This window comes from Megascapheus bottae, chromosome 15, assembly GCF_031878675.1.
Source record: "Megascapheus bottae isolate mThoBot1 chromosome 15, mThoBot2.hap1, whole genome shotgun sequence".
In the NCBI taxonomy this organism is placed as follows: Eukaryota; Metazoa; Chordata; class Mammalia; order Rodentia; family Geomyidae; genus Megascapheus; species Megascapheus bottae.
This window is the reverse complement of record NC_143523.1, coordinates 57,577,877-57,636,278: the sequence shown is the minus strand read 5'-3', so window position 1 is coordinate 57,636,278 and position 58,402 is coordinate 57,577,877. Positions and strand designations below refer to the sequence as shown.

The 58,402-nt window shown below is 52.5% G+C and overlaps 1 protein-coding gene across 1 annotated transcript; it reads left to right on the top strand.

Moving 5' to 3' along the window:
- Positions 1-8,455: 8,455 nt before the first annotated feature.
- Positions 8,456-53,217, top strand: Rasgef1a (RasGEF domain family member 1A). Its single transcript, XM_090346778.1, has 13 exons — positions 8,456-8,549; positions 41,701-41,901; positions 44,813-44,935; positions 46,773-46,910; positions 47,765-47,986; positions 48,338-48,412; positions 49,013-49,105; positions 49,878-49,980; positions 50,056-50,135; positions 51,196-51,387; positions 52,233-52,356; positions 52,904-52,976; positions 53,092-53,217. The coding sequence occupies exons 2-13, from the start codon at positions 41,707-41,709 to the stop codon at positions 53,114-53,116; spliced, it is 1,443 nt and encodes a 480-aa protein (XP_090202904.1). The 5' UTR covers positions 8,456-8,549; positions 41,701-41,706; the 3' UTR covers positions 53,117-53,217.
- Positions 53,218-58,402: the final 5,185 nt, after the last annotated feature.

The following is a 58,402-nucleotide window of genomic DNA, read 5'->3' as shown; positions in this document are numbered from 1 at the left end:
GCCCCGCTCGCTCCGGCCCGGCCCTGCTTCTGGCCCCCGCTCGCTCCGGCCCTGGCTTGCTCTGGCCCCGCTCGCTCCGGCCCCTTCTCGCTCCGGCCCGGCTCACTCCCGCACGCTCCGGTCCTGCTCGCTCCGGCCCCGCTCGCTCCGGCCACCACTCGGTTGGGCTCTGTTCACTTCAGCTCAGCTCGCTTCTTTCGCTCTCTGTCGCAGTCGCAGTCTCGTCTCTGCCACTTTTCCGGTTTGGTTGTGTCTCGTCTCTGCCACTTCCGGCTTGGTTGTGTATGTGGGATACCGAGGAATCGAACCCGGGTCTTTGTGCATGCTAGGCAAGCACTTTAACCGCTAGGCCAAACTCCCGGGCCCCTTTTGCTTTTTTGTTTCTCATATTAGGTCTGGAGCTCTTGCCCTGAGATTGTGTGTGTGTGTGTGTGTGTGTGTGTGTAATCCCAGCTATCTGGGATTACAAGAATGTATCACCACATTTGGCATCTCCCCCTCTTCTTTTTGGCCAGTTCTGGGGTTTGAACTCGGAACCTGGGCACTGTCCTTAAGTTTCTCTGTGTACAAGCCAGAGCTCTAGCACTTGAGCCACAGCGTCACTTCAGCTTTTTCTGTGTGGGTGGTGCTGAGGAATGGAACCCAGGGTTTTGTGTATGCTACGCAAGCACTCTACCACCTGGCCACATTTCTCCCTTTCTTGTCTCCTAATCTAAGTTTTTTAACCCCCAATCCAGCCTTTCCTAGATACTGTGGCTTTGGTCCCTAGTTTTATGTTACATCTGAACCAGACCTACAGAGAGGGCCCTAGGGGTCAGGAGTGTGGCCTAGCGGTAGAGTGTTTGCCTAGTATGCACTAAGCTCTGGGTTCGATTCCTTGCTTACCACATACACAGAAAAAGCCCTCCCCCAAAAAGAGGGGCCTAAAGCCAGGTGCTGGTGGCTCAGACCTGTAATCCTAATGACTCAGGAGAATTGTGGTTCAAAGTCAGCCTGGGGAAGGAAAGTCTGTGAGACTCTTATCTCCAATGAACCACCAGAAGACTGAATGACAACAGAAAGCACATCTGCTCTGGACATGGCCTCAGGGAGGGGTGACCAGAGACAGACCTGGAAAGGCCAGATTCCAACTGAAGTGATTGTTGGAGCCCTCCTCTTCTCCCCGCCCCCTTATACTAAGAATCCAACCCAGAATCTTGCACCTCCTAGCTTTTTTTTTTGGTGGGGGGCGGGGATACGTGGGGGAGGGGAAGGGCTGGGGGAGGCAGGTGTTGGTGGTGGGGCTTAAACTCTGAGCCTGGGCACTGTCCCTGAGCAATTCAGCTCTACTACTTGAGCCACAGCACCACTTCCAGTTTTCTGGTGGTTAATTGGAGATAAGAATCTCAGAGAGGGCCGGGAGTTTGGCCTAGTAGACTGCTTGCCTCTCATGCACGGAGATCTGGGTTCGATTCTTCGGCACCACATATGTAGAAAAAAGCTGGAAGTGGTGCTGAGGCTCAAGAGGTAGAGCTCTAGCCTTGAGAAAGTCCAAGGACAGTGCTCAGGCCCTGAGCTCAAGCCCAGGACTGGCACAAAGAAAAATCTTAATGGGAGATCTGAAACTTTGAACGGTCTTCAGGACAGATCTTAGCATGGGCAGTAACTTCCTCAGTGGAATTCCAATAATCCAGAAAGCAAAGACAAAGGTTCTTAAGCAGGTTGCATCAATCTAAGAAGTTCTGGCACAGCAAGGGGAGTGGTATGAAAAAAGCCCATAGCATGTGCAATCCTTGCTAGCAGAAAACTCTTGAGGATAATAATAATATTCCTCCTCTTCCTTTTCCTCCTCCTGCTCTTCCTCCTCCTCCTCCTTTTCTCCTCTTTCTTCTTGCCAATGTGGAGCTTGAATCCTAGGCTGCTCATTCTCTGTTGGTTTTTTTGCTCAAGGCAGGTGTTCTACTACTTGAAACACAACTCTGCTTTCAACCCCCCCGAAGAATCAATAAGTCCATCAATAAAGAAGCAAAGTTGTTAAACAGACTCTTCTCAAAAAAGGAAATACAAATGGCTAAGAAAAGCAGGAAGAGATAAGCTACATCTCTGGTCAACAGGAAATGAAAATTCCAATAGCACTAAGAGAGGTGTCTGGTTCTCACCGAGAGGCTCAGGAGGCTGAGATAGGAAGATCATGGTTTGAAGTCAATTCAGTTGAAAACTCTACGAGCCCTTTATCTCTAATCAACCAGCAAAATGACAGACTGGAGGCATGGTTCAAGTGGCAGAGTGCCATCTGTGAGCAAGAAAGCTCAACTTGAGTGCTAGGTTCTCGAGTTCAAACCTTGATGACTGCAAATAACAAAATGACCCCATAAACCAACATTGGGATTCCATCTTATTCCAGTCAGAATGACTTTTCAGCAAGGACAGAGTAACAGATTCTGTCACAGGTATGGAGGTGAAAGCAATACTAACACATTGCTAGGGGGCTAGATTGTGCAGCCACTATGAAAATCTGATTGGAGTTTCCTCAGAAAAGTTAATATAAAACTACACTTTTGGGGTCAGGACTTTGGCCCATTAATGGGCCAAACTTGCCTAGCATGCATGAAGACCTGGGTTCGATTCTTCAATATCACATATAGAAAAGCCAGAAGTAGGGCCAGGAGTTTGGCCTAATGGTAAAGTGCTTTCCTAGCATGCACAAAGACCCAGGTTCGATTCCTTGTTACCACATGCATAGAAAAAGCTGGAAGTGGAGTTACAGCTCAAGTGGTAGAACTACTAGCCTTAAGAAAGGCCAAGGACAGTGCTTAGGCCCTGAGTTCAAGCCCCAGGGCTAGCAAAAAATACAAAAAAAAAAACTATACTGGGGATATTTATCCAATGTAGCCAATGGAATATAAATCACAGTGCTATTCACAATGGAAATGGCGCAGATGCCCTACAACTGATAAATGGATCAAGAAAACATGGAATATATGCATATGAAATATATATATGAAAACTTTGGGGTATGTGCAGGGAGAGTGCTATCCTTGCAAGCACTCTACCATTTGAGCCACGGTTCTACTTCTAGCGTTTCGGTGGTTAATTGGAGATAAGAGTTGCACAGAGTTTCCTGGGCTGGGTTTGAATGGCAAACTTCAGATCTCAGCTTCCTGAGTAGCTGGGATTACAAGCATGAGCCATCAGGGCCCAAGTATATATGGAATATAATATAAAATTATATGTGGAATATTAGTTAGCCATAAAGAAGAATGAAATATCAATTTCAGGGAAATGGATGGGCCTGGGGCATGTCCATATTAAGTGAGATAAACAAGACTTAGAGGGACAGAGGTCTCAGGTTCTCTCATATGTGCATGTGAGATCTACAATACCAACTTATATGGAACTACATGCAAAATCATACACATATTTCATACGTCTATGCATGAAATACATATTCATGCATACATATGTATATTCATTTTTAAGCTTGATTATCCAAAGATGTGAGGCACTATGATGAAATTGATTTGAACAACTAACAGTCAATGTAGCAGGAGGAACAAGAAATAGGAACATGTCTGGGTAGTACAGGGAGAAGCAGGTGAATGGAGAAAGAGAAGGAAAGCAAATATAAGAAATCCAGCTGGGCATGGTGGCTCAGGCCTGTAATCCTAACTACTCAGGATGCTGAGATCTGAGAATCGCAGTACAAAGCCAGCCCCAGCTCAAAAGGACCCAAGACTCTATCTCCAATTTATCACTAGAAAATGGAAAGTGGGGCTATGGCTCCAGGGGTAGGGTGGTAGCCCTGAGCGGAAGAGCTCAGGGATAGCGCCCAAGCCCAGAGTTCAAGTCCCATGAACCACTTCCCCCTGCCCCCCCCAAAAAAAAATCTAGACTGGGCCCTGGTGGCTCACACCTGTAATCCTAGCTACTCATGAGGCTGAGCTCTGAGGATTGTCTGTGAAAATCTTTTTTTTATTTTTGGTCAGTTGTGGGGTTTGAGCTCTGGGCTTGGGCACTGTCCCTGAGCGGTTCAGCTCAAGGCTAGTGCCCTTACCACTTGAGCCACAGCGCTACTTTCTGTTTTCTTGTGGGTAATTGGAGATAAGAGTCTCAGGTCCTTTTGTGCCTGGGCTGGCTTTGAAGCTGATCCTCAGATATCCGCCTCCTGAGTAGCTAGGATTACAGGCATGAGCCACCAGTGCCCAGCATGTAACAATTTTTTTGTGTGTGTGGGTCATGGGGCTTGAACTTGGCCTGGGCACTGTCCTTGAGCTCTTCAGCTCAAGGCTACCACACTACCCTCGTGCTAAGCCCCACTTCCCATTTTCTAGAGGTTAATTGGAGATAAGAGTCTCAGGTCCTTTTGTGCCTGGGCTGGCTTTGAACCTTGATCCTCAGATCTCAGCCTCCTGAGTAGCTAGGATTATAGGCATAAGCCACCTTGCCTGGCAACAATTTAACCTCCAATTAACACCCAGAAAACAGAAAGTGATGCTGTTGCTCCAGGAGGTAGAGCGCTGGCCTTGTTTTAAGCTCAGGGGCAGTGCCCATAGTTGAAAAAAGGGGAAAAAAAAGAAAAGAAAAAAAGATATTTCTGAGCTGCTGGAGAATGTGTACAAGGTCTAGACAAGCACTCTAGCAGTAGGCCAAACTCCCAGTCCTTGAATGTGTACAAGGTCTCTGCAGATATGATGCTATTTCCTATATGACTAGAGTGTGGGCAAAGTCTGCTTATCAGGAGAGTCTTGGCATCCATCATCCCAGATAGTGAGGAATGTCTATATATGGGTTTATCTTGTTTCTGACACAGAGTTCCTATTTGTTCTCTTTCCTTTTCAGATCTGGGGCTTAAACTCAGGCTCTGGGTTCTGTCCCTGAGTTTTTGTACTCAAGGCTAATGCTCTGCCACTTGAGCTCCACTTTCAACTTTTTGTGTTAATTGAAAATAAGAGTCTCATGGATTTTCCTGCCTGGGCTGGTTTTAAACTGCAATCCTCAGTGCTCAGCTTTCTGAGAAGCTAGGATTACAGGTGTGAGCCATTGGCACCTGGCAATTTGTGTGTGTGGTATGTGCTAGTCCTGGGGCTCGAACTAGGGACTATCCTTCAAGGTTAGTGCTCTACCACTTAACCCATAGCTCCATTTCCAGCTTTTCTAGTGCTTAATTGGAGATTACAGAGCTGTTTTTTTGTTTGTTTGTTTTTGTTTTTTGCCATTCCTGGGCTTAAGCCCAGGGCCTGAGCACTGTCCTTGGATTTTTCTCAAGGCTAGAGCTCTACCATTTGAGCCTTAGCACCACTTCGGGCTTTTTCTAAGTATGTGGTACCAAGGAATCGAACCCGGGTCTTCAAGCATGCTAGGCAAGCACTCTACCACTAGGCCAAACTCCCGGCCCGACAGAGCTGGTTTTGAGTGGTGATTTTCAGATCTAAACCAGCTTGGATTACAGGTATGAGCCGCCAGTGCCTGTCAGGACAAGACTTTTGACCACTGCTGTTTCCTAATGTGTAGCATATCGTAGGTTCTTAAGAAATATGTATTCAGTACATTTTTTAGTCAGTCTTGGGCTAGAACACTTGGCCTGGGCACTGTCCCTGAGGACAAGTACTGTTGTCCTCAGGCTTAAGGCTACTGCTCTACCACTTGAGCCACACTGCCACTTCTAGTTTTCTGGTGGTTAATTGGAGATACGAGTCTCATGGACTTTAATGTTGGGGCTGGCTTTGAACCATGATCTTTAGATCTCAGCCTCTTGAGTAGCTAGGATTACAGGCATAAGCCACTGGTACCCAGCTTGAAGGCATTATTCATAACAGCAATAATGTGTCATCTCCTCAGGTATCTATTAGTAGTGAATTGGATAATACATTGCAGTATATCCTTTTATGTTTTGTGTTTTTTTTTTTGGTGCCAGTCCTGGCTTGAACTCAGGGACCGAGTGGACTGAGCACTGTCCTTGGGCTTTCTCAAGGGTAGAACTCTATCACTTGAGCCATAGCACCATTTCTGGCTTTTTCTATGTATGTGGTACCAAGAAATCGAACCTGGGTCTTCATGCATGCTAGGCAAGCTCTCTACCACTAAGCCAAACTACCGGCCCCTCTTCTTTTGCCTTTTGCCTTTAGATTTTTTTCTTTCTGATATGGAAAATGAACGTGTGGGCAGGGATGGAAGGGGAAAGCTGGGGGGAAAGCCAAGGAAGAGGTGACATTGCTAGAACAAAAATGTACCCCATTATCTGACTTATGAAATGGTGACCCCTTTGTACAACACCCTAATAACAATAAAATCATATTAAAAACAAAACTAGGGCTGAGAATGTGGCTCAGTAGTAGAAGGCTTGCCATGAAGCTCTGGGTTTGATTCCTCAGTATCCCAGAAACAGAAAGGGTCAGAAGTGGCACTGTGGCTTAAGTGGTAGAGTGCTAGCCTTGAACAAAAGAAGCTAAGGCATTGGTTGAGAAGTAATGTACCTACCACCTGACGAATGTAACTGTAACCCCTCTATACATTACCACAACAATAAGATGCAATTTAAAAAAAAAGAAGCTGGGCCGGGAGTTTGGCCTAGTGGTTAAAGTCCCGGGTTCGATTCCTCGGTACCACATACATAGAAAAAAGCCGGAAGTGGTGCTGAGGCTCAAGTGGTAGCGCTGTAGCCTTGAGAAAGTCCAAGGACAGTGCTCAGGCCCTGAGCTCAAGCCCAGGACTGGCAAAAAAAAAGCTAAGGGACAGTGCCCAGGCCCTAAGTTAAAGCCCCAGGACTGGCAAAAAATAAAATAAAAATTACTTTTTTAAACTGATAAAAAAAATATACGGGGTGAAACATATGGTTTTGGAGTATGTATACAAGTTGGAATGGTTAAATCGAGCTAATTAGCTATCATCACACCTGACTCACGTAACATACTGTTTGTGTGGTGACATTATAGTATGTTTACATAACAGGACACCAAACAACAGCCAGCTTAAATAAACTGAAACATCACAAACACAGCACTGATGATATTGATTATCTCTTACCTGAGATGCCTAGGATTTGGGATGCTTGGGGATTTTATAAGATTTGAATTCACATAATGAACTCTCTAGGGGAAAAGATCCAGGTCCAGACACAAAACTCAGTCTAATGTATACTTTTTACCCATTGCCTAAATTTGATTTGATTAAGCTTGGTGCTGGTACTGGGGCTTGAACTTAGATCCTCATACTCTAGCTTGGCTTTGTCACTCAAGACTGACACTCTGCCACTTGAGCCACAACTCTGCTATGGACTTTTTAGTGGTTAATTGGAGCCAAGAAGCTCATGGATGTTTCTGTCTAGGTTGGCTTTGAACCTTGATCCTCAGATCTCAGCCTCCTGTGTGGCTAGGATTAAAGGTGTGAGCCATTGGCACTGGCCCTTATTATTTTGGGGGACGGGTCATGGCCTGGGTGCTGTCCCTGAGCTCTACAGCTCAAGGCTACCACACTACCCTTGAGCCAAGCTTCACTTCCCATTTTCTAGAGGTTAATTGGAGAAAAGAGTTTCAGGTCCTTTTGTGCCTGGGCTGGCTTTGAACCTTGATCCTCAGATCTCAGCCTCCTGTGTAGCTAGGATTACAGGCGTGAGCCACGGCACCCGGCTGCATGAACCTATTCTTTTAATGTGTATGCACATATATTCTGGTCCTGGGGCTTGAACTCAGGGCCTGGGCACTGTCCCTGAGCTTCTTTGCTCTAGACTAACACTCTACCACTTGAACCACAGCTCCACTTTCAGCTTTTTGCTGGCTAATTGGAGATGAGTCTCATAGAGTTTACTGGGATCCATGATCCTCAGATTTCAGTCTCTTGTGTGGCTAGAATTAGAGGTGTGAGCCACAGTGGTTTTACTGTCACACAGCTCTCTGGAATCCCCAAAGGGGTTTCAGGGCTGGCCATCTCACCTCCCGGGGGGAGATGAGAAAAACAAAAGCAGGCACACAATCCTGGATGGGTGCTGGTGGCTCATACCCGCAATCCTAGCTTCTCAGAAGGCTGAGATCTGAGGGTCATGGTTCGAAGCCAGCTTGGGCTGAAAGGTCTGTGAGACTCCCCCTATCTCCAATGAACCAGCAAAATACGGAAGTGGAACGGTGGTTCACGCGGTAGAGCGCCCGCCTTGAATTAAAAAAAAGCTCAAGGACAGCTCCGAGGCCCCGAGTTCAAGTCCCAGGGCCCACGCGCGCGCACACACAGAAACCCAGCCCAAGGGGACCTGGCTCGCCCTTTCCCGGGGCTTCCCCCCCCTCCCGCTCCCGTGCTGCCGGCGCCCTGTCCGGGCACCATCGCCCCGCACCCTCCTCCGCCGCCCGCGCTCCCGCGCCGCCCCGCGCCCGCCGGGCGCCCGCCCGCCCGCTCGCGCTCCCCGGCGCCGGCTGCGGAGGGAGCTGCTCTGCCCGCAGCTGGCGCAGCGGGGGCGGCCGCGGTGGGCGGGAGCCGCGGGGCCCGGGCGCCGAGCATGAGCCGCCGGCGACACCGGGCGCGCGCTGCTCGGGGCCCGATCGCGGCGCGAGGGCGGCGCGGTAGCCACACTGGCCCGGACCGAGGTAAGCAGCGGCCGCCGACCCCCGCCCTCGGGGCGCCCCGGGGGCCCTGCGACCGCAGCCGGGGCCGGGCGGGGCGGGGCGCGGCGCGGCGCGCGCGGAGCTGAGGTCCCGGCGCGGGGCGCGCGCGGGCGGGGGTCGCCCGAGGTCCCGGGAACTCCACCCAGGGCGGGACTGCGCCGGGACCCCCTGCACCCCCTGGGTCTGCCGGGGGGCCCGGCCTGGCACGGGGGAGGGGGGGCTGGGGGATCGGAGGAGCTGGGGGCTGCGCAGTTGGAAGTTTCCATTTGTTGTTCTGCATCCTGGGCTCCGCGGGTGGCATCGTGTCACGCACTTGCTGGCTGGCGGGGAGTGGGGCGGTGAGCGCCGCATTTCGGGGTGGTGGAGGGGTGCGCCCCTGGGGGCCAGGGTCATTTGAAGGACCGTGTGTCTCGCGGGGCCTGGCCGGGAGCGGGCAGGGACAGGTGCGCGCCGCCGCGGGCTGGGTGTGCGTGGAGTGTCCGGGCGCGCGTGGGGGTGTTGGGTCTCCTCTGTGGGGAGGGTCCCGCCGGCGGCCGAGGCTGGGGCGTGTTTATAGGGAGGCTGGCACCTGCCTCTTGGGAGTAGCCGGGGTGCCCAGTCTCCTGCCATTCTCCCACTGTCAGAAACGGGGGAAGGGCCCAGATGGCCACTTGTCCCAGGAGTCCAGAACCCTCGGGGGTCCGGTGGCCCACGGGGGACCCTCTGGAGGGATTCTCCCAGCCCAGCCTGCCTGCATCTGCGTCCCTCACTGCCCACACTGGGGTCCAGCAGCCCCGGCCTAGCTTGCCAGAAAGTGGAGGAGACAATATGTCTAAACTTGTGAGCCCTGGGCAGACTGCGAGGCCCCACCAAGACTCAGTTTCCCCATCAGCAGGATGAGGGCACCCCGACCCTGTAACTGTTGTAGGCATTTGCAAGATGGCATCCATTGACACCTCTGTGTGTGTGTGTGCGTGTGTGTGTGCGTGTGTGTGTGTGTGTGTGTGTGTGTGTGTGTGTGTGTGTGTCCGTCCTGTAGTTTGAACCCAAGGCCTGGACCTGTCTCCGACTTTTCTTTTTCTTTTTTTGCTCAAGGTTAAGTGCACTAGGGCTTGAGCCACAGCACCACACCTGGCATTTTGCTGGCTGATTGGAGATAGTCTCACAACGGTCTGGGCTGGCTTCAACTGAGATGTTCAGATCTCAGCATCTGGGTTGCTAGGATGACAGACCACAGTGGATAAGGCGTTGAAACCTCTGGAAGAGGAGATCCGTGGGTTTCTCGTGGTCCGTGGGTGGAGCCTCTGCCCCTCTGCTCTTTGTGAGAGCCGTTGGTTGCAGCAGTCTTTCTGCCCATGGCCCTCAGTTTGAAGCAGGCGTGTGGCATGATCCTGAGGGAATCCAGTCTAGGATTCTGGGATGAGGCCCGGAAGCTGGGATTCTCCTGTTTTGGGGAAGCCATTTGGGGAGCTCAAGCAGGTATCCCCAGGTATGCTGCCTAAGAGCCAGCCAGTGAGTTTGTTTTTCTCACGAGGCATCTTGGAGCCAGCCGATGGCTCCCATCCACCTGGCAATTCATGGCAGTGGAACAGTTCACACAGAGCAGAGGGGTTTTGGGGTGTAACTTAGCAACTGCAGATGGAGGAGGAGGAGAGAGATGAAGAGGAAAAAGAGGGACTTGGAGGGGGAAGGAGAAAGAGAAGAGAAGGGGAGGTGGAGGGGGGAGAGAGAGAAGTGAAGGGGGGAGGAGTAAATGATGGACCCACCCCTCTGAGGAGAGCAGAGGGAGGGACCTGGCCAGGTGTACACACACCTGCCTGCCTGGTCCCCTGAGAGGTGGCTTCTGGGATACACAGCTGGGATCTGGAGCTTCCAGCCGCCCCCCACCCCGTTCCCTCCTCACCTGTAGAGGGAGACCACCAGGGCAGCAGTGGGAGCAACAGCGCCGCCACACGGCCAAGCGAGACATATACAGGTGCTCTGCCAAGGCAGGGCAAGGGGTCTTTGAGCCCACCCTCCCCTCAGGGACAGAGGGGAAGCCCACCATGGTTTGTCCCTATCCTAGAAGAGGGGCCTCTGGTGACTGGGTGTGGAGTCCCAGGGGAGTCAGGGAGGCCAGGTTAAGGCTTCCAGATCCTTCCCAGATGTGTCCAGCAGGGACTCCTTTCTTCCTTCCCTCCTCCCTCCCTATCTTTCTCCTTCTGAGACCTCTATCTTAGCCTTGATCTGCTCTGGCTATTTTTCTCTCCAAAGCTGAGCAGAATCTGCCTCTGTGACTCCCTCCCTCTCTAGATTGCCTCTCCCTCTGGCACACCTTCTTCCTGCAGAGGAGTGCTCACTGAGCAAGCTGTGCAGGGAGCAAGCTGTGCAGGGGTGAGAAGGAGCACCGCGCCATGGAGGAAGGGCTGTGGTCCCCACTGGTAGGGCCCCTGACTCGAGTGTCTAGGGAGGAGTGGTCTTCTTTTTGCCTGTCTGCTTTCCTTTATCATTGTGTGTGTGTGTGTGTGTGTGTGTTGGTTCTAGGGCTTAAACTCAGGGCCCGGCCCGGGCACTTTCCTTTAGCTTTTTCACTCAAGGCTGGTGCTCTACCACTTGAGCCAGAGTCCCACTTCTGGCTTTTTGCTGGCTAATTGGAAATAAGAATCTCAAGGATTTTTCTGACCCAGCTCGCTGTGAATCCAGGTCCTCAGCTTCCTGAGTAGCTAGGATTACAGGCGTGAGCACTGCTACTGGGCTTCTCCGTGCTCATAACGGATTTGTCTTCCTATCTCTCCCTTGTTCACTGGACCCAGAAGCTCTTCCAGGTCCCCTCTGTTGGTGTTAGGAGGTCACCTGGCTTGTGGCTACCCTCCCTACTTGGTGCCTGGTATAACTAGCAGGGCACTGGAGGTCTGTCCCTGCTTGGTGAGCTGGCTATGTGCTTCCTGTGAATTCAGGCTGGGGTGAGGTGAGGCCCCCTCCGGGCCAGAGGTGAGGGGTGATCAGGGCATGGCAAGGGGCACACTTAATGTCCTTTTATCTCTGCTCAGCTCCTGGACCGGGTAAGAGATTAACAGGTGACAGGCCTCAGAGGTGAAGGAATTTGTACAAGATCTCTCCCATCTGCTTCCTCCCTCCCTCTGTCCTTCCCTTCCTTTCCTGCTTTCTTTTCTTTTTCTACTCTTCATTGTGCCAGTCCTGGGGTCTGGACTCAGGGTCTTGTACTCTCATTTGGGTCTTTGTGCTCAAGGCTAGTTCTGCTCTGCTTTTGACATTTTTGGTGGTTAGGTGGAGTGAAGGTCTCTAGGATTTGTCTGACTGGACTGCTTTTGAAACTTGCTCCTCACTTCTTGGCCTCCTTTGTAGCTGGGATTACAGACAGGAAGCTCAGCACCTAGCTTGATTTCTCCCATCTTAAGATCACAAGTTTGCCTCCCTCGTAGGCCCCCACCCACCCTTCTCCCCTGTGCAGGCTGACTTTGAAGATGTGTTCTTTGCTTGCTCACCCAACATCCTCACCTCCCACTTGCTCCCCACCCACGCCCATCTGTACACTCCAGTCCAGGGAGACCATCTGCACAGACTGTGGACTCCCTTCCCTGCTCGCTGACACTACCTAGGCTTGGCTTTCTTACCTGGCTGCTTTTTTTCCCTGGGAACTCAGTGTCCCTGTCTCTCAGAACCCGGGCTGACACCATCCCTCCAACCATACATTCCCTTACTCCTTGCTGAGATCCTCCCAATTCTCCTGTCTTCCGGTTCAGGGCTCCTCTACATGTAAACCCTGTGAAATAGTTCTTGGGTAACTATGGATACCTTGTCCAGGGCCATTAACGCCCCCACACCCTAAATCCTGTCTGCCTCAGGATCCCCATCTACGCAGCTGGGGAGCCTTGGTCTTCCTGGCTTTTCTGTTAGGTAAGTCACCCTCCCCTCCCCCGGCTCCTTCTCCTTGCTTTTTCTTTTTCACCAGTCCTGGGGCTTAGACTCAGAGCTTGAGCACTGTCCCTGGGCTTTCTCAAGGCTAGAGCTCTACCACTTGAGCAACAGCACCATTTCTGGCTTTTTCTATGTATGTGATATCGAGGAATCAAATCCAGGTCTTCATGCATGCCAGGCAAGCACTCTACCAGTAGGCCACGTTCCTGGCCCCCTTACTTGCTTTTATACCATTATTAGGCCTTGAACCCAGAGCCTGGGTACTGACCCTTAGCTTTTTTGCTTAAGGCTGCTGCTCTTCCACTTGAGCCACAGCCTCTACTTCTGGCTTTTAAAAAACTGAACATCAGAGTCTCAAAACCTGCCCACACTGGTTTATGAACTTCATTTCTCAGATCTCAGCCTCCTGAGTAGCTGGGACGCCAGACCTTCTATCAGATCAGCTTGTGCATGAAATCTAACCTCAGTCCACCCCAGGCTCCTACTCACTGTGCTCTTGGTTCCCTGGACAGTCCCCCAACCCCGAATGCAGCCTTGGCCTCTAGTCTCCCTCTGTCCCCCCCTTCCCCCCCGCCCCAGCCTTCTTCCAGTGTCTTTCTGCACAAGTGTGATGTTCAGATGCCGCTCTGGATCCTAGTTCAGGCCCGTGGAACGCTGGCTCCCATGCTGGTGCCGTATGTGCAGAGGGCGCTGAGCTGCTGGGTAGTGGTACAGGGTGTAGATCAGTGTCTGGAAATGTGTGCAGGGGTGCCTGGCCTAGACACAGCACTGCCCATGTTCTGATAGAGGGGGCTGACTTGGTGGAGTGGGGGAGTCATGGGGGGTGGAGCTGAGAGGCCATAGCCTGATTTGTTGTCACCACCACTTCCGTTTCTCCAAGTGTCGCCCTCAGTCTCTACCTTGAAGAGAGAGTTCTCCCTGGATCCAGTTGCCATGACAACAGTGTTCACAAAAGAGTAGCTTCTGTGGAGGAGGCGAGGCTGGCTTGCCCAGAAGCTGAGGGTGCTGGGAGAGGGTGTGAAATTCTGATGGGTGTATCAGCAGAGCCTGCTTCTCTCCACTTCCAAGCTCACTCAAATCTTCTTTCCCCCCCGCCCCAGGCCTCTGGTCCCCAAACTCACCCCATGTGACATAGCCTGAATTGCATCTGGGTGTGGTCAAGACTTCCAGCCAGCCACAGCTGGACTGCCCAGGAGCTCTCCAGTGTACCCTGAGCCCTGGCCCCAGATGTTTCCCAGGGTGGATGTGCAGGCACAGGGGCCCGACTTCAACCTGAACCCTAAACCCCACTAGCTCCAGTGGGCTGTGAGCTCTGTACAAGTCCCATGGAGCTTCATTTTCTCTACTTAAATTCTTCCTAGGTCTGCACTCCGCAGCTGGTCACACGGAATTCCTGGATGGACCGAGACCTCCATCCTCAGAGCAGAGAAGGAAGGCAGGCAGGAGCTGGCCCAGCTGGGGGATGGGGTTGAACAAGATTGAGACTCGCACAGGAAGTTGTAGAGTTCTTGGGCTGGTGAGATGCTGAGTTAATTACTCAGAACAGGCAGGAGGCATCTTGAATTATTCATTTTATTGGTATTAGTGATAGTGGGTGGCCCCCAAATGGCTGGGTGAGGAGTGGAGCCCCGTGGAAAGCCAGCCTGGGGAGCATAGGAGCCATCAAGCTGTTCTAGGAAAGCCCGGGTTCTGCCCCTATGCCTCACTGCAGGCCAGGTTGTTTCCTGCAGCCCCCTCTCCCTGTGGTTAAGGGGTCCTTTGTGTTCTGTTTTTTCATACAATGGCTTGAGTGTACCTGGCAAGCCAGAATCACCCCAATTAAAGGGCAGAGCTAGAACCAGAGGTACTTGGGTTGAATCACCTGTTCTGCCCGTGGGCTGCACAGAGGTATGGCAGAGGTATGGCTAGCAGGGTGGGGACCTCATGATCAGGACCCGTCCCAGGATGTCACCCGGGCCACTCCTCTAGTGACGAGGCTTCGAAGGCCTGGCCTGCAGTGGGCACAGTGGGCAGGGGAAATTGCCTGCCAGTCAACCTATGGGCACACCTCAACAATAGCAAAGAAACAGGAACTTGCAAAGCCAGGTTCTGACTGTCACACCTGCATCCAACTACCCAGGAGGCTGGGATCTGAGGATCTAGGTTCTAAGTCAATCCAGGAGGACAAATTCCAGAGACTCAGCTCCAGTGAACTAGCAAAAACAAGCAAAACCTAAGTGGAGGTGTGGCTTCCATGGTAGAGCGCCGTCCTCAAGTGAAAAAGCCAAGAGAAAGTGCCCTGAGTTCAAGTTCTAGTACAAGCACAGACACCAATTAAGATGAAGGGTGTTTTGGGAGTGTGGCCGCGTGCCATCGCTGAACCTGTCTGAGGAGATGTGCACACTAAGGAGCCCCACCCCTCAGGCCCTGCAGTAGGGAAGACCAGGAGGCAGGCCTGGGGAAGGGGCAAGAGGCAGGTAGGCCCAGCCACATCCACAGGGGTACCTGAGAATTTGTGGCGTCCCCTGGCTTCTTAGGCCAGGACCTTGTCCATACTGAGATTATTTAGTGTTGGTACAGAGGCTTGAACTCAGGGCCTAGATGCTGTCCCTTAGCGTGCTCATTCAAGGCTTGCACTTGAGCCACAGTGCCATTGGAGATAAGAGTCTCACAGACTTTCCTGCCCAGGCTGGCTTAGAACTGAGATACACAGATCTCAGCCTCCTGAGCAGCTAGGACTAGAAGCTAGTAGCTGTCAGGGACAGCCAGCTCCTGCTGAAGGAAGTATCACTTCTCATTGCCTGGCTTACCCAGAATGCACCATACCCTGTGATGATTTTCTTTTTCCCAGGATGCAGTCTGCTCCATGCTACCTGTTGCTGGGACCTAGGACTGCAGGCCTGTAGGTGTGCTACACAGGTGAGCTCCAAGGACTTTCCCAGGGAAGGATTGATTGACAGTCTCCATTATTGGCTCTGGACTCATGGAGGTCTGGCCAGAGTGAAGAGATGTTGAGATTGTTAGTTTGTGCTGGTCCTGGATTTTGAACTCCAGGCCTAGGCAGTGTTTCTGAGGTTCCTTACTCAAAGCTAGCACTCTACCACTTGAGTCACACCTCTACTTCCAGCTGTGTGTGTGTGTGTGTGTGTGTGTGTGTGTGTGTGTGTGTGTGTGTGTGTGTGGTGGACTTTTCTGCCCTGGTTGGCTTCGAACTGTGATCCTCAGATCTCAGCCTCCTCAGTAAGCTAGGATTATAGGTGTAAGCCACTGGCACCCAGGGAGAAATGGAGATTGAATACCAGCCTCTAGCCAGTGTGGGCAGGGTGGATAAGGAGCACTGACTGGATAGTCTGGGACCTTCACTGCAGACCTGGTATCCTGTGACCACCATTAGTCCCTTGCTCAGGCATGGCCCGCCTCCAGCAGCTATGTGTCCAGGGAGTTCCTGCTGGCTTGAGTGGCATAGATTGCCCAGCATGGATGATCCAGCAAAATGAGTGCAACTGAGAGGCAGCCAGACACAGACTGTGTAGGCCTGGCCCAGGGTCTAGAGAGGAGAAACTGAGATTATGTATTCATTTAACACTGGGCCTGCCTGGGCAGTGTTCTTCAGGTTTTCTTGTTCTGTCTCTTAAGCCACAGCTCCACTTCTAGTTTTCAAGTGATTAACTCACTTGAGTCTCATAGACTTCCTGGCCTGGGCTGGCTTTGAATCGTGATCCCGAAATCTGAGCTTCCTGAGTTGTTAGGAAGACAGGCGTGAGTCACCAGCACAGGCTCACCTTAGGATTTAGACACCTTCACAGCCACCTACTCAGGAGATGTGGGCTGTTACGTGGAATTCAAGCAAACTGTCAAGCAAACTACGTCCCAGTTTCCTTATCTTGAGATGAATAAGTGATAAGCTCAGTGATAGTGGCAGATGGGCCTCTGCAAGACTTCCCTTCTGCTGCAGCTCTGAGCTTACCTGCACAGGTGTGATTTTTGCACAGGATTCTGCAGGAGACAAACGGAAACCTCCTCAGCCCAGCTGGTCCCACTGGGACAGTGCAGACCCATGATGGCATCTGTGTGATTGTCCAAAAGGGGCTGTCATTTGACATATGAGATCCCGCTCAAGGGGAAGGAGGTCTAGGCTGTAGACCATGGGCTTGTGGGTACAGGGGGTCCACGCCTCTCCTCAGGCCAGCAGGGGCCACTAGGGAAAGAAACGCTCATGGCCTGGGAGAGCTAGGGGGGAATCTCTTCCCCTAACCGCATCAAAATATGACAATGTAGCACCAGGACTGGCATTAGAAGATGAGGACACGTGTGCCCAAGGGCACACTGTATTGTCCCCTCATCCAGAGGGGGCTAAGGCCTGGACAATGGGGTGCCCCATGAATCCTGCTCTCCCAGGTGGGATCTGTGGGTCCTGGAATTGGGGACTCCCCTAGGGGAGCCTCATCTGGCATGACTCACGCAGGCCTCGGCAGGCGAGTGCAGTCAGATATTCAGTGTGCATATGTGACAACGGAAGCCGGTCTCGAGAGGGGATAGGAGGCTGGGAAAGGGAGGGGGGCAGAGATGGAAGGGGTGACATTGGTCAAGATGCATTGTGCTCATAAATGGACATGTTGAGTTGAAACCCCTCTCTATTACTACTTCAAGATAATAACTTAAAAAATGCATATGCAGGCCTAATGTCGGGCTGGAACTCATCACTGGAGTATTAGGTAAGTAAGCTCAGAGGCAGAGAACCCAACCTGAGGCAGAGAGTCAAGTCTGGGGCATGGACTCCTGCTATGTCACCATCATCCCTGGAGCCACATCGGGGTCTCGTTGTGAGAGCAAGCCATAGAAGTTTAGGAAGATGATGTGGGGAGAGACTGCTGATCAAAGCACGCTCCTACCCCGTGTGCAGGCTGTGGGCAGAGCACTGGGAGGGGGGAGAAAGGGAACACTGCGATTCCAGGAAGAAACCTATGTGCAACATTCACCTGGGGCTGTGGCCAAACACGTGCCTAGCATGTGCTAGATTCAAACCCTGGATGACCTGGATTGATCCGGTATTTATATTATTAACATAATGAGGCCAGGAGTGTGGCCTCTTTGGTAGAGTGGCCTTACTGGTAGAGTGCTTTCCTAGCATGCATGAAGCCCTGAGTTGAATTCCTCAGTACCACATACACAGAAAAAGCTGAAAGTGGCACTGTGGCTTAGTGGTAGAGCTTGAGCAAAAGAAGCTCAGGGCCTCGAGTTCAAGCCCCAGGACTGGCAAACAAAACAACTAAAAACTCCATAATGTTTCTGTGTACGTGGTACTGAGGAATCAAACCCGGGTCTTCGTGTATGCTAGGTAAGCACTCTATCACTAGGCCAAACTCCTGGCCTCTCTCCATAATGATTCTTTTTCCTTTTATCTTTTTTCTTTCTTGTCCATTGGTGTGTGTGTGTGGTGGGGTGGGGGGTGGGGGGGTGGGGACCTTGAACTCTGGGCCTTGAACTCTTTTTTTTTTTTTTTTTTGCCAGTCCTGGGCTTGAGCTCAGGATCTGAGCACTGTCCTTGGACTTTCTCAAGGCTAGAGCTCTACCACTTGAGCCTCAGCACCACTTCCAGCTTTTTTCTATATGTGGTACCGAGGAATCGAACCCTGGTCTTCGTGCATGCTAGGCCAGCAATCTACCACTAGGCCAAACTCCCGGCCCAGGGCCTTGAAGTCTTACTTGGCTTTTTCTCTCAAGGTTGGTGCTCTACCATTGGAGGCATACATTCAGTACTTTGCTGGCTTATTGCAGATAAGAGTTTCATGGAGGGGCCAGGAATTTCGTCTAGTGGTAGAGTGCTTGCCTCACATGTACGAAGACCCACATGCAATTCCTTGGTACCACATTCATAGAAAAACCAGAAAGTGGTGCTGTAGCTCAAGTAGTAGAGCTTTAGCCTTGAGAAAAGCCCAAGAACAGTGCTCAGGCTCTGAGTTCAAGCCCCACGACTGGCAAAAAAAAAAAAAAAGTTTCATGGACTTTGGTTCTCAGACCTCAGCCTCCTCAGTAGCCAGGATTACAGGTGTGAGCCACTGGTGTGCATTGCAAGCCACCTCTGTTGGCAGGGTGAGGCAACCAGATGGAGCTCAGGGCGCTTCTCCTGAGTCCCTGTGTCTGGTCAGTGATGGCGTGAGACCTACACGTGGACTTCCGGGCTCAGCCCCTCTGCTTCCTGACTTCTAGTCTGTGCACTGCCCAGGCTGGCCTCTCCTTCTTGAGGGTCAGATGATAGGACCCTGAGGGCACTGTTGGCTCATGCCTGTGATCCAGCTACTCAGGAGATTGAGATCTGAGAATCGTGGTTCCAAGCCAGCTAGAGCAGGGAAAGTCCTTAAGACTCTTACTTCCAGCTAATCTCCAAAATGTCAGAAATGGCACCGGAGCCCAAGTGGTAGAGTGCTAGCCTTGAGCACAAAAACTCAAAGGCAGCGCTCAGCCTTGGGTTCAAGTCCCAGGATTGACACACACAAAGAAACTGAGGGATAGTGCCCGGGTTCTGAGTTCAAGCTCTAGTACTGGAGTGTGTGTGTGTGTGCGTGCGTGTGCATGCGTGCACGTGCATGTGTGCACGAGGGGGCAGGGGAAGGGAGTACACATACAAAGATAAAAGAAATAAAGGAAGTGCTGTAAAGTAACTGCTGTGTGCTGTAAGGCACACATTTCAGATCAGGAGTGGGTGAGCACGGCCTGCCCGAACGAATCTAGACCAGAGTGGCACACCCAGAGGTGCCAGGCTGGTGTTGGGGGGTTCCCCTGGGGTCTCATTGTACACAGTGACTCCTGGATAGGAGCCAAGCCCCCACCTACCAGAGGAGGGAGGTGGGGGGCTGTCCTAATTCATATGCACACTGCAGCTTCCAGTGTTGCTTGGCAACCACAGGAGAAGTCAGAGAGCTGCCCAGACCACGCAGACGCCCCCAACTCTGGACCACAGTGTCTTCCCAGAGATGCTGGTGTGCCTTGGTTCCCATATGGTTCACATACCCCCACCACCTGCGCCCCAGTCTGCGGCGGGGCCTCCATGTCTTCTATACCAGGGACTCCTGGCCTTAATCTGGCCTTAGCCAGGACCCTGTACTCTTGGGTAGTCCATTTCACACTTACAGCCTCAGTCTACATTTTTTTTCTTGTGCCATCCTGGGATTTGAATTCAGTGCCTGGGAACTGTCCCTGCGCTTTGTTGCTCAAGAACAGTGCTCTACCACTTGATCCACAGCTCCACTTCTGGGTTTTTTTTGGGGGGGTTAATTGGAGATACAAATCCCATGAACTTTCCTGTCTGGGTGGATTTCAAACCTTGATCTTCAGATCTCAGCCTCCTCCTTAGTAACTACGATTGCAGGCCATGAGCCACTGGCACATTGTCAGTTTCCATATTTAAAAATGGGCCAGAGGCACTCCTTATAGGGCTTATAAGGAAACACTGACTCAATCTGCCTGCCTGCCCTCTCTCATTCCCTTTATCCCTCCCTTCCTCCCTCCTTCCTTCCTTTCTATGCCAGAACTGGGGCTCGAACTTAGGATGGTGCTCTCCCCTTGAGTTACACCTTCTGGGCTTATTATTATTGTTGCTGGTGTTGGTGAATTGCTGATAAGAATCTCTCAGATTTGTCTGCCCAGGCTGGCTTTGAACTGTGATTCTCAGCTCTCAGCTTCTTGAGTGGCTGGAGTTACAATCCTGTGTTAGCTATGAGGTTTCAGACCCGGGACAGTGGGGGTTTGGCATTGGTGGGGCTGGGTTGGTTGGTGACAGTGTGCAGGGGACTCTGTGAGTGCTGATTTAGACTCCAGGTTCAGTGGAGTGGCCATCCCCTCCCACCCTCTGTACATCTGCACACCCCAAGATGCCAGCAGGCCTGGGGTCAGCTCTCACATCTTGGCCGGCTGGATTCTGGGAGACACAGCCAGGTGGGGTCCAGGCCAGATGTTCGGGGAAGTGGGCAGGAGGGGAAGGTGTGGTGGCTGGTGGATAGGCGGAAAGGGGAGGAGGATGTTTACTCTCTGTGAGGAGCTGGGCAGGGCAAGTTCTCTCATCCTGATGCTTTCCTTTAGCCATTTCCCCTCTCAGCCATACCCTAAGCTGGCTGGGTGGAGCCAGGCATGATGATTGCCAGGCACTGGACTGGGGGCTTCCCAGAAAGGTTGGAAAACCCCCCAGTGCTGGTTCAGCGTCTTCTGGATGCCAGGAGGAAAGCCCCCAGCTCTCCAGTCCTACTGTGGGGGGAGCAGAGGAGTAGAGGGTCTCTAGCTGGTGCTGGGGTGACTCTGGGGTCCACCTTCAGGCAGGGGAGGGCTGGTAGTACTGCCAGCCACAGGGGTAGACTTGGGGTGTGCCTGTCACTTCTGTTACTGATTCTGTGTGTTGTCTCTTTTGGGGTGCCTCCCAGCCTCACTCTGCCTGCATTTGGGGTGCGGAGGGTCAGCTCTGAGCCTGCAAAGTAGCACTGAGCCTAGACTGGACGTACAGGACAGGTGGCCCTGTGGCTGGGAGTATTTGATTTTCCTCTGACTTCCTTCTAGGACAACTAGGGAGACTGGAAAACTGTCGTGGCTGTGGGGCTTGAACTCAGGGCCTGGGTGCTGTCCCTGAGCTCTTCAGCTCAAGGCTAGTACTCTACCACAACGCCACCTCTTGTGGTTCATTGGTGATAGAAGTCTCATGAACTTTTCTGCCCAGGCTGGGGTTTGAACTCAGGGTCTGGGCACTGTCCTTGGACACTTTTTGTTAAAGGCTAGACACTAGCTCTAGTGCCACTTCCGGCTTTTTCTGTGTATGTAGTTCCAGGGAATGGAACCCAGGGCTTTGTGCATGCTAGGTGAGCATGCTACCATTAGGCCATACTCCAGGACCCCCAGGATGGCTTTGAACCTCCATCCTCAGAGCTCAGCTTCCTGAGTAGCTAGGATTACAGGCATGAGCCACCAGTGCCCTGCTTACATTTTTTCTATGTTCTGAGGGCCAAGGTGTGGGCATTTTTGGAGGCCACACAGTTCTGCAAGCCACATCTCTTCCCTAGGGGTAAGCAAAGCACTCCCTTCTTCCCCCTCCCCAGTTCTACAGGACTTCAGTCTGGAAATCCAGACAGATCCATATCCATCCATCCATGGCCTGATTTACAGGCTCCAGCTCTCAGGTACAGCAGGATGAGGGGCTGACAGACCGGTGTCATGGAGATTTGATCCAAAGCCATGTGTGTGGAACTCAGATGGTGCTGAAGGAGGGAGTGTTTTGGAGGAAGGGTCTTTACCTGCAGGTTGATGCTCCTATGGGATTCAGACTTAAGGGTGGTCAGGTCAAAGCTGGCCTGTGTTGCAGTGAGTGGGGGCCCTTCTCTTCTGTGCTAGTGGCCTGAGATGGCCCCATCCCTGCATCCCGGCCTTCCTGAGGTGGCTTACGGTCTGGTCATTGAAGCCTGAAGGGAAGACTATTCCTTTCCTCTGCTCTGCTGTGCTTAGCGAGGCAAGGGAGAGCAAACCTTTGGAGAGAAAGCACTGGAGACGCCCACTCCAGATCTTTCCCTTTGCCCCAGGGGTTGGGGCTGGCAGGGCGTCACGGAAAAAGCTGAGTTTGCTAGCCAGGCAGGGCCATCATGAAGCAATTTGGGATCTGGGCCCTGCCTGGCTGTGGGTGTCAAGGCCCCTGCCTGACCTCAACTCCACCTGGAGAAACGGCCTTCCTAGCTCTGGGCCTGTGCCTCTCCCTTGTTGTCAAGGCAACCTTGTCTACAAGACGTTGCTATGGGTTGAGCCCAACCCTCTTCCCTTCCACACCAGTGTGGGCTCCACAGGTTTGGGCTTTCTGATTCCCCATGCTTGTGGATCAGCTATGCCTGCTGGCACCCTTGAGTTAGGAGGTCCCTGATGGGGGAAGGGGGTCTCGCAGGTGGGTGGCAGTGCCATGCCAAACATGGGAAGGGAACCCAGCTGCCCTCTAGACTCCTAGTTTCTACTCGTGGCCAAGTCAGTCACTTGTGTTCTCACCCAAATCTCTGGTGGTGTCCCCGTGGCCAGGGCAAGATAGAACTCATGCCCTCCTGTGTGCCCGGGGTGCCCCCACCCCCACCTGCCTACTCCCCAGACTCCAGTGGTCCCTTGTGTTGTGGGGTTCCCTGTTCACCATCTTCCTTTCCTGGCTGCTACTGGGCGGGATGGTGGCTTCTAAGTCTGTCCAGCAGCAGCCCGCCCAGGCCTTGGGGAGCACTGTAGACAGGATGCTGAGGCTTAGGGGATCCCCCTAAGCCAGAGAAAGCTGAGCTAACGACCTAGATACCTGCTGGACCGGAAGAGGTCCGGGCTGTCCAGCGGCCTCCCCGGCGTGCCTTCACAGACTGCTCAGAGTGCACGCTGGCCCCTGCTCACGAGTGGAGGTGAGCTAGCTTGGTGTGGGCCCTGGATTGATGTCTCTGTTTTTCACAGCTGCCCGAGTCTGGTCCATTACACACCAACGCCTCGTGCCCAGCTGCAAAGGAAGAACAGTGAAACAGTGTGTGGCCTTTTCTTTTTCTCTTCAGTGCGTGTGTGGGTGTGTTCTACTGTGCACACCGTCGTGGCTGCTGAGCTTTCTGGGGGAGGGGAGCCTGCTTAGTGACACCAGAGCCTCCAGATGTTGGAATGGCGGTGGGAGATGCAGGCAGCAGGCAGACCCCGCCCCACGAGAAGAGGTGGGGCTGGTACGGACCTGTGGCTCAGCCAGATAGCTGACCAATACTGTATGCTGAGGCTGAGACAGAAAGGGAAACTGAGTCACAGAGCTGAGGTGGCAGCCAAGTGCAACAAGGCCCTACCCCCACAGAGTAGTTAAGGACTGTAGCAGAGGTTCTGATTGGGCAGACAGCTGTGCAGAGACTCTTTCCTCCTCGCCCATGATTAAAACCTTTTTAAAAGTTGTTATTACAAAGCTGACGTATAGAGAAGTTAGTTACACAACCTGAGAATTTGTTGTTACTGTTGTTGTCAGTTATGGGATTTGAGCTCAGGGCCTGAGCACTATCCTCAAGGCTAGTGCTTTACTGACAACGCCACTTCCAGTTTTCTAGTGGTTAAGTGGAGATATGAGTCTCACAGACTTTCTTGCTCTGTCTGGCTTTGAACCGGTGATCCTCAGATCTCAGCCTCCTGAGTAGCTAGGATGACAGATGTTAGCTACCAGTACCTGGCTCTTGTTAGCTTTGTGAGCTAGGGTCATAAAGTGCTGGCCCCTTTCTCGCTACCCTGGTCGGGAGGGTACACCCATACAACTCATCCAGAAGGAACTAAGGTTCAAAGAGAGAAAATAGCCCTGAATCCCAAGATGGAGAGATTCAGAGGAGAAAAACCCAACAGGGAAAACCACAGTAAGTCTCTCTCTTTAACCCCAGTCCTTTGTTCTGGCCACACTTGGTGAAAAAAAATGTTCCTCAAGGCCTCTCCTCCCTCCCCCCCCCCCCCCCATGGCCCCATGCAGTGGTTCTGGCATGAAAAGGGTTGCTCCGGCTCTGCCTGGCTTGGGCTGCACACAGAGGACAGTACATCCAGGAGGTCAGGGGTGGCTGACTGCTGTGAGCCCACCAGGTGTTGCCCTGGAGCTGAGAAGGTGGATGTGGTGCCATCACTGACTGGGACATGCCATGTACCTCGTGGACAGCACTATACTCACAATTTCCTGTAGGGGGCGCTGCGTGCTCCCTGTGGTCTCAGGCAGTCCTTGGCTGTGTGTTACTTTATGGGTTTTCCTTTGACCATAGGCTTCACCAGGGCCATACATTGGTTGATTTTATTCAAAGGCATATCACCACTGGATAAAACAACACAGGGCACCACTAGTTTGGTAAATAATTACTGAATGAATAGGAAAAAAAAAACCTACAAATCAGTCAACACCGACACCCCCATAGAGGCTTGGAAACACAGGGTTTGTCAGTTCCCTGTCACTCGGCATTAGAGAAATACAAAGTCTGCAATGAGAGTCCAGTCACCAGAAGAAGCAGGCACTTTCCTAGACTGCCTCTGTCACTGGATTCTGAGAGTTCTTTAAACATATTCTAGACATTAGACCCTAATGGCATTTATTCATTTGCTCTGAATCATGGGCTTATTCATTCAAGGATAGCACTCTACCACCTGAGCCATAGCTCCACTTCTGGCATTTTGCTAGTTAAGTAGAGATAAGAGTCTCACAGACTTTCCTGCCCTGGCTGGCTTTGAACCTTCATCCTCAGCTCTTAGCCTCACGAGTAGCTAGTGTGGTCCTTGACTAGTGTGTCATTTTAAATCCTTTGCCATTTCTTTTATTATTCATGCTTATTTCCTTAGTTGTTTTTAGTTGGGTTATAATCAGCAAAGTAGAACAATGTAATTCAGATAAATACTTAGAATAGAATACAGAACAAATCACCTCTCTGGAGCTCTTCTGCGATTTATACACTGTTTGCTCACCAATACACATTTATTTGCTTACTCATTTTACCAATACACATGTATAATTCTTGTTTCATGTGGTTTTCATTTAATTCAAATAGACATATTACATTTAAGCATACAGTATTTTCTATTGTCTTGTATTTAGCTCTATGGCTTGCTTCATTTTCATGTGCATTCAAGTTGTTTTGTGACCTTTGATTTCAGCTTGAAGGACTTTCTCAAGTTGTTCTCATACAGCGAGTCTCCTAGCAACAGGTTCTGTTTTTATTTATCTGGCTAAATTAGCCTCCTCTTTCTCTTCTGTTTCTCTTTTTATTTCTTCTATTTCTTATTTTTAGAGACAATGCTGCCTACATAGTCCATGCTAGCCTTCAATTCATTTTGTAGACCTTGAGATCTTCCTCCCCGGCCTCTGTGGTGCTAGGACTACACTTCTGTGCCAACACAGCCAACTGATATTCGATTTTTTAGTACTGACATTTCTGTTCACTTCTCTTAGTGGTCATTTCATGATTGGACATTTAGAACATTTTTTTGTTGGTCATAGGGGCTTGAACTCAAGGCTTGGGCCTGTCTCTGAGCTCAAGGCTAGTGCTCTACCACTTTGAGCCACATACCACTTCTAGTTTGGGAGTGCTTAATTGAGGAGAAGAATCCCATGGATTTTTCTGCCTGGGCAGTGATCCTCAGATCTCAGCCTCCTGAGTAGTTAGGATTACAGATGTGAGCCACCAGCACCCAGCTTACTTTTTTTCCTTCTTCTTAAACATGCCTCCTGGTCTTTGGGGCTTTATGTGCTGGGTCACTCTTCAGCTTCCAGGTAGGCAATTGATAAACTCTGCCCTAGTTTTCAACCTTCTTCCTGTGCAGAGCCTCAGAGTCAGCCTGTAGGCACGTGTTACATGGGCTCCAGGCGTCCTCAGGGCTTTCCTGAGCCCTGAGCATGAATGTGACCTTCTAGAAACCCAAGGACGCACTAAAGCATTTGGAAGTCTGATGTCTCACGGTACAACTGAGTGCTTTCTGGTTAGCCCACTGCAGGCTGTAGCCGTTCTCCACTGGCTCAGCATCTATAAGGCAAGGCCCTATCATTGCTCTTTTAAAAATATTGTAGTTACACAGGTGATGAACAGAGGAGTTACAGTTACATAAGTCTGGTCATGAGTACATTTCTATTTTTTTTTTTTTTGCCAGTCTTGTGCTTCAGCTCAGGGCTTGAGCACTGTCCTTGGACTTTCTCAAGGCTAGAGCTCTACCACTTGAGCCTCAGCACCATTTCCAGCTTTTTTCTATGTATGTGGTACTGAGGAATCGAACCCAGGTCTTTGTATATGCTAGGCAAGCACTCTACCACGAGGCCAAACTCCCAGCCCATGAGTACATTTCTTTTAGGACAATGTCATCTATAAGTTATAATTCATTTTCTACATTGTGTCTAGTGGATACCACTGCTGCATTTATTCACCCTTTGTTATAATCACTTGTGTGTGTGTGCGTGTGTGTGTGTGTGTGTGTGTGTGTGTGTGTGTGTGTGTCTGTGTGTGTCTGTGTGCTGGCACTGGGGTTTGAACTTAGGTCCTGGGGATTGTTCCTTTAGCATTTTTGTTCAAGGCTGGTGCTCTACCACTTGAACCACACATATATTTCTGGCTTTGTGCTATTTAATTGAAGATGAGAGTCTCAGATTTTCCTGCTCAGGCTGGCTCTGAATTGCAATCTCAGTTTTCAGTCTCCTGAGTAGCTGGGATTACAGATATGAGCCACCACTCCCTGGCTTTATGGCTTCTATATGTCATATCCTAATTCCAGAACAGCTGTCTTGTGTTATAGGCCCATTGTGAAATAAGATAAAGATGATTTTTTTTTGCCAATCCTGGGCCTTGAATTCAGGGCCTGAGCACTCTCCTTGGGCTTTCTCAGGGCTTGAGCCACAGTACCACTTCTGGCTTTTTCTGTGTATGTGGTACTGAGGAATCAAACCCAGGACTTTGTGCATGTTAGGCAAATACTCTACCACTAGGCCCAACTCCTGGCCCTGAACGTCTTTTTTATTTAATATTTTCAGGCTAAAGTTAACTATAGCTAACTGAGCCATGGAAAGCAAAATGAGGGCCTAGAAGGAAACAGTATAGAACTGTCAAGTTATTATTACTATTATTTTTTTTTTGTAGCTAGGATTTAGGTGGGAGCTATCAGTGCCTGGCTTTAAATTTTATTTTATTTTGTCTTATTTGTTGTTAAGAGGTTTTGAACTGAAGGTCTTGTACTTGCCAGGCAAGTGCTCTACTATTTAAGCCGTGCCATCTGCCCAATGCATTGTCAAGTTAAACACTAGGAGAGACGCTTGGTCCTGGTGGCTCACACCTGAATCATAAATAGCTTCTCAGGAGGCTGAGATCTGAGGATCTCAGTTTGAAGCCAGCCTGGGCAGCACCAGCCCAGTCCACTGATGGCTCCATAGCTGCCAACCCCACCCACCTCCCTCTGATGCCCACAAAGTGTCCTCACCACTGGTCCCCCAGTGCCCAGGGAACTGCAGGGACTCACCCCATCACAGACAGTCTGTCTCTGGCTTGTAAGAGCCATTTAGCTCTATAAATTTGAGCAGGCTAGCTAGGCGCCCGTGGCTCATTCCTATAATCCTAGATACTCAGGAAGCCAAGATCTGAGGATTGCAGTTCAAAGCCAGCCCAGGCAGGAAAGTTCGTGCAACTCTTATTTGCAGAAAAAAAGCTGGAGGTGGCACTCAACTAGTAAAGCACCAACCTTGAGCAAAAGCACAGAGATAGTGCCCAGGCCCTGAGTTTAAGCCCTAGGACCAGCACCAAAAAAAAAAAAAAAAAAAAAAAGGCAGGGGGGATTATGGGAATGTTCAGAGGACTAGCAAAAAGGCCCGGTTCCTTTCCAGAACCTCAGGACCATATGGAGACACAGGAACCAAGCTATAATGTAAGTGCTGCACTCGTAGTCACACCTGGGAACCCAGCTACTCAGGCTGGAGAGACCTGAGGATCATAATTCAAAGCCAGCTCACTCAGGAAAGCCAATGAGACTTAGCATCAACATAACTAGCAAAACAGCAGATCTGGCTTAAATGGGAAAGTACCTGGTAAACAAGTAAACTGAGCAAGCTAAGGCCTTGAGTTTAAACCCTAGGACTGCCAGAACAAGACAAGGTCAAATAAAATGAAATAGAATAAGATAGATATGATAAAAATAAAATAGAATTATAGTCTTGGCTCATGCTGGATAATCATAATTCAAGACCAGCTCAGGCAGAAATGTCTATGAGACCCAGTCTCTAAAACAAAACCTAGCAAAAAGTTTGGCTGGAGGCATGGCCCAAGTGGTAGAGCACCAGCTGAGCAAGAAAGCTGAGTGGTTGCTAGGCTCTGAATTTAACCCCAGTACCCCCCAATAAAAGGGAAGAAACATAGCATTGGGGCTGAGATGCAGCTTACTGTTTAGTGTATACAAGTCCCTGAGTTCAACCACACACACACACACACACACACACACACACACACACACACGTACACAATTTCAAGCTTACAAAATTATAACCGGAGATGTTTACGAAGACACATATGTCTTGTTCCTGTTAAAACCTGCTGAGGTGGGATTTGAACCATCTGCACAGGGCCTGCTTGCCCACTCACTGCTGCTGGGTTGGTGGCTGCCCACAGGTGCTAAGGGCAAGTGTGTCTTCACCTCAGGAACTGCACGAGGGGGAGGTGTGGGTGTCAAGCGTGGGTGGTAGGCTGTGTGGAGGCCCCAGGGGAAGAGTTCTGGGGAGGAGGACCAGGCTGGCATGGCATTCTAGTGGTTAGCCAGGGGCCCAGGATGTGCAGGCAGGGATTATAGGTGGGAAACTAGGGCCTGCTGGAGAAAATGGAGACAGGGACGGGGAGGAAGGAGGAAGCAAGACCAGTGCAGCAGGGCTGGGACATTGGCCCCATCTGAAGAGAAGGGTGGCATGGAAGAGAGGCAGGAACACCCCTTCCCCCCAGGCAGAGAGCAGCTCAGGAGCCTGAGGAGGGAGGAGAAGGAGTTTGGGAGCTGTACACGGGCCAAAGGAAAGCTAAAGCCCAGAGAGACAAGGCCAGGCTGGCCCTGAGACATTTCCCCATCCAGCAACAAGGCCAGGCTGGCCCTGGGGCCCCCAACAAAGTCATACTTCCCCTGAGATGCCCCACTCCTGCAGGGTGAGGCTGGCTGTGACCTCCCCCCCACAACAGTTCAGGTATGAAGGCAGACATGGACTCCTGGGGGCAGCAGCTGGCTGGCCCTGTGACCAGAGAGGGCCTCCACACCTGCTCTCACCGTCCCGGGAAGCTTACAAGACCCTGCACTTGGCCTCACTTCTGGACAGCCAGATGAGAAGCCAGGCCAGCCTTGAGGGCGCCAAGATCCCCCTGGTTTTCTGGGCCAGGAGCAGGGAAGTGAGGGAGGTCCAGCGAGGGCGTGGACTTAGCAGCCCCAGCAGCTCCACCCCCTGCAGGACTGACCACAGGGCTCCGCCTCTGCCTGGTTATCCAGCCTCCATCTGGCCTGGTTCCCACACCAGGAAGGGAAACTAGAGAAGGCAGGGACAGTAAAGGCAGAACCTTCTCCATCCCCCCCGTAGGGCCCAGGTCGCCCTCTGTCCACCCACAGCAGACAGAACACCCAGGTCCCCCTGAATCCTGTGTGGAAGTTGTCCTTTGGGGTCAGAGGCCATGGATAGGGAGATGGGGAGGCCGGCCTTGGCCTTGACCTTGCTCAGTGTGTGTGTGTGTGGGGGGGTCCTGGGCACATCCTCCTTGCACTGGGCTATCTGGCAGAGGCTAGATGGGCACCTGGTGCCTGGCACATGTGAATTCTACTTCTGAAGGCTATGGGAGGGCAGGTGGGAGTCACCTTCTAGAAGATTCTAGACTAGAGAGGAGGTGGGAGACGATGCCATCACTGCCAGGCTCTGCCCACACTGCCTCTCCATCCCCTCAGGATTTCTCTTCATAGGATCACAAGTTGCCAGCCCAGATGGGGAAACTGAGGCTCCCGAAGGAGAAAGGATTTTTCCAGGACCCCAAAACAAGCCCTGAGCACCTTCCCAATGCAGTGCCAGCCTCTGTAGGACACATGGATTGAGGCTTTGTGCACACTGGCGGGCTTAGCTCTGCGTCCCTTGTCTTCTGTGTCAGAAGAAACTATTAAGGAATTACAGTTTCTGTTTATTCTTCTGGTAAACAAACAAAAAACTCTGTGTGTGTGTGTGTGTGTGCGTGTGTGCGTGTGTGCGTGTGTGTGCGTGTGTGTGTGTGCGCACGCTCGCATATGCTTCAGTACTGGCACTTGAATTCAAGGCTTGTCTGGACCCTGTCCCTGAGCTTTCTTGCTCAAAGCAAGTGCTCTTCCACTTGAGCCACAGCTCAAGCTTTCATTCTTTCCCCTGGATTTTTGCTGGTTACTTAGAGATAAGAGTGTCATAGATTTACCTCCCCAAACTGGATTTGAACCACGATCCTCAGATCTTAGCCTCCGGAGTAATTAGGATGACAGATGTGAGCCATCAACATCTGGCCGGCTGACTCCTGTCTCTAGGAAGCTTCTGGACCTGCACTCACCCTTTCCCTTTCTCTGCACCCCTGGCTACCTTGAGATGCCAGAAGTCCTGGCCAGGGGAGGGTTGAGGAAGCGGTTGAGAGCAAGCCTGGGACTCGGCTGCAGGGAGAGGTTCAGGGAGACACTAGTCTCCCCTTAGCTTCCGTGGGGAGAGAGGGAGGAAGAGGCAGATGGTGGGTCCACAGGAGGTCTGTGAGAAGGGAAAATTCCAGTTCAGACATCTCAGTGCCTTTCCCAAAGGAGCGCATGCGTGAGAACCGATAGAGGCTTCTATGGCTGGTGGAAGAAGTCTGTCTGCAGTGCAGGCCTCCTTCTTTAGTTTTCTGGGCAATCCTGAGCCAGAGGCTGGGAGAGGATGACATGTGGGCCAGGCCAGGGCCAGGGATCCACAGCTAAAGCTGGTATAAGCACACAGATGGCAGCATGACAGCCAACATAGGGCGCATTATAGGGACCTCCCACTGCCCCTGCAGTGGCTCCCATGCCATTGTCACCAGGCACCTTTGGGAAATACTGTGTCCAGTGATCCCTCCAGAATACCATTGCCACACACAGGTGGCATGCTACGGGGTGCATGGGCTCTGCTCAGCATGCCTCATGGGCCAGGATACAAGTGTGTGTGTGTGTGTGTGTGTGTGTGTGTGTGTGTGTGTGTGTGAGTGTGCACGCCCGCGTGCACTGATCCTGGGTTTTGAACTAAGAGCTTGGGCACTGTTCATATGCTTTTTTGGTTTTTTCTCAAGGTTAGTGCTCCATCACTTGAGCCACAGCTCTACTTCTGGCTTTGTTTTTTTGCTAGTCCTGGGGCTTGAACTCAGGGACTGAGCACTGTCCTTGGGCTTTCTCAAAGCTAGAGCTCTACCACTTGAGCCACAGCATCATTTCAGGCTTTTTCTATGTATATGGTACTGAGGAATCGAACCCGGGTCTTCGTGCATGCTAGGCAAGTACTCTACCACTAGGCCAAACTCCCGGCCCTACTTCTGGCTTTTTGGTGGTTCATTGGCAATCAGAGTCTTATGGGCTTTCCTGCTTGGGCTGGATTCAAACCAGGGTCCTCAGATCTCAGCCTCCTGAGTTAGCTAGGATGACAGGTGTGAGCCACCGGTGCCTGGCTTGGCTGTGGGCATTTCTGTTGGGCCTAGGCCCAGGAGGAGCCTCTGGTCCTGTATGTCTGGGATCCATGTAGTAAGGGGACCAGACTCCTTTGTAATTGTCCCATGGCAGTGTCTGTGTGTAGCGCCGGCGCCAGCCCTGCCACCCCAGCCTGGCCTTCCAGTGGGTATGCAGAGATCCCACCAGGATTCTAGTTCCCTTCCCGCATGACTGGAGGCCCTGGCAGAAGTGTGGGCACTCGTGTGTGTGTGTGTGTGTGTGTGTGTGTGTGCGTGTGTGTGCCACTAGCACCTCGCATCAGACACTCATAGGAATTCTGCCATCAGACATGAAAGCCAAGCAGTGAGTCTGTCACCACCTGGCACAGAGGGTGGTGGGGAGGAAGGTGAAGTGCTGGTGCAGGGTCGAGGCCCGTGCTTCCTCCTCACTTGCTCCCCTGAGTGTCGGGGCAGGTGGTGGGAGACCCACTCCCAGGGCCAGTGCTAGCTGGATGTGCAGGAGGAAGACCTGTAATGTACAGGAGGGCGCCTGTAATCCAGTCCCCGTATGCTCTTGGGGAAGCCAGCAAAAGGACCCAGCACAGCCCCCAAATTCCTTCAGGCAGAAGTAACTGTCTAGGAAGACAAACTAGGTGATTAAGACAGCAGGCAAAGTCAAACAAGGTGGCTCACGCCTGTAATCCTAGCTACTCAGGAGGCTGAGATCTGAGGATCTCAGTTCAAAGCCAGCCTAGGCACAAAAGACTATGAGACTTTTGTGTGTGTGTGGGGGCGGGTCATGGGGCTTGAACTTGGCCTGGGCACTGTCCTGGAGCTCTTCAGCTCAAGGCTACCGCCCTAGGTTGAGCCAAGCCCCACTTCCTGTTTTCTAGAGGTTAATTGAAAATAAGAGTCTAGGGTCCTTTTGTGCCCAGGCTGGCTTTGAACCTTGATCCTCAGATCTCAGCCTCCTGAGTAGCTAGGATTACAGGTGTGAACCACCATGGCTGTGACTGAGAGACTCTTATCTCCAATTAACCACCAGAAATTGGGAAGTGGAGCTGTGGCTCCAGAGGTAGGGAGAGCTGAAGAGCTCAAAGGGACAAAGCCCAGGCCCAGAGTTCAAGCCCCATGACAGACAGACAGACAGACAGACAGACACACACACACACACACACACACACACACGTGAGACTCATCTCCAATGAGCCAGCAAAAAGCTGGAAGTGGAGCTATGGCTCAAGGGGTAGAGTGCCAAGCCTTGAGGGAGCCATTGTGGGGAGGAGGGGGGGAGAGGGGAGGGCGCTGGAGGAAGAGGTGGCCGGTGCTCCAGGCTTGCGTTTGGAGGGCGGGGGTGTGTGTGTGTGTGTGTGTGTGTGGACCTGGTCAGGGCTGGCAGCCCCTCTCGGGGTGCCCCTGCAGGCTCCATCCCTCTCCAGGTCAGCTCTGACTGCCTCAGAACTTGCCAGAACGCTTAGCCCCCAGGAGGGGCGCGCTCCGCGGGGGCCGGGTCGCGGCTCCGGGATCCAGGTCCGTGTCCGGGGCGCGGAAGGCTGCAGGCCGGGCGGCGCGGCGGGAGCGTCCGGGGCGCGATCTGAGGGACCCCGTTCCGGGGGTGCGGAGAGGACAGGCCAGCGGGGCGTCAGGTGGAAGGGGACGAAGGTCCGGCCGATCGCCCCAGCCCAACCAGTGCTGTGGGATCAGCACGGCGACCCAGGACTGCGACCAGGGGGGACCCCTCGCCGCGCCCCACCCTTGGCGACCAGCCGCGCCGCATCCTCTCCCGGCCCCGCCCCATCCCTTCCATGGCCCCGCCCCGCCCCCGCCCTGGCCCCGCCCTATCCCATCCTCGGCCCCGCCGCCACTCCCGCCCCATCCACGGCCCCCGCCCCGGCTTGGCCCCCTTCCCGCCCTGGCCCCGCCCATTCCGCCCTGGCCCCGCCCCATTCCGCCCTGGCCCCGCCCCGGCTCCGCCCAGGTCTGGCCGAGGGGTGGTCACTGGGGGTCCCTCGGCCCCCTGCAGCCCGCCGGTCCCTCCAGCTCCGCCCCTGGGATTAGGGGGTGGCGACACCGGAGGGTGGCGACACGGGGGGGCGGGGAGTGACACGGGGGGGACCCCCGGTTCAGCGTCGCGTCCCGGCCGCGCCGAGCGCCGCCCGCACGTGTCCGCAGCCTCAGGTAGGGCCGAGCCCGGGCTGGCGGGGGTGGCGGGTCCGAGCGCAGGCGGCCACAGCCTGGGCTGCAGGAAGACCCAGGGCTGGGGCTGGGGGGACCGGGCGCAGGAAGGGGGTGACGGCCGGGGGCTCTGGACGGCTGCCCCTGCCCCGGGTGGGCCGCGCCCCTGCCGCCCCGCGGGAGGGGGGAGGCGGGCGCCCAGCCTGGACGCTGCCCCAGCCCCGCGCTCAGAGCACCTGTTCGCCCCAGGAAGGAGGAGGTGCTCTGAGGGGCTTGGGGGAGGTTGGCGGGCAGGGCCTGCCCCCAATTGAAGCCTGCGATGGTGGCTGGCTTCCTAGCTACTCAGCTGAGATCTGAGGATGGTGGTTCAAAGCCAGCCTGGGCAGGAAAGTCAGACGCATCTTCAGTTAAGCGTTACAATGCTGCAAGTGGAGCCATAGCTAAAGACAGAGCTGGGCAGGGAGGTGGGGGTGGTGTTGAGTTCAAGGACAGGATCAGGGCACTCACTCACACACAGCCTAGTGTGACATGCACATCCAATCACTGCTAAAGAGCAGAGGCCTTGCACAGCTCTACTGGGACTCCTGAGGCCCATCCTGACAACTCTGCCCACTGAGGCCCAGAAAGGAGAGGGCGGGGGAAGGGAGTCAGGACCAGTTGGGATGGGGAGGCAAACCATGCATGCTCAGGGCCAGGTTGGAAGCCAGGGCGTCAGGATGTGGGGTTTCTGTGGGGTGTGGGGGTTCAGAGCAGCTCTTGGCTAGTGCTGGCCGTCTGGGACAGCCACCAGCCACGGCAGTGGGCTGGAGGATGGAGAAGGGCCTCTGATGTAGCAGGTAGGTGAAGAGGAATGCATTCTGCTGGTAACAAGAAGTTTCCCTACTGGACTTTGCTCTGGGAACTGAGAAGGCAGAGCCACACCTGAAGCCTGGAATGCTGCATAAAGTCTAGCCCTGCTTCTTTTTGTTTCGTGTCAGTACTGGGAATTGAACTCATGGCCTGAGTACTGGTCCTTAGCTTTTCTGCTCACAGCTAATGCTCTAGTACTTGAGCCACACCTCCACTTCTGCCTTTTGTTGTTGTTGTTGTCATTAATTGAAGATAAGAATCTCACTGACTTTCCTTTCCAGGCTGGCTTCAAATTGTGATCCTCAGATCTCAGCCTCTAGAATAGCAAGGATTACAGGTGTGAGGCACAAGTGCCAGGCCTGCCTTCTTGTTTTATATGTTAGAGAAACTGAGGCCCAGAGAGGCTACGGCTGTATGAGGTCAGCCAGGATGTTGGGGTTCAGAGCCCCCCTTATTCCGGGTGCCTGTGCTAGTTCAGATTCTGGATTTCCTGGGTCCCTTGGGTTCAGGACCAGGGAGAGGGCCCAGGCAGACCGCAGGGGTGACTGGGATGAATGGCAGGTTGGAGGGCAGCGTGGGGTGGCACAGTATCTCTGGAGGGGAGAGGCGGCTGATCCTCTGTGCCCTCACCGAGGACCATGTGGGCTTTGTCGCTGGCATGCTCACTTGTAGCAGTGGAGGCCCCCCCCCATCCCCTCACCTGCACAGTAGCTCAGTCTTTGCTCCTCTACAGACAGGAAGAGTCAGGGTTTCTGAGCCCCCCCCACCCCCGCAGAGCAGGTCTGGCCGGGGGAGACTCAGCTGTGTATCCAGACACAGGCCAGCAGCTGGGTGACCTGCTTGGGGAATGGTGGATCCCTGCATCAAGGCTATGAGTCTAAGGAGAACACACACACACACACACACACACACACACACACACACACATTGATAGATGCAGACACAAATACATAAACACAGGGACACACACAGGCCAGAGACACATAAACATGGTCAGGCTAGAGATACACACATACACAGAGACACATGTAATGACAAATGGACACAGACGTTCACACAAATACATTCAGACACATACAGACTGATTCGTACACAGACACAGCCACAAAATACCATGCAAACACAGACCCGCAAAGAGAACACGCATGCATTCATAGGCACACACAGACGTGGAGACATACATGCACATAATTAGAGGCACATCTGGACACACACACAGTCAGATTCATGTACGCAGACATGCTTAGTCACCAGACACAGACAGACTCTGGTGGCTCACACCTGGAATCCTAGCTGGTCAGGTAGACTGCTGTTTGAAGCCAGCCTGTCAGGAAACTTTGTGAGACATTCTTTTCCCCAGAAGTGGAGCTGTGGCTTAAGTGGCAGAGCTCTAGCCAAGGGAAAAAGTTTAGGAACCCAGGCCCTGAGTTCAAGCCCCGGTACTGGCCCTCTACACACAAAAAAATACTGCCGAGTTGATTTTCCTGGCATGACTGTGTTTGTTAGATCGCTTTTCTCTGTATCCACAAGGCAGGAAAATGCATACATACTTCCTGTTTAAAGAGGCATCTGTCACATTTATAAATCAGGGTTATGTGAGCTTCATAAAATGAATTGGAAAGCTTTTCAGCATGAATTGCATAGTTGAAATAGCTTAAATATCATATAAAATTATCTTATTCTCAAAGGCCTAAAATAATTCATTTGAGAAACTATCTCTGCCAAAGCTTGTGCTTCTAGTTTCCCAGTGGCTTAGCTGGCTGTCAGCTTACTTAATTTGTGCCCTGGTTATCAGACTTTTTGGGGTTCTAAACTTGTTTAGTCTATTTTGGTTATTTATATTTTCTGGAAATATCCTGGTTCAAAGAAATTTCAAATCATGTAGACTTGCCTGATAGCAGCTATAAAGAATCTTTTAGTTCTGTATCCTTACTTAATTCCTTTTTCTTGCCCAAAGCACCTTTTGCCTTCTGTTTGTCCATCTGTCCATTGGCCCCTTCCTCCTCCTCCTCCTTCCTCCTTTCCCCTCTTCTCTCCTCCTTCTCCTTTCTTCCCCTCCCCCACACCCTGCCCACTGGGCTATATCTCCTAAGCCCCAGGAACTGATCTTTATAAGTTATAATTGCAAAGAATAAGTTCTTAAGTTTAATAAACAGTGCTTCTCTCTCTTCTTTGGTTAAATTCACTTACTACTTTTACCAATTCCTTCCTCTAATTTACTTTGCCACAGACTGTCCCCCCTTTTGTGTCCTTACTTATTTATGTGGTTATTCTGTTTATATTTTTGTGCCTGTCCTAGGGCTTGAGCTCAGTGCTTGAATTCAGGTGCTGTCCCTTTGCTTTTCTTTGGTCAAAGTTGATACTCTACCTCTTGAGTCACCTCTGTTTTGGGCTTTTTGCTGGTTAATTGAAGAGTCTCCCAGACTTTCCTGCCTAGTTTGGTTTTGAACCTTGATCCTCAGATCTCAGCCTCGTGAGTAGCTAGGGTGTCCATCTAGGAATTTTCTTTTGTTTTTGTTTGTTGTGGGGCCTGAGTGCTCTTCCTAAGAAGAGCTCAAGACTAGTGCTCTGTCACTGGGAGTCACAGCTGTACTTCTGGTTTTTGAGTGGTTACATAGGAGATAAAAGAATCTCACAGGGATTTCTTTTTGCCAGAGCTGGCTTCAAACCATGCTCTTCAGATCTCAGCCTCCTGAGTAGCTAGGATTACAGGCATGAGCCACTGGTGCCTGGCTTTTATTTGTTTTTAAACATATCCAACACTAACAGACTGGAAGGGATTACTTCATTGACCTGCCATCCTCCCACCCATCTATCTGCTCATTCATCCTCCTATCCATCCACCACCCATCCACTACCCATCCACCTCCTATCCACCTACCCATCCACTTACCCATCCATCACCCATCTACCACCCATCCACTCACCCATCCACTACCCATTCACCCACCCATCCACCACCCACGCACTCCCTCCCTCCCAGGGATTGAGACTCCCAGGGCCCCCAGCTGGTATCCAGCTTCCTGGGTCAGTTATGTGGCTGACATAGGGGTTCCTAGCTTCCACAATGGACTCTGGCCAGTAGTTTAGTGAGACCTCAGGAGGGACCCCAGATGGTCAGTTCCAGTTGGGGAGGGGTCCATACCCTGCCCTTGAGGGGATTCCTAAAAATGACAGGGTTGCCTACCAAGATCACCTTGGTTTGCTAGCTCGTGTGTGTGTGTGTGTGTGTGTGTGTGTGCGTGGGGTGGGGCACGCGCACACCAGGTCTTGAACTCAGGACCTGAGCACTATTCCTTAGTATTGTTTGTTCAAAGCTGGTGCTCTACCACTTCAGCTCAGCTTTTTTTTTTTTTTGCCAGTCCTGGGCTTGAACTCAGGGCCTGAGCACTGTCCTTGGACTTTCTCAAGGCTAGAGCTCTACCACTTGAGCCTCAGCACCATTTCTGGCTTTTTTCTATGTATGTGGTACCGAGGAATCGAACCCGGGTCTTCATGCATGCTAGGCAAGCACTTTAACCACTAGGCCAAACTCCCGGCCCAGCTTTTTTTTTTTTAATTAAAGAATTTATTAACATTAATTTTCACATCCCATTTCAAATGACATATTTAACAAATGAGTGCTCAATAAGGGAATCTCTATATACAATCACTGGCACTTAGTTTTTAGAATGTAATCAAAATTAGGCTAAGGGTTTGAATATCATAGATACATATTAGTTTATGTAATAAAACATTATGTCTGTAGAGTCATAGGTTTTCATGTCTATGTAGTTGTGTTTATATTTCCTTTTAGCTTTTTGCTAATTCATTGGAGATAAGAGTCACAGACTTTTTTGCTTAGGCTGGCTTTGAACCATGATCCTCAGATCTCAGGCTCCTGAGTAGCTAAGATTACAGGTGTGAGCCACCAGCCTGGTTTGCCACCTTTTGAAGCCTGTGCCCTGTTAGACTCCACTACAGAGAAGTCTGTAACCCCAGCGGAATCCCATGGGCGGGTCCACAGGCTGGGACGGAGGCATTTCCCCAGCCCAGGACCTCTGGCTAGGAGACGATTCCACTGGCTCCCGCCCACCTGTCTCAGCCCTGGGCCTCGACTCAATAATGGGTTGGTTCTTGGAGGACAATGCCAATCTGTCCCCTGAGGAGCTGTCAGAAGAAGCTGAGTGGACAACAAAAAGAAAAAGAGGAGGGAGTGGGGGAAAAAAGAGAAAAGTCCAACTTGGCAGAATTTCTAGTATGGAGTATGAGGAGGAGAGGCGGCAGGATTCCTTAATTCAGTTCAAATGGCATTTGTAATAGAAAGGAATTCAGGAGGAAAAGCAAAGGAGTTACGTGTCTGTGACAAAGCTTTACTTATCAGCATGGTAAGGTCAAGCCTTGGAGCGGGGGCCTAGTGGGGTGTTGGGGCTGGCACTCGGCTGCCCTTCCATTCTGCAGCCAAACCAGGCTCTTGGATCTGACATCTAGGGTCCCCTGATGTGTGTAGGGGCCCCCCCCAGAGGTCCCAATAGCCCTGCTGCTGGGCCTTGGTGAATATGATTTCTTGAAACCTCCAAACAATGTTTCAATGGGCACTGGTGGCTCATGCCTGCAATCCTAGCTGCTCAGAAGGTTGAGATCTCAAGGACAGTTCGAAGCCAGCCCAGGCATCAAAGTTTGTGAGACTTTTAATTTTCAGTGACCAAACCAACAACAACAAAAAAAAACTGGAAGTGGAGGGGTAGCGCAAGCGGAAGAGCACTGAAGTGCCATGCTGGGCAGGTTCCTTTTCATGCTTCTGAAGAAATGAACAAATAAGCAAGGGGCTTGGGCTCTGTGGAAAGCCTCATATCCCAACTCAGCTCAGGATAAATGGTTTCTGGGATCCAGTCAGCCTTAGAAAGGAAAAATTGAGGCCTATCTTTGGGGGTCCCTGGCAGAATGGGGCTCATGTATCACCAACCCAGGTCCAAGTGGTGCCAGCACAGCTCTGCCTTCCCCTGATGATCTGCTTTCTTGATTCTATGGCTGACCAGGGTGAGGGAACAGGCCCAGACTCCCAACTAACATCCCCCCTCCTTGCCTCTTCCAGACACACCCCACACCAGCTAGAGAGGGGAGACTGGCAAGATGTGGAATTTTCAGTTGCTAATTGTGATGTCCTCCAGCTTGCTGAGCTAAAAATAGTGCCTGGTTTTTGTTGAGTAGGTTAAAAAATAGAAGTTCACATACATGTTCTTCAGAAAGCCACCCTCTGCCTGGCAGTCAGGGGGCTGGCAGGTCGCTGCTTCAGGCAGGGCCCCAGGGGTGCAGGGAAGATGTACCCTGAAGGCCATTTGTGTCCCGATTTTCCAGGAAATTGCCTGCCTGCCTGCCTGCCTGCCTTCCTTCCTTCCTTCCTTCCTTCCTTCCTTCCTTCCTTCCTTCCTTCCTTCCTTCTTTCCTTTCCTCCCTCCCTCCCTCCCTTCCTCCTACCCATATGTCAGTCCTGTCCTTGAGCTTTTTTTTTTTTTCTCTTCAAGGTTAGCACTTAAGCCACAGCTCCTTCTCTGGCTTTTGGAGATAAGAGTCTCCCCGATTTTTCTGCCCAGGCTAGCTTCTAACCGCAATCCTCAGATCTCAGCTTCTTGAGTAGCTAGGGTTCCAGGCGTCAGCCACAGAGCCTAACTTTGAGGCAGTGTTTTGATATGGCCTTGGCCAGTGTGGAGGCAGCCGGGGACTGGGCCTGTTGATGAGGGTAATTCCTTTGGATCCTCACAGCCCTCGCATGGGGTTCCCCCAGAATTCCAAGGCATGTTTTTGCCGGGGAGCTTGGTCAGCTGGCTGGCGCCTTTTTCCCTGTGTGGGTATGGTCTGTGTACTTGCCAGTGACTGGAGTTGCTAGAGTCTTGCCCAGCCAGCAGAGCCTGGTCTTGCAGGTTGGCCCAGGCCCAGGGCGCCCCCTGGTGGCAGGAGCAGGAATACCCTCCGAGGCTGACAGGTCCTCAGCTGCGGGAGTTGGGGATAGTGGTGGCCAGAGGCCTTCAGACTGCCCTGCGAGGTGGTCAGTCTGCAGGACCTGGTGGGCCAGGCCGTGGTGGAGAGCACCCAGACACCCCAGGAAGCTTCGCTGACTACTCAAACGTCTCAGATTCCATGCAGCCTAGAACACGTTCCAGATCTTTCTCTACACCTTGCCATCTTGCTCTGCCTGTTGCTGAGGCCCAAAAATCCAAGACAGCCTGCCAGTGTCCTGTGTCGAACCTGGGCCTCCACCTGATATCACAAGGCTCTCCCGCAGTTATGCAAAGACAGATAGCCAGCTTCCAGACGCTTCCTTAGCAGGCAGGCTCCCTCAGTATCTCTGCATGGAGTCACGTCTCACTTAAAGCAGCAGCAATGCACACCGCTTGGCCTAGGACAGGCACTATTGACAGTTCTCTGCCCCCAGTGCCTGCTTTCTCCTTTCATACTGGCCTCAGGACCTTTGCATCTCAGCTGTTCTAGAATGTTCCTCTACTTGCTTTTTTCTCTTTCCCTTCTTTCTTCCTCTACCCCCTTTTTAGGCCTGCACCAGGGCTTGAACTCAGGCCCTTGTACCCTTGTTTAGCTTTTCTACTCAAGCTTGATGCTCTCCTACGTTAGCCACACCTCCACTGCTGGGCATTTTTGATAGTTAATTGGAAAGCTACATCTCTTGGGTTCATCTGCCCAGGCTGGCTTCAAACTGTGATCCTCAGATCTCAGCCACCTGAACAGCTAGGATTACAGGCTGAGCCACGACGCCCAGCTTCCCTCCCTACTTTCTTTCAAGTCAGTTTTGTCTTATGGAGTCAGTCTGGGAGGTGTCATATATGCAGATTGTAGAGAAGGGAGGTCACACCTGGCACAGCAAAGCTAGGATTCTCTTCCTCTCCCTTTCCCATGTCCAGTGGCACAGCCAGTGATACCCAAGCTGCCTCACCTCAGGAGGCCTGACATTCCTGGAGCATGCCGAAGGAACACTGTTCAGACACAGAACACAGCATGAGTCAGAGGGCAGCCACCCACCTGCCTGTGGTGGTTGTGGGATTTAGCGGGGCCTCTGTGGGATAAGCCATGGAATGGAGGTACGTATCGATAGCTCTCACTCTCGTTTTCCTCTCCAGGAAGCTATGCCCCAGACGTCTGTGGTCTTCTCCAGCATCCTTGGGCCCAGCTGTAGTGGACAGGCCAGCCCCAGCATGGGGGAGAGAGGAGGCGGGGCCAGCGGCCCTGGGGAACTCATCTTCCAAGATGGACGCCTCATCTCAGGCTCCCTGGAGGCCTTGATGGAGCATCTGGTCCCCACGGTGGACTACTACCCCGATGTGAGTGTCTGGGCCTGGTAAGAAGAACCAGGAAAGTGCCCTAGCTGCTTCTGGATGGGGCAGGCCTGCCTGGGGCCTGGGGAAGCTTCCCGAAGCCCAGTCCTGAGCAGAGAAGCTCGTCAGAAGGCAAAGGACACCACAGGCAACTGCCAGGGAGCAGGGTCCCTTGGCTGCCCCCTGCTGCTGCCCAGTCCTGGGGTGGAGTTGCATGGTGGCCGTGGCCTGCAACGCAGCGTGAAGGACTTGGACAAGAACCACTACTCTGGGCACCAGAGGCTCACACCTGGAGTCCTAGCTGCTCAGGAGGCTGAGATCTGAGGATGGAGGTTGAAAGCCAGCCAGGGCAGAAAGTCCTTGAAACTCTTATCTCCAGTGAACCATCAGAAAACCGGAAGTGGAGCTGTGGCTCAAGGAGTAGAGTGCTAAGCTTGAATGCTCAGGGACAGCTCCCAGCCAGGCCCAGAGTTCAAGCCTCACAACTGGAAGAAAAAAAAAAGTCAGAGCAAGCAGGAAAGTCTGAGAAACTTCTTTTAAATGTATTTATTTATTTATTTGCCAGTCTTGGGGCTTGAACTCAGGGCCTGAGCACTGTCCTTGGGTTTTCTCAAGGCTAGCACTCTACCACTTGAGCCTCAGCACCACTTCTGGCTTTTTTCTATGTATGTGGTACTGAGGAATCTATCCCGGCTCTTTGGTGCATGCTAGGCAAGCACTCTACCACTAGGCCAAACTCCCAGCACTGAGAAACTTTAATCTCTAATGAATCACCAAAAATCCAGACCTGGAGCTGTGGTTCTACGGGTGGAATGCTAGCCTCAAGTCAAAAAGCTAAGGGACAGCACCCAAGCTCAAGCCTGGGCACCGACTCTCTCTCTCTCTCTCTCTCTCTCTCTCTCTCTCTCTCTCTCTCTCTCTCTCTCTCTCTCTCTCTCTCACACACACACACACACACACACACACACACACACAGGAAGAATGAACAGTCACCCTTCAGATCATGGTTCACAGGTCTCCTAATAGCTGAGCAGGGCTCAGCTCACCTTCGCCACCTGGTGGCCACTTCCATGCTCTGCTACTTGTTATCCGCTCACCGGCCACCTTTGTCCGTCCTGTAACTCTGGCCAGAGCCCTGTCTCCCTCCTGGCCCTGGATGCACCTGTTGAGAGCCTGGAGGAGAGGCCTCAAGGCAGGACTGTGCCCTCCGCCCCTGGGCAGGCAGTGATCCTCTGCTCCAGCAAGAGAGAGACTTCCTTATTGTTTCCCTTTTCAATGTGAGGTGTTTTGTGCCAGCGCTGGGACTTGAGCTCAGGGCCAGTGTGCTTTCCTTTGGCTGTTTTGCTCGGGGCTGACGCTACCACTCGAGCCACAACTCCACTTCTGCCTATTTGCTGGTTAACTGGAGACTGTCTCACAGTCTTCTGCCCTGACTGGCTTTGAACCGGGACCCTCCGGTCTCAGCCTCCAGAGTTAGCTAGGCATGGCGGCTGGCACTTAGCTGAACCCCCTGATGACTGTCCCAGAGGAGTCTCAGCCCACTGTCACCTGCTGTCGTCCTTAGAACTGTTTCCTAGGGGGAAGGAAGTGGGCAGGCATTGAAGGCAGGGCAGGAAGCGGGCTGGGGTGAGGCCGGGTGACCCCATCTCTACTCCTCCCTGCGGGTAGGGCTGCACCACCCCGCTCCCTCCAGGGTGCCCCCATGGCGCCATGCCTGCGTGTCTGTCCTCACAGTCATCAGGGAGACCCTGGAACTCCCACCCTCCCGCTGGGATCCCCAACCCTGTCACCGAAATCTGCGGGGCAGGGAGGGGGGCCTCTGGCGGCCGGGCCTCCTCCACCCCGCCCAGGGCTGCGCCTCCCCAGCTGCAGGCCCCGACCGGCTGCCGGCCTGAACAAGGACACCCAGCCCTGGGGTCTGGTCAGCCCGGGTGGAGGGCCAGGCCTGCAGCAGCTCCGGGCGATGGGGTCAGACTGAGGGCTGAGGAAGGACCCGAGCACCTCCCGAGAGTCCCCCGCGCTCTTCCTCCGCACAGAGCCCGTCTTGGCCCCAAGCTGGGGTCTGTGAAGGTCCCCCCGGGAACCGGCCCCGTGGCAGCACCTTGGCCAGAGCTGTGTCCCCTCGGTCTTCCGGGCCACGGGGATCTCAGAGACTTGCTGGATGTGGGGTACAGGGCGCTGGGATAGGAAGTGGCGTCAGGGCCCGCAGCCAGTCAGAAATGGGCCAGGAAGGAGCCCACAACTAGTTCCTGAGAGCTGGGTCTTGGATGGAAAGGGTCTTGCTGACCAGATCCCTCCTATGCTGGCCAGGCCCCACTCCACTGGTCAGACCACGCCCATGCAGATCAGGCCCCACCCCTATTGGCCAGACCACGCCCACGCAGGCCAGGCCTCACCCACTGGCTAGACCACGCCCACACAGACCAGGCCCCACTCCATTGGTCAGACCACGCCCACTCAGGCCAGGCCCCACTCCATTGGTCAGACCACGCCCACTCAGGCCAGGCCCCACGCCTACTGGCCAGACCACGCCCATGCTGGCCAGGCCCCACCTCTATTGGCCAGGCCCTACCCCACTGGTCAGACCATGCTCATGCAGACAAGGCCCCACCCCTACTGATAGGCCACGCCCTTGCTGGCCGGGCCCTGCTCTTGATGACCAGGTCCAGCCTTTGCTGGCCAGGGGGCACCCTGGGTGAGGCAACAGACCCCTGGAGCCTCCATCATGGGTGGTCAGGGAGCGGAGGAGCTTCAGAGCAGGCTGTGGTAACTGAGGGGAAGCCCGGGGTGCAGCGGAGAGGAAACCCCGCGGTGAGGAAGGCCTGGATGCCCCTCGGGTGTTCCACAGGGATGCGGGGCAGGGTCCGGGCGAGTGCCGCCAGCCAGGCCTGACCAGGCCTTCTGCTCCTTTTTCCAGAGGACGTACATCTTCACGTTTCTGCTGAGTTCCAGGGTCTTCACGCCTCCCCGGGACCTGCTGGCCCGCGTGGGACAGATCTGCCTGGAGCAGAGGCAGCAGCTGGAGGCAGGCCCTGAGAAGGTAGGCCCCAGAGAGAGTTAAACTTACAGGTTTAGGGGGTCCAACCATTGGCCCCAAAGGTGAGAGCAGGGCAGGTGATGGAATGAGCAACCTCAGCTCATGGTGGATAGGAAGAAGAGAGAGGGAGACAGAGACAGACAGAGACAGAGACAGAGAGAGGTATTAAGGGATAAGACATTCCCAGGACCAAGTTCCTCTAGCCAGGTTCCACCAATTAAAGTTTCTAGAAACTTCCAAACTGGTAGCATCTGTTAAGGACCCTAAGCATTGAAAACACAGACCCATGGCAGGACATCTTGTATTCAGCTTTCCATGCCTAAATAGGAGGGATAGAGTTTTGTTTTGTCTTGTGCTTAAACTCAGGGCCTCAGGGTCTTGCTTAGCTTTTTTACTTGAGGCTGCCACGTTCCACGTCTGACTTTTTGGTGGTTAATTGTAAATAAGAATCTCAGCAACTTTCCTTCTGGGCTGGCTTTGAACTGGGATCCTCATGTCTCAGCCTCCTGAGGAGCTAGGATTACAGCTGTGAGCTCCTGGGCCTGGCGTGCCCTGTTTAATATTTGGGTTGCATCAGGTCAGGTCACTCTCCTGAGGCCTTGGGGCAGGTGCTCGGGGCCTGGCTCACATAAGCTCAGGGGCTGCTACAAGAAGCAGGTGGCAGGGCTGCTGGGGTCACAGCAGTGTGAGCCCCTGCTTTCTGGGCCTCCCTTCAGTGCCTCCTCAAAGTGGTTGGTGCCAGGGAGCTTGACCCAAGCACCCATCAACTACAGAGTCAGAGGGTTTGGTTTCCCAGGTGAAGCCGGCAGCTGACTCGGGCAGGGCTGTGGGGAGCTTGAGTTTGCAGGGCCTGGAGAGACTAGTATAGGAAGGAACTCACTGGGTCTTGAGGAGAGCTGTGGTGGACCTGAGGGGCTTCTGGCCTCTGGTTAGACCCGTGGATACTAAGGCTAAAGCCAGGAATCCTGTACCAGCTCTCCTTCCCTTCCTGGAGCCAAGGCCTTACAGGCAGGCATGCTGAGAGTGAGAAGCCTTGCCTCACTTGTCCCTCTGTCCTGTGCTGGAGGGCACTGTGCCCAGACAGGCTGTGTGTGCAGGTGGACCCAGGCCTCCTGGACACCGAGTGGCCTCTCCTGAGCACCACAGCCCTTCCCAGTTCTGGCCAATCTGCTTTTAACCAAGAAGGTTAAAGTCTTTCATTGAATGGAATTCTGCTTGGATTTCACTGTATGCTTTTGATGGGAAATATCTAATGATAGCAAGTGAAATTAGTTTTCTATAGAGATTTATTAGTATTCTTAATAATAATATAATAATAATTGTGATTTTATGCTGGAACTGGGACTCAGGAACTCACTCTCTTGCTTGGCTTTTTGTTGGTGGTGGTGGTAGTGGCATGGGACTTGAATTCTGGGCCTAGGCTCATTGTCCCTGAGCTCTTAGCTTAAGGCTCCCACCCTACCCATTGAGCCGCAGCACCACTTCTGGTTTTCCGGTGGTTAATTGGAGATAAGAGTCTCACAGACTTTAGTGCCTGGGCTGGCTTTGAACCATGATCCTCAGATTTCAGCCTCCTGAGTAGCTGGGATTACAGGTGTGAGCCACCACTGCCAAGCTCCATTATTATTATTGTTATTATTGAAATGAATTTAAGTGACAAAAAAGCCAATTTAAGGGAAGTAGGGAACAGTCAAGAGTCTCAAAGGTACACGGGTGTGTGTAGGGGGTGGGGGGGACAGGCCTAGCAAGGGCCTAGAGGTGGGGCCAGTTCTGAGGGAGAAGGGGCTGGAGCCCTTGGCCCTCTCTGAGCTGTGGCAGCTCACTTACTCTGTGGTTCCAGGCCAAGCTGAAGTCGTTCTCCGCCAAGATCGTACAGCTGCTGAAGGAGTGGACGGAGGCCTTCCCCTGTGACTTCCAGGACGAGAAGGCCATGGCCGAGCTGAAGGCCATCACTCACCGTGTCACCCAGTGCGATGAGGTGACTCCTCTCCCAGCCTGGGCCAGGCCCCCATGTGTGCGTGTCTGCATGTGTGCGCATGTGTGTGTGGAGGGAGGGGTGACTGCCTTCTGGAAGGTGGCCTCTACAGGGTAGCCTACAAGTGCAAGTCATTGTCATGACCCTGCCCTGGCCCCTGACACTCATATGCCTGGAGAGGGTCCCAAGAAGAGGGCATGAGGGCCTATCTACTCTTGCAGTGTGTGGGGGGAGACGGAAGGGGGTTGGTCCTGGGGTTTGAACTCGGGACCTGGGCACTCTCCCTGAGCTCAAGGCTAGGGCTCTACCACTTAAGCCACAGCTCCACTTCCAGCAGGGGGCTCGAGGTGGGGCCAGTTCTGAGGGAGAAGGGGCCTGATTGGATGGTGGTGGTGGTGAATTGGTGATAAGAATCTCCTGGACAGCCTGGTCTGGCTTTGACCTGGGATCCTCAGATCTCATGTGTGAGCCACCCGTTCCTGGCTCCTGCAGCCTCCTCCAGGCCTTCTGTGGAGACAGGAAGCTGGAGGAGCTTTGAGGCCCTTCTCCTCAGGCTGGACTGGTCAGGTCCTGTTCCTCGGGACCAGGCTCCCTCCCACCAGGGGAGAAGCCTCTGTGCATGCAGTGTCAGGGAGGCAGGGAGACGCAGCTCTGCAGGGTAGCTGGGAAGGCCAAGGCCCAGTCCTCATTCCCAGCAGCCCCCAGGAAGCCCCACCCTCCTCCAGATCCCAAGCTAGGAGGCAGGATTGGATGAGGGATGGGAGCTCAGACCAGGCCTGACCTGGCGGCCCGGCTCACCACCACGGAGCTGGTGAGCTTGCCATCTGTATCAACACCTCCATGGCCCCGCCCCACAGGAGAATGGCACAGTGAAGAAGGCCATTGCGCAGATGATTCAGAGCCTGCTGCTGTCCCTGGCTGCCCGGAACCAGTTACAGGAGCTTCTCGAGAAGCTCCGGCCCCCAACTATGGACAAAGGGCCCATCCTGAAAGCCAAGCCACCAGCTGTCCAAAAGGACATCCTGGGAGTGTGCAGTGATCCCCTGGTACTGGCCCAGCAACTGACTCACATCGAACTGGTCAGTGCTGTCCAGTGCCCTGTGCTGGGTCACGGGGGGCGGTGGCATGTCCCCTACTTCCTGGTCAGGACTGCAGGACCTGTGCCCCTGCCAGCCTACGTCGGCAGAGACCTGTCCAGCCTGTGCGATGGCTGCCACAGAGGAGCTGGCTCGCTGACAGGCCACTGTGTCTCAGGCCACAGTGGGGGGCTCTGTGCTGGGTGCTGGGTCTACGAGAACATGGCAGCCTGTGTAATGGACTGGGGCCCCACTGTCCTGCCAGAGCCCCGGGATGGGCCTGTGTCCCCAACAGGATTGCTGATGCCATGTGCCCCTGAAGTCCTGTCCCCTTTCTTGACTACCCCACCACAGGAGAGGGTCAGCAGCATCTATCCCGAAGACCTGATGCAGGTCATAAGCCACGTGGACTCCCTGGACAACCACAAGGTAAGTGATCTGAGCCCCGTGGAGGTCGGGACTGAGTGTGTCAGAGCCTGGCACTCACACTTTTTTTTTTTCTTTTTTTGTGGGTCATGGGGCTTGAACTCAGCCTGGGCACTGTCTCTGAGCTCTTCAGCTCAAGGCTACTGCCCTACCCTTGAGCCAAGCCCCACTTCCCATTTTCTAGAGGTTAATTGAAGATAAGAGTCTCAGGTCCTTTTGTGTCTGGGCTGGCTTTGAACTTTGATCCTCAGATCTCAGCCTCCTGAGTTGGTGTGAGTACAACCTCCTGAGGAGGTGTGAGTCACCACGCCCGGCCACTCACCCTTTTTGCGGGGTGGATGTGAGCCTCAGTTAGATATCCTGAGGCCTCCAGCGGGCTGGTCGTGGCTCCCGATGCATGTGCTCTGACCGTCCCGGGCTTGCTTTGAGATGTGGCTCATGCTAGGTAGAGGGTGGCCAGCGGCCTGGCTTCTCTGGGCAACCTAGGAATAAGTTGTGGTGACCCGGGCTGCAGTGGGCAGGCTCAGACACAGGGACTGACCTCCAGCCAGGGTCCCCTGTGCTCTGGGTGACCCGCTGTGTGGTCCTCACTCTCCCCTCCAGTGCCGAGGGGACATGACCAAGACCTACAGCCTGGAGGCCTATGACAACTGGTTCAACGGCCTGAGCATGCTGGTAGCCACTGAGGTGTGCCGGGTAAGCTGACGGTGGGGTGGGGGAGGGAGGTGCAGGGCGCACAGGCTGCTTTCTTCCCACCAAGCTCAGGCTCCTGCACCACCTGCCTGGAGTCACAGAGGAGGCTACAAGAAAATCCTAGTGACCCCATCCAAAATCCCAGTGCAGTGACTTTATCATCATCATCATCATCATCATCATCATCATCATCATCATCATCATCATCATTGCCAGCCTTACGGCTTGAACTCAGGGCCTGGGCACTGTCCTTGGGCTTTCTCAAGGCTAGCACTCTACCACTTGAGCCACAATGCTACTTCCAGCTTTTTTTTTCTGTGTATGTGCTACCGAGGAATTGAACCCAGGGCTTCATGCATGCTAGGCAAACACTCTTACCACTAGGCCACACTCGGGGCCCGCGGCTCTGCTTCTGTAGTGGTTCACTGGCACAGAGTCTCATGGACTTTCTCCCCCCAGACTAGCCTCATGCAGCCTCTTGAGTAGCTAAGGTAGCTAAGCCTGAGCTAGCAGCATCTGGCTAGTGATTTCCTCATGGCCACAGGAGGCTTCTCCCATGCCTGGCCTGGCCTTGCCAGCCTTCATGGATCTTGCCAGTCCCCACAAGGAGATGTCAGTAGTGGGGTGTGTGTCTGGGCCTTGCCCTGTCTCAGCTCAGCCTCAGATCTCTTAGGCCGGGGAGCAAATCCCTAAAGTCCTCCCTGCCTTGCTGTCAGTGGTCTCAGCCCCCGTGGCCCCCTTGGTGGCTCCATGATGAAAGCACTGCCCTCCCCAGGTGGTGAAGAAGAAACACCGTACCCGCATGCTGGAGTTCTTCATTGACGTGGCCCGCGAATGCTTCAACATTGGCAACTTCAACTCCACCATGGCGATTATCTGTGAGTGTGTCTGGGCACAGGTGGGCCTCCCCCACCACCTCCCTGTGCCCTGAGCCCTGCCCACTGTCCCTACAGCTGGCATGAACCTCAGTCCAGTGGCACGGCTGAAGAAAACATGGTCCAAAGTCAAGACGGCCAAGTTCGATGTCTTAGAGGTACATGGCGCCCGAGCCCCTTCCATCCTGCATGGGTGTGTGTTGGGGGGGGTGCCACAGCAATGTGGGCTTCCCTACCCAGGCAGGCTTCAAACTGGGATCCCCGATCTCAGCTCCCTGAGTAGTTGAGATTATGGACATGAGCGTCCAGTGCTTAGATTTGTTTTCTTTCGTATTCTTCCTTCCCTTTTTTTTTGGGGGGGCGGTGGGAGGTGTTTCAGTCATGGGACTTGAACTGTGGGCCTGGGCGCTTTCCCTGAGCTCTTTAGCTCAAAGCTATTGCTCTATGGCTTCAGCCACAGCACCACTTCTGGTTTTCTGGTGGTTAATTGGAGATAAGAGTCTCACAGACTTTCCTGCCTGGCTTTGAACCGTGATCCTTACATCTCAGCCTCCTGAGTAGCTAGGATTACAGGTGTGAGCCACAGCGCCTAGCTTCTCCCCCCTACTTTCTTTCAAGTCACTTTTTGTCTTGTGGAGTCAGTCTGGGAGGTGTCATATATGCAGATTTTAGAGAAGGGAGGTCACACCTGGCACAGCAAAGCTAGGATTCTCTTCCTCTCCCTTCCCCTCCCTCTCCTTTCCCCTCCCTCTCCCTTTCCCTCCCTCTTTCTCTCCTTCCCTCCCTCCCTCCTTCTCTCCTTCCCTTTTTCTTTCTTGGTGCCCATCCTAGGACTTGAACACAGGGCCTGGGTACTGTTCCTGAGCTTTTTTGACTCAAGGCTAGCACTCTACCACTTGAGCCACAGCTTCCTTCTAGCTTCCTTTGGAAGTTCAGTGGAGATTAGGGTCTCATAGACTTTCTTGCTGAGGCTGGCTTTGAACTGTGGTCTTCAGATTTTAGTTAGGATTACAGGTGTGAGTGGTTCACGGTTTTCCTGAGGCTGCAGGGCTCCTTGGGTACCTTGAGTCTTCCTCTCCTCCTTGGGGATCTCCTCTCTCCTCCAACCTGGGCCTCCCGGGAAACAGCACATTCTCCATCCTGCCTGGGTCTCTGCAGGGTGTGTGGGTGTCTTGCACAAGGCTGGGGGGGTTCACCCTGTCTTCCCCGTGTCCTTAGCACCACATGGACCCATCTAGCAATTTCTGCAATTACCGCACAGCCCTGCAGGGGGCCACGCAGCGATCCCAGACGGCTAACAGCAGCCGGGAGAAGATTGTCATTCCTGTGTTCAACCTCTTCGTCAAGGATATCTATTTTCTGCACAAAATCCACACCAACCATCTGCCCAACGGGCACATAAACTTCAAGGTGAGCGCTGCTCGGGCACCTGGCCACACAGCAATCGTATGTGCCCCACCACACAGCGCCAGGACCTATCTTCGAAAGGGCTTGCAGGTCTGGATGCATCCAGTGGGGCTGGGGGGAACGGCCAGGCGACTGGCTGTGCAGCCTTGGCCCCCTCCTTCTGGGGGGTGGGTGGATAGCCTGGTCACAAAGCTTATCCCACAATCCCAGGTCTGATCCCCACCAAAGAGACAGAGAAGGGGCCACTGGAAGGCTTTAGGCATGAGGGGACAGGGGCATAGACTAGAGAGTGGCCATCCTAAATGGAAATTAGTTTCCATTTAGAAACGAGCAAGGAGCCTGCCTGGTGGGCTATGGAGGACAAGGCTAGTAGAAGGACAGAGACAACAGGCAGTGGGTGCTGGCTCACGGAAGGGGCTGCTGGGGGTTCCTCAGGCCCAAGGAGTGAGACCAGGCTTGTTCTGTTAATATTGCTGGGTGCAGCTGAAGAGTGGCTCAGGGCACAGCGTACCCCCCCAACCCCGGCCTCTGCATAGGGGAGGCACTGGTCTGTTTCAGCCTCATGGCCCGGGGAAGGGGTAGGACAGGAGGTAGCAGTCTGGGATCATAATCTATGTCCTTTCCTGATTGTGTGTGTGTGTGTGTGTGTGTGCGTGTGTGTGTGTGTGTGTGTGTGTGTGTGTGTGTGTGTGTGTATGCCAGTCTTGGTGCTTGAACTCCAGGCCTGGGTACTGTCCTTGAGCTTTCCACTCTTACCACTTAATCCTCACAACTCCATCAATGGCTTTTTAACTGGAGATAAGAAAGTCGGAGTGACAAGTGACACCATTTTGCTGGTCCTCTTTCAGAAATTTTGGGAGATCTCCAGACAGATCCATGAGTTCATGACATGGACGCAGGTGGAGTGTCCCTTTGAGAAAGACAAGAAGATTCAGAGTTACCTGCTCACAGCACCCATCTACAGCGAGGAAGGTGAGGGTCTCACCCACTCATGCTGCTCTGGGGGGGTCATGTGATTATTAGCCCCAATTCTTCCCCCACTCAGGGGCTCCTTTGGCCCACACAACGTGCATGAGGTGGGGGTAATGGATGATGTGAAAAGACGGAAGGCAAGCCCTGCATGGTGGCTCACACCCATAATCCCAACTACTCAGGAAACTGAGATCTGAAGATCATGGTTCAAAGCCAGCCTGGGCAGGAAAGTCCATGAGACTCTTCTATCCACCAAAAAGCAGCAAGCAGAGGTGTAGCTTCAAATGACAGAGCACTAGCCTGGAGCACAGCAGCTCAGGGACAGTGCCTAAGCCCTGACTTCAAGTTCTAGGCTGCACACACACACACACACACACACACACACGCACGCACGCACACACACTCCCCTGGCTGGCAGCCTGGGGCCTTCTGTACTCCATCCCGTACGTGGAGGCTGCTGTCTGCTGGCCAGTGGCTGGCTGGCAGGCTGCGGCAGGTGCAGTCCTGTCTGCCCAGTGGTGTCCTCAGGGCCTTTTCTGCTCCTCAGCTCTCTTCGTGGCCTCCTTTGAAAGCGAAGGTCCGGAGAACCACATGGAGAAGGACAACTGGAAGGCCCTCAGGTAGGCAGCCTGGGGAGGAACTTCGGGCGGAGGGGCAGGGTGGATCTTCTGACTGGGGGTCTGAGCCTATGGGAGGTGGGGCTGACCTCAGCCCTTCCCCACCCCCACCCCCCAGGACCACTCTCCTTAACAGAGCCTGAGGAGACAGCCTGCAGATGCCCAATGAAGCAGCTGAGTTTGCATCTTTTTTTTTTTTTCCCTTTCTTTTTCTTGGTGCCAGACCTGGGGCTTGAACTCAGGGCCTGGCATGCTCCCTTAAGCTTTGTCACTCAAGGTTGGCGCGCTACCATTTGAGCCACACCTCCATGCCAGCTTTTTGCTGGTTCATTGGAGGTAAGAGTTCAGATTTGTCTGCCCAGGGCTGGCTTTGAATGGGGATCCTCAGATCTCAGCCTCCTGAGTGGCTAGGGTTACAGCCACGGCACCCGGCTGTCTGTATCTTGACTGATCTGGATGGAGATGAAGAGACCTCACCGGCTGGGGTCTATTTTGTACATAACTTTTCTGAAGAAGAAGAAGAAAACTGGTAATTATTTCATGCATCCACCTTTGGCACTTAATGAAAGCTTTTGTTGTTGTTGTTGTTTATTTATTTTCAATACCAGGGCGGGGCCCTGCTTTGGGAAGGGGCGGGGAAAGATTGTCATGGGAGATGATATCCATGATGACATCTTATTCTAATGAAATGTAGATTTTTATTTTCTACTTTTGATTATTAACATCTTCTGAAAAAATATTTAAAAAAAAATTAACCAACCAAAACCAACATGAGCCCTGCCTGCTCGGACGCCTTTCCAGCCAGTCAGTGTCTGTCATGTCGGGGTTAGTGCCTTAGAAGGTACTGGGGGGGTCCGGCCTTCCTGCTCTGCCTGGGTCCACAAGGCACCTACTGTTTACAGTCTGGGCTGCCAGGTTTCCCTGGGAAGGACTGAGCAGCCAGGGGCGCCTCGTGTGTACATTTCTGGAAGGGGACTTTTGGGTATGGGGCTTATCAAAGTTTACATTTTCATTTTCCTTTATCAGGGATTTCTGGGGTCTGGGAGGGGTGGGGGGAGGCCGGGAACATGTGTTCTGTGAGAGGGTACGGCTGGCAAATTGTACTTCAAATGAGAGACATGGTGGGTGACTCTAGGGCGGTATAGCATCTGGAGTTTTCTGAGCCCAGCTGGAGATGGAGAGGAACACTGAGCCAGGCCAGAAACCAGGGGCTCAGGACAGGGGCGGGGGAGGGGGTGAGTGTGAGGAGATCCCCTCTTCTGCCTCTATTGAGGGTCACCTCGGATTCAGCCAGGCTGGCACTGCTGGAACCCTTTTAGATGAAACTGCCCCAAACTCTATTTTCCATGCCTGCTGTGAACTCTGGGCAAGCATGGCCCTGTTTCAGAAAGCCAGTGTCCACACCGTCTCCCTTCCAGGAACTCCTCCCCGTCCCCTCCACCCCTCCAGAGGCCTGGCTTTGGGTGAGGGCCATCTGTCAGGATCCCCCTGAGCTGTGAGGCCTGGCCAGTGTCCCAATTCCCAGAATGTCCAGGGAGAGCTTGGATGGGAGGGGCCAGGCCTTAGGAGAGGGCAGAGGGCTGGGGTCACCCTCAGCCTGGGAAACTGAATAGTTAACACTGTATTGTCACAGTGGGCTGGCACTTTGCAGATACTCTAACTAGTGCGGATTGAATATTGATAGTATATATAAATATATTGCTTTGTTTATGTCTTGGAGATTAAAAAAAGGCTACAAACTTGAGAATATATATTTGGAATACAATGTGATCATTTTCTGTACGTTGTGTTAAAAAAAAAAAGAGCCTACAGTCCGTGTGTGCCTCGTGGGTCACCAGTTCTAGTACTTATGGCAGTTGTCTGTGTGTCACTTTCCTCTCCTACCTTGCTGCATCCCCAGGTTCTGTTTGGGACCTGGGCATGAGTGTAAAGCTGTGCCGTCGTGAAGGGTGTTGGTTTTGGAGTGACTGGATGTATTTGCACCAATAAAAGACCCATGTTGCTCTTCTCTGCCTGCTTGTGTGCTGGTCATCTTTTTCTTTCCTTGGGATGGGGCTGGGACTTGAGCTCAGGGCCTGGGTGTTGTCACTGAGCTATTTATTTTACTCAAGGCTCTTGTTCTATCACTTGAGCTACAGTTCCACTTCTTTTTTTTTTTTAATTGGTTAATTGAAGGTAAGTTTCATGGTCTCTTGCCTGGGGTTGGCTTTGAACCTTGATTCTCAGATCTCAACCTCCTGAGTAGCTAGCATTACAGGTGTGAGCCCCTGACGCCTGGCCCGTTCTTTTTTAATACTGGGGATTGAATCCACAGCCTCAGATGCTATGCTGCCACCTGAGCCATTCTTCTAGTTTCCCCTCCGCCCCTTCTGTTTTGGAGACAGGATATTGCTTTGTCGGGGCCTTAAACTCATGATTCTCCCGCTTCTTTCCTCCCGAGTACCTGGAATTCCAGGTGTGAGCCACATACATGGCACCTTCAGTGTATGACATTTCCACGTGACCACCCTGCCCGTCAGCTGTGACAGCACACTTGCTGTAACCACATCTGGGCACCCAGTGCTCAAATGCTGCCAGGGTGCCCAGGAAGCCCATGTCTAGCTGGGTGTGAACAGCCATAGCAGGGGACAGGGCTGGACTGTGGCTTGCCACTCTGGCTCCTCGGAAGAGTGGGGTGACTGGACTTGTAAGTGCTGAGACTGTAGAGCACACAGGGTCAACTGTGAGGAGGCCCAAGTCGAGGGTAAGTGCCTGCTTTTGTTGTTGTGTCAAGACTGAGGCTTGAACTCAGGACCTTGCTTGGGCTTTTGGCTGAAAGCTGGCACACTATCACCTAAGCTTCAGCTGTGGCCTTTTTACTGGCTAATTTGAGCCCAAGCTGGCTTTGAATCTCAACCCTCAGATCTCAGCTTCCTAAACAGCTAGGATTACGAGCATGCCACATGCTGGCATGCCAAATGCCTGGCAATTTACCTCTTCTAGGCCTTGGGTTGGAATAGGAATCACGCTCATCTGTCCCTGAGGGCGGGACCAGGTGACAACAGAGCAGCAGGGTTGCGCCTCCTGGGATGCACAATGCAAGCCGATGGCTGACATCCTTTTCACATCAACACCCCAAGTCCTGCTCTCTGCACAAAGAACCATGACCCTGTGAGTCCACAGGGACAGAAACACTTAATGAAAATGGAAGCCCTGCTAAGAAAGTGGGTGACCCCCATCCAGTGCTGAAAAGCACCATGGAAAATGATTTGAACATGCTCACAGCATCGTGACTCCTAGAGAAATTCTGGCCTGCTTCTAAGTCATGTGTAGTGACAGGCAGGCAGGGCTTCTCCCTGCAATAGCGAAAGTCAACAGTCAAACAATACAAAACCATACGCAACCCAAATGGCTACCAGTAAGAGGGTACAAAAAAAAACCCCTGGAAACAACCAATTTATCAATGACACAGAAGCAACGTCGTACATTCATGTAATGGAATGCTACTTAGTCATAACAAGGAGTCAATTTTGAGATTGACATGCAGGAAGCTCAAAGATCAGGCTCAGTGAAAGTTAGAGACTAGGTAATGAAATATATAATTTCAGAACCAGGCCAACATCAACAGTATAGTGGGTAGAGATACATGGTTAGGAAAAGCAGGTGAAAAATTCTCATGGAAATCAGATGGTGACTTGTGGAGTTGAACACAGGACCAGCAACTGAAAGGATCTTACACTAGGGGAAGGCACACTGCTATTATTTTTTAATGTGCATGATTTAAACACGGACGTGCCTGTACTGGTAATGTTTCACAATAGGAAGAAATTAATTTACATGTTCATTTCACTTTTGGTAATAAAATACTTTATTGGTACCATGTAATGTCAAAAACATTTCCATCGCTTAACTTCCACTTGCAAATCAAGAGCTAGGTAAGGAACTGGGTGCTGGTGGTGTCCACACCTGCGAGCTCTAGCTTCCCAGGAGGCTGACAGGTGGGGATCCCATTCTGGAGCCAGCCCGAGCAGGAAAATCTGTGACTCCTATCTGCAATGAACCAACATAAATCTGGAAGTAGAGCTATGGCTCAAGTGGTGAAGCATCTGCCTTGAGAAGAAAATCTAAGAGTGAGTGTGCCCAGACCCTGAGTTCAAGCCCCAGAATAAAAAGAAACAAAAAAGCTAGTAAAAAAAAAAATTAAAGCTGAGTACTGGAGGCTCACACCTGTGATCCTAGCTACTCAGGAGGCTGAGATCAGAGGATCGCCTGCCAGGGAAGGATCATGAGACTCTTACCTCCAATAAACTACCCAGAAACAGATGGAAGTGGGGCTGTGGCTCAAATGGCAGAGCCAGCCTTGAGCAAAGGAACTCGAGGACAGCAACCAGACCCAGAGTTCAAGCCCCAGGACCAGCCCCCCCCCCAAATTAAATTTAAAAAATTTGATTCTTTCAAAACACAATTAAGGTCTGTCATTTTTAAATATCAGAATTCACTTGTCTTCGAAATAAATAACTGCATACAAAAGGAGACACTATCTAAAATTATTTTTACAAACATTTTATACAGCTTTAAAAATACCCAAATACCATCTTGTAAAGATATTAGAAAACTGGATTCATGTTAGCACCTAGAATTTAGGGTTTGTGATATTTCAGTCAGTATGATTGAGGCAAAAAAAGAAAATGGTTTTATTTTTCTGTGATTGAGCAGAAAAGAATATGGTTGTCTTCTATGAGTTTGTAGGTTACACAAATAGTAGATCCCTTTAAAAATCAAAGGTTAAAAATGTATGCACACCTTTCACCTTGTCTCCAATTTCTAGATCCAATGGAAAAAGATCCATGTGCAATAAATAATATAGTATACTCCTATCTGACTATAGTTTGTTTTCTCTGCCAGTCCTGGGGCTTGAACTCAGGGCCTGTGTACTGTCCTTGGGCCTTCTCAAGGCTCTACCACTTAAGCCACAGCACCACCACTTCCAGCATTTTCTGTGTATGTAGTATGGAGGAACTGAACCCAGGGCTTTGTGCATGCTAGGCAAGCACTCTACCATTAGACCATGCTTCTGGTCCCAACAGATTTCTGTATGATTCTTATTTTCAGTTGGCCTTGGGGCATGAACTCAGGGCTTAGGCACTGACCCTGAGCTCTTTTGCCTAAGGCTAGTGCTATACAACTTTGAGCCACAGTGCCACTTCTTGAATATACTTTTTAATTCACTTCTCTCATTAACACAATCTACACTTAATATTCTATCTGTAAGCAATATATTTCTCTAAAATAGCCTGTAATTCAGCTGGGTGCTGGTGGCTCAATCCCTATGATCCTAGTTACTCACGAGGCTGTGATCTGAAGATCACAGTTCAAAGCCAGCCTGGGTAGGAAGCTCTGTGAGGTTCTTTAATGAGCCACCAAAAAGTTGGAAGTGGAAGTGTAGCTCA

Bases quoted from the DNA above. Each gene is read 5' to 3' on its own strand.
- Rasgef1a (XM_090346778.1), top strand. From the start codon at position 41,707: ATGCCCCAGACGTCTGTGGTCTTCTCCAGCATCCTTGGGCCCAGCTGT. The intron at 41,902-44,812 runs GTGAGTGTCTGG...TCCTTTTTCCAG, and splicing joins CGGTGGACTACTACCCCGAT to AGGACGTACATCTTCACGTT. The intron at 51,388-52,232 runs GTGAGCGCTGCT...GTCCTCTTTCAG, and splicing joins ACGGGCACATAAACTTCAAG to AAATTTTGGGAGATCTCCAG.